The 72,089-nt window shown below is 33.3% G+C and overlaps 4 protein-coding genes and 1 long non-coding RNA gene across 6 annotated transcripts; 2 read left to right on the top strand and 3 right to left on the bottom strand.

Moving 5' to 3' along the window:
- Positions 1 to 16,732: 16,732 nt before the first annotated feature.
- Positions 16,733 to 20,390, top strand: LOC112276427 (cyclin-C1-1). Of its 2 annotated transcripts, XM_024507720.3 has the most exons (9): positions 16,733 to 16,982; positions 17,254 to 17,360; positions 17,677 to 17,716; positions 17,901 to 17,945; positions 18,277 to 18,422; positions 18,735 to 18,852; positions 19,119 to 19,166; positions 19,421 to 19,568; positions 19,864 to 20,390. In XM_024507720.3, the coding sequence occupies exons 1-9, from the start codon at positions 16,951 to 16,953 to the stop codon at positions 19,966 to 19,968; spliced, it is 789 nt and encodes a 262-aa protein (XP_024363488.1). In that variant the 5' UTR covers positions 16,733 to 16,950; the 3' UTR covers positions 19,969 to 20,390. The 2 variants fall into 2 exon arrangements, with proteins under 2 accessions (XP_024363488.1, XP_090103397.1); XM_090247271.1 differs by lacking the exon at positions 16,733 to 16,982 and having other exon boundaries at positions 16,988 to 17,360.
- Positions 20,391 to 21,140: 750 nt separating this feature from the next.
- On the top strand, positions 21,141 to 26,197 carry LOC112276824 (putative pre-mRNA-splicing factor ATP-dependent RNA helicase DEAH2). The gene is made up of 8 exons (XM_024508553.3): positions 21,141 to 21,280; positions 21,506 to 21,832; positions 22,097 to 22,284; positions 22,570 to 23,654; positions 24,031 to 24,156; positions 24,627 to 24,865; positions 25,173 to 25,291; positions 25,609 to 26,197. Exons 2-8 carry the CDS (start codon positions 21,572 to 21,574, stop codon positions 25,736 to 25,738), a joined length of 2,148 nt encoding a protein of 715 aa, XP_024364321.1. The 5' UTR covers positions 21,141 to 21,280; positions 21,506 to 21,571; the 3' UTR covers positions 25,739 to 26,197.
- A 10,023-nt stretch (positions 26,198 to 36,220) lies between these two features.
- On the bottom strand, positions 36,221 to 37,006 carry LOC112278641 (uncharacterized). The gene is made up of 2 exons (XM_024512248.2): positions 36,676 to 37,006; positions 36,221 to 36,531 (listed from the first exon to the last, which is right to left on the bottom strand). The coding sequence occupies exons 1-2, from the start codon at positions 37,004 to 37,006 to the stop codon at positions 36,221 to 36,223; spliced, it is 642 nt and encodes a 213-aa protein (XP_024368016.2).
- Positions 37,007 to 37,279: 273 nt separating this feature from the next.
- Positions 37,280 to 39,112, bottom strand: LOC112278640 (uncharacterized). Its single transcript, XM_024512247.3, has one exon. It carries the CDS (start codon positions 39,110 to 39,112, stop codon positions 37,280 to 37,282), a length of 1,833 nt encoding a protein of 610 aa, XP_024368015.3.
- Positions 39,113 to 47,034: 7,922 nt separating this feature from the next.
- LOC149986348 (uncharacterized) lies at positions 47,035 to 51,265 on the bottom strand. Its single transcript, XR_016500610.1, has 2 exons — positions 48,951 to 51,265; positions 47,035 to 48,766 (listed from the first exon to the last, which is right to left on the bottom strand). It is a non-coding gene; the product is annotated as an uncharacterized LOC149986348 (long non-coding RNA).
- Between the last annotated feature and the right edge of the window lie 20,824 nt (positions 51,266 to 72,089).

The raw sequence follows: 72,089 nt of genomic DNA, 5'->3' as shown, positions 1-72,089 counted from the left end.
AGAAGATATGCAGATTGATATAGTTTGTTTCAAACTTCTTTTTGAAGAAGAAAAAAAACATCGAAGGGTACTTTGTATATGCTAATATTGCAGAAAATATGGCCCTAAGGTAACTAATTGTTCAGAGAAATACAAGCATACAAATTGAATGAGGAGTGCACCTACATCATCAAAAGCCTTGTAGAAAAACGAGGCCATCTAGTCATATTAGGAACCATGCAATTGGATTCTTTACTATCACAAACCAAAAAAAAGTCATATATTCTTAGCAAATCTTTCTCGTTGTTTTACTATACTTATATGGTTAGGAATCACAAAACTAGATTGTCATGCATTACTTGACTCAAGAGCCTCTGCATGTTTTATTAACAAAGAATTTTCTAGATCATACAAAATCTGTATAGTCAAAAAATCCAAAGCCGAACATGTGGAAGTAATAGATGGTCGACCTTTATCCTCTGGAAATGTCACTCATGAAACAATTCCATTAGAAATAAACTTTGACAATCATAGCAATCAAGTAGTATTCAATGTGATTAGATCACCATTAATTCCAGTCATTTTAGGACTCTCATGCTTTAAAAAATGCAATCCATGGATAGATTGGGTAATACAAAAGTTAGAATTTCCTCTAGTAGATTATAGAACCCCTAGATCTATGAAAAAGCTTCTAACAACCCATAAATCAAAACTTAAATAATATTTATTTATTAGAGCTAGAGCATTTGTGAGGGTGGCCAAACAAGGTACTACATTTGCTATCTATGTAAATTCACAATCCAAACCTATGGATGCTACAACAACAATTCTAGTGGCGTATGAGGATTTTGCAAATGTATTTGAAAAGAAAAATGTGGATAACTTGCCAAAACATTGTCCTTATGATTGTGCGATTGACCTTCAAGAAGGTGCTCAACTACCATTTGGACCCATCTACAATTTATTATAGAATGAGCTTACAACTTTAAAAGAGTACATTCAAGAAAATATAGCTAAGAATTTTATTTGACATTCTAAGTCACCAATGATGCTCTGATATTATTTGTGAAGAAAAAATATGGATCCTTATGAATGTGTGCCGATTATCACAGTCTTAATAAAATCACGATAAAAAATTGATATCCATTACCATTAATATCTAGACTTCTTGATCAACTTAGCCAAAAAAAGATCTTTACAAAGATTGATCTATAAGGCATGTATAACTTGGTATGCATTAAAGAGGGAGATCAATAGAGGATAATATTTTGTACCATATATAGACATTTTGAATACAATGTCATGCCTTTTGGACTTATCAATACTCCAACCATATTCCAATACTTAATGAATGACATATTATGTAAGTATCTTGATGACTTTGTTGTAATTTATTTGGATGATATTTTGATCTTTTTCAAGAATCTGGAAGACCACAAAAAACATGTTCGCCTTGTGCTGAAAAAACTTTGAAGTACTAAACTATATGCAAAACTAAAAAAGTATGTATTTCATGAAACTCAAGTCAAATTTGTTAGATATATTATTTCCAACAAAGGCCTTTTTAGAGATCCAAAGAAGACACAAGCAATCATCAACTGAGAAAAGTCAAAATTTGTATGTGATGTCCAATGTTTTCTTGAATTTATAAACTTCTAAAAGATTTTTGTTAAGAATTACTCTAAGATTACTGCTCTACTTATGCAATTGACATGCAAAGATAAACTAGACTAGGGCTCTGAAGTAGAGAAAGCTTTCAAAGCTTAAAAGATGTTTTCATAACAACTCCAATTTTGATACATCTAGATTTCAACAAGCCTTATTTTATAGAGATCAATGCTTCAAACTTTGCATTGAGAGTAGTTTTATCACAATATAAAAAAGATAGAAAACTTCATCTAATTAAATTCCATTCTAAAAAATTCTCAGCGACAAAAATTAACTACAAAATCGATGATAAAGAGCTACTTACTATCATAGATTCTTTCGAAGAATGGTGCCACTTTCTTAAAGGCGCCTCTTATTTGATGATTGTATATACAAATCACAAGAATCTTAAATACTTCATATCTACTCAAATATTAAATCGTTGCCAAATACATTAGAATATATCTTTATCACGATTTGACTTTTGTATCATATATTGATCCAAGAGCCAAGAAAGATTATCAAATGCATTATTAAGATGTTCTTATCTTGAACCAAAAGAAGGTGAGGCAACATATGATCAAGAACAAACAATCTTCTTAAAACCTGAGTAATTTCATCTTCAAGCAACCAATGTATCAATGCCTATGGATTTATCATTTCTTGATGAGGTTCATAAAGCCTCAAATATAGACCTTCTTGTTCTTAATATCAAACGTCTTGCCAACAACCTTCCTGAAGAGTCTTTTAAATTCAAATATGAAGACAACCTCTTATTCTTTGAAGAATGTTTGTTCATTCCTAAAAGACCATCTTACTTGTGCATTCTTCAAATATGCTATGACTTTCTTGCAGCCAATTATTTTGGATTCAATAAGATCTTGGAACTTTTGTCTAAAGACTTTTGGTGGCCTAAAATATAGAAGGACGTTAAGCAATTTGTACCATTATGTAATATTTGTTTAAGGTCAAAGAATCCTCGACATTAGCTATATAGACTTCTCAACTCCTTTCTATTCTAAGACAACCAGGATCATCTATCTCTATTCATTACAAATTTCTCACTATCAAATTCATTTGATACTATCTTCGTAGTTATTGATTGATTGACTAAGATGTCATATTTTATACCTTGTAAAAAGTCAATTACTGGTAAAGAGACAACAAGACTCTTTATTGACAATGTCTATTGTTACTATGGATTGCCAAACAATATTGTGTCAAATCGTGGACACAATTTGTATCAAGGTTTTAGAAGGCACTTTTCAAGATGCTTAAGATTGACATCAATCTTTTCTTTGTCTTCCAGCCTTAAATTGATGGCCAAACAGAGTAGGTCAATCAAATTCTTGAGCAATATTTGAGGTGTACCATCAACTATGAACAAGACGATTTGACTTCTTACTTGTCATTAGTAGAGTAAGCATATAATAATATAATCTATGTATCTACACAACAAATGCCATTTTATTCAAACTATGGTCATCATCCAAAGTTGGATATGATAGAGCCTTTAAAGTTGGCAAATTCAGCAGCAGAGGAGTTTGCTACAAAGATAGCCAAACTTCAAGCAACCATGCAGACTCACCTAAAAAGGGCTCAATAATGTTATAAGCTACTAGCAGATGAATTGAAGAAGGAACATCCTCCATTCTAAGTTGGTGACAAAGTATGGCTTCTTTGACGCAATATAAAAACCAACGGGCCATGTAATAAGTCTGACTACCAAAGGTTGGAACCATTTGTAATTTAAAAATAAATTAATTATATAACTTATCACTTAGAATTATCTTCATCCATAAAGATTCATTTAATCTTTTATGTTTCACTTTTGGAAAGGTATAAAGAATCGAACATACCAAGTCAAAGACAACCACCACCTCCTATAGTTGGTATTAATGATCATGTTGAATTTGAGGTAGAAGTGGTATTAGATTCAAGGATAAGACATAGAAGGCTTGAATATCTAGTCTATTGGCACAGATATGATATCAACAATTGCACATGAGAACTTGTTGGTAATCTTATCAATGCATTAATGAAAGTTTGAAGGTTCTATTAACTACATCCATCTAGACTAAAATTGACAAAATAAAAGATGGTAGCTTGATAAGATGGCTTTATAATAAAGATTCTTAGTTCTTGGCTTCATAAAGAAAGGGAAGAAGCAACCTCTAAAAAGCAGTTGTTATCAAATATTTAGAATATTATAAATTAGGAGTTTTGAGTTCGTGACCATAACTTGTTCATATTCTTTTGGTCTTGTCTACTTTATATGATATAGATAGTCAAGAGATAGATGCATTGCCAGTCATACCATCTCAATCAAGTAGCTTGTAAAGACAATCCCAAAATGAAGAACCACTTGAATCATGAAGACGTCGAAGGATACCTAGTAATAGGTCATTGATATTTATATTTGAAGTAGAAACTACCTATGAAGAACATCTAGAATGAGTATTTGTAGGACAGTTCCACAATGAAGATACCAAAGTTTATGCTTGGTCATAAGTAGAAGGCTTAGGACATTATTAATGGCTGTAAAGGCCTATGAATCATTTACTTTGTAAAAAATAATTAGAACATATAGCGGATACTGTACGATAGAATTTCAACTTTTTGGGCATTTATTGACTTGTTACAAAATTGCTTCTTGAAGACCTCAAAGCTATAAGAGAAGATGATGTCATGAGTATACAACTGAATAAGATTCCAAAAGGTTCAAAAAGATTTTAATAGGATCTGAGAAGACTCTAGAAGTTTTTCAAAGGTTCTAATGGATTCTAAGAATATTTTAAAAGGTTCCAATAGATTCTAAGCAAGTTCTACAATGTAATAGGAAGGTTTTAGGATGCTTTGGATGATTTAAGAAGTTACCAAAGAAAGATCTTAGGCTTGCTTTTTTTCTAAGCTTTATAAAAACTTGTTAAGAAGCCTTTTAGGACCTAGTATATATAGTAATCGAAGTTGAGGAGATCCTCTGTGTTAACAACTTATTTCTTAAGGTCTAACTAGGACCTTTTTGTCTTGTATCTAGTTATTATTCTAATGGCAAGTTAATTCTATTTCTTAGTCTTGGATCCTTGTCTTATATATGGTTCCTAACACTTTCAATTACAAGTTTTTATGACTCTATATTTGTGATAGTAGATCATTTTATCAAGATGGTTTATTTTGTATCATGTACAAAATCTATCACAAATGAAGAAACAGCTAAACTCTTTCTTGAAAATATCTATTCCTATCATGGATTATCCAAAGATATTATATTGGATAAAAAAACTCAATTTATATGAAGATTTTGGCAGAATCTTCTTAAGATTTTAAAAGTGAATATAAAACTATCTTTGGTATTCTATCCTCAAACTGTTAAACAAATGGAATATGTTAATCAAGTTTTGGAGTAGTATTTAATGTATACCATCAACTACCAATAAGATGATTGGACAACTCTTTTACCATTAGCAGTGTTTACTTATAATAACATAGTATATTTTTCTATAAAACAAATACTTTTTTTTATTAATTATAGTATCATCCATGATTTGATACATTTTATTTTTCAAAAGTTGATAATCCTATGGCAAAAGATTTGACAAATTGTTTGTCTGAGCTACATGTAACAATAAAGGCATAGTTAAAAGAAGCTCAAGAACAACAAAAGATCAATGCGGATGTCTATTGAAAGAAACAACCACTATTCTATGTAGGTGACATGATATGATTACTTTGTCATAATATTAAGACTACTTGTTCTTATGATAAATTAAAATATTGTAGGCTTAGACCATTTCCTATTTCTGCACAAATCAATCCAATTGTATATTATTTATACCTAACAAAGTCAATAAAAATCCATCTAGTATTCCACATATCTCTTTTTGAACCATACCAAAAAGAAGACAAATACCACCTCTTTGTATAGAAGTGGAAGAAGTCTTAGGCTCAAGGCAATGCCAAAATAAGTTAAAATATCTTGTTTATTGATGCGGATACAATATTAGTGAACGTACATGGGAGCCAATAAAGAATCTTGTAAATGTAGCAAAGAAGGTGGAGGCTTTTCTTTGACGACATCTATCAAAATCAAGATGACCTTCTCTATAAAAAAAATAAGATCTAAGCAAGATAACATTCTACTTTCAATCCTTGTTTGTAGCTTCTTTGTATTTGTGATGTTGAGGAGATGGAGAATCAACAATCAACGGATTTGACTAAAGAACCTTCATTTGTTGACATACTAGATGAGATATTTTGATTGTCACAATCTTCAAGACAATGCAATTGACATGAAGATCATCAAGAATTACATATTTTTCTTCAAATTCATGGCGAGATATAACACGTTTGATATCACAACCTTGGAAGAGATTCCCAATGTTTGGTAATTTTATTAAAGGTAGGATCAATGAGGATGTCTATTGAAAGAAACAACCACTTATTTGAAGGAAGTTATGAAGGCTTCAACAATGACCAAGTAATAGGGTGGTCTTTTTACCCTGGTATGGGACACTATCAATAGTTGAGAGGTCCAATCAACCGTCTTCAAAGAGAACAAAGATATGAGTATGTGGCAAATACAATTCATCGTATTATAGATTTTTTCAACATATGATGACTGCTCCTCGAGGAATTTGTCCTTAGAAGGGAGGATAATGTCAAGGACATACATATATAAGCCAATGATTACCTATATAAATAGATAGAAATAGATAAAAATAAGTTAATTCTATAATATCTTCCAAGAAAGCTTCTTAGAAGCTTTGTAGATGCTACTTTGACTTTATAGGTACTTATTATTGACTTTCAGGTTAAAAACTTTGTCAACAAGTTAATCATGTGCCATACATATTGGTAGCTTGAAGAATAAGCTAACTATATATTAAACATATAGAAAAACTTACCTTGTAAGTCAAGGCATGTATCCTACAAAGTCAACACACATTGAAGGTTCCATAGAATATTGCCACGTAGCTCTTAGTTAGATAGTATATATAGAGACAAGAGTGAAGCCCTCTTCAATCTTATCAACTGTCAAGGACATACACTAGGAAGTTGTAGATGATTCTAGAAGGTTCTAAAGAAGCTTTGTAGTTTGTGGAATCTGCTTGAGAAGCTTCTAAGCTTGTAGTATATATTGGAGCCAAGACTGAGAAGATCCTCAATCTCAACAACACACCTCTTGGAGCTCTAGCTCACCTCTCTAGTGTTGTTTTTATACTCATCTGATTAATTTAGTTCTTTTCGATTCTTCTTGAGCTTCTTGTTTAAAATTCTAGTCAGTACTCTAAATTTGTAACAGTTTATCGAGACTACACTCATCTTTCATATCAAAGCTAGTTCTTTCTTATTAGAGTAGAGATTATCCCTCTACTTGAGAGTGCTGGCATTTTAGAGGTTGCGGATTACCTTCTTTTAAATTAATATTTCTTCTATTATAATATTGGAGTCTTATCTTTCTTGGAGAGAGTAGATTAGCTCTCTTCTTGAAGATTTTAAGGCATTTTAGAGGTTGCGAAGTACCCTCCTCTAAACCAATACTGCCTTCTTGTAGAGTCATTTCTTTTTTTCTCTTAGAATGGTCGGAGGTCAAGATATTAGTATGACTGAAAGTTTAGAGTTCAAATTGGACGCCATTGTGAATGCTCTTGCTACATTATTACAGAGAACTACAGAGATTGAAGGAATCATTGCAAGACTTCATGATGATAGAACATGCGGGATGGCACAATCGAGGATTCATCAATCTCAAGCTTCAATACTAAAAGAAGTAGCTTTGCTTCTAGTCTAACAAGGACCGTTGGTCTTATAATGAAAGAAGCTCCGAATTAGCCTTGCAGACAAGTTAAATGGTATGCATTCCAAGTTTCAAGGTTTTGTCTATCAAATTAGATTGATAATAGCTTTACAGCTCGAACGCTATCTGATGAAGGAGTCACGTGTTGTATTGGTTGGAACTTTATTCATGAAGCATGCTCTATCATAGTTTGTTCCTTTATTTCAGAAAAGATCGTCAATTTTGAACAACTTCAAAACTTTTTTAGAGGTATTTGCAAAAGCATTTGGCAAACATGACAAAGTGCAATGGATACAACAAAGATTCGATTGCTATGATAGAGAGCATGCTCCGTATCAGTCTAAGTATCAAATTTCAGATAATTAGCATGCGACATCAATTGGGACGACGAAGCATTGATGAGTCAATTTTATTGGGGTTCGATGGATGACTTGAAGGATTTGTTATTATCTCTTCCCAATCCATGAACGCTCAACAAAGCCATTAGTCAAGCTGTAAAGTGTGATAACTGCTTGTCCTAGCATTGCCAAGACCAATACTAAAGATAACATACGGCTCACCACGCTCCAACTATGTCAGTAAGTAGCCTAAATTCACATTCAGAGGTAGAAGATATGCAAATTGACGTAGTACGTATCAAATCCCTAATTCTAGAAGAAAAAAAAGTGGCGTATGGAGGAAGGACTATGCTTGTATTGTGATAAAGAAGGCCACAAAGTTAAAAATTGTCCCAAGAGGCAAAATCGACACATTGTCAGGACCAGAGGGGCATTTGTTCAAGAAAATGACGATGCCCAGCGACAATAGGGACTATTGTTAAACTATAAATGCTTATAGTATGTAAAAATTAGTTAAAATATGTTATATGTTGATAAATCTAGATGTGTATTTGAGTGGCTAGTAGATTAAATTAAAAGGAGTTGATATAAGAAACTTTACTTTCTTTCTTTACTTCTTTTGATTTTGACATTAAAATATTTATATATATATATATATATATATATAGCACCTAAATATTTAACATGAAGCCTTGGGAGAAGGTGGAAACCTAAGGATAAAAATCTAAATTAGTAGGAGGCTAATTGGAAGGGATGAAAGTAAGGCATGGTCGGATGAAGGCAAGGAATGGGAAACTTCATCCCTATTAGTCGAATACCATACCCAATGGGCTTCAAGGAAGCTGCCCGAGGCCTTATTAGGGATTAGGATTCCTCTTTCGAGGGCATTTGGAAATTACAAGCTAGAATTGTAAAGTTTAGGATTTGGGGTACAATTTGTGTGTAAAAATTAGAGGATTTGGAGTTAGCCGTTTGAAGTTAAGTTATTTATTTAAGAAATATTGTTACTCTTTTGAGAGTACGAGGAGTTTTACATCAGCTTTTGAAGATCAGAAGGTGCAACTGGAACAGCGATTTCAAGGCCTACATCTTTCACGAAAGAATTATTGCTTTTGGAGTTCATATGAAAGAGTTGTAAGGAGTTGAAGGCAGTGCTTCCAAATCAAAGGCAATAAGTAAGCGGTTTTGTTTGTAGTAATGGTTGGAGCCATAACTTGAGTATTTGGATGAATTTATGACTCAAACTTTTTGGACAATATAAATTTTTATGTTAAAAAGCTACACATATAAATTTCGTGGCATTTGAGCTTATATTTTGTGAGATATGAAGAAAATTATACACGGATGTATAAAGACAAGGGTTTGAAGCGATTGTTAGGATTTTCAAGATATCTCAAGATGTGCAATAAATTTGCAGTTGAAATTTGTTGTAGAAGTTAATAAAAATACATCAGTACCTCATGTAAAATTTGAGTTTGTTTGGACGGTCGGATTAGCAGATATGAGGTGTTGAAGTTTGGAAAAATCTCCACATAAGAATAAACAAGGTTTTAGAAGATTTTATCATATTTTGGAAGTTGTGGGTTACTTGAGGATTGTATATTGGGTGTAATTACTCAAAAGAGAAAAATTATATATAAACTTAGGGCTTTCCTTATTTTCAAGCTTGATTGAATAATTAGTGACAGCCAAAAGCCTAGCATTTTCCTGAGGCAAACTCTCTCTACCCTGGCACCATGCGGCTGGACAATTCAATACCACAAGAACAATCAGGTTCCTCTCTTTCCGCTCAACCTACCCATTGCTTTACCATTCCTCTATCTTTTGGCCCTCAAAAACTAAAAATCTTACCGTTATTAGATTCAAAAGCATCTGCTTACTTTTTAGATGAAGAATTTGCTAAGCGTCATAAGATTCTTCTGGTACAAAAACCTAAACTCGTTTACATAGAAGTAATAGATAGATGACCTTTATTGTTTGGTAGTATCACCCATGAATCAGAATCTACAGAGGTGACGTTTAAAGACCATAGTAGTTATTTTTTTCAATAATATTAAAATCCCATCAAACCTTGTTATTCTTAGTCTTTCTTAGTTAGAAATGCATAATCCATCCATAGATTGGAGGTTACAAAGGATGACATTTCCTATAAAATATTTCGAGAATAAGTCTATTAGAAGATCTCAAATCAAAAAATTCTTATTTATTGAAGCAAGAGCGTTTGTAACATCGTCCAAGGAAGGCACACCATTTGTCATTTATGCAACTCCAACTAGTAAAGAAAAGATTTTGATAGCTAATATACCAGAGCAATATAAGGATTTTGAAGACGTGTTTCAAAAGAAGAATGCCGACATGCTACTGGAGCATCAATCATACGATTGTGCCATAGACTTGTAGAAAAGAGTACAACCACCTTTTGGCCCAATCTACAATTTGTCGCAGATGAAGTTAGCGGAGTTGCAGAAGTACATTGACGAGAATCTAGCTAAGAACTTCATTCATCATTCAAAGTCGTCAGCTGGGTCACCAATCTTATTTGGGAAGAAGAAAGATGGCTCGCTGTAGATATATGTGGATCATCGAGGTCTCAACAAAGCAAGAAAGAAGAATTGTTATCCATTATCCTTGATATCGAGTCTTCTAGAACAACTTAGGCGTGCAAGAATGTTTACAAAGATTGATCTAAGGAGAGCTTAGAAACTCATGAGAATCAAGGAAGGAGATGAATGGAGGACAGATTTTTGTACAAGGTATGGCCATTTTGAATATAATGTCATGCCTTTTGGTCTTATCAATGCTGTGACACTCTTTCAACACATGATCAATGATATCTTTCGGGAGCACCTTGACGATTTTGTTGTTATCTATCTAGATAATATTTTGATATTTTCCAAGAATGTAGAAGAGCATGAAAAACTCGTTCGTCTGGTCCTTGAAAAACTTTGCAAGCGAGGACTTTACATTAAGTTGGAAAAGAACTTGTTTAACCAAACAGAGATGGAATTTCTGGGATTCATTGCGACTACGGAAGGCTTGAAGATTTATCCTAAGAAGATGGAAGCAATTGTATGATAGAAAGTTCCAAAGACGATTAGAGATGTACAATGCTTTCTTCACTTTGCTAACTTTTATTGAATCTTCATCAAGAATTATTCTCATGTTGCTGCTTCACTCACTTGGTTGACATGTAAAAGACAAGCTCGAATAGGGTCCTCTAGTAAAAAAAGCATTTCAAGATCTTAAGACGACTTTTATTATGGCTCTAATCTTGGTACATCCAAACTTTGCAAAGGCCTTCTATTTAGAGATCGATGCTTTAGATTTTGCTATGGAAGCTGTACTTTCATAGATAGGTACAAACGAGAAGCTTCATCCGGTCACGTTTTACTGTCAAAAGTTTTGTGCTACAAAGATTGAAAAAGTAGCGTTTGATCAACAGTGTACAACATTGTTGAAGTCAAAATAATTCAGGCTTTGCTCTGCTACAGTGCCAATTGATGCTGACTTCCTCAATCAAGTACGTACTACGACTATTGGAGATTCTACAGTCCTTGATATCATGCAATGTGTCAATAACGACAAGTTCAAGGTGGAAGGAGATCTTTTATACTTTGAGGAGTGGTTGTATATTCCAAAGGGATCAGCACGACTGTAAGTTCTCTAAACTTGATACGACTTTTCAGCTGCAGGACATTTTGGATTTAATAAGACCTTGGAACTTATTTCTCGAGATTTTTGGTGGCTCCAAATGTAGAAGGATGTCAAGGATTTTGTCCTCTCTTGTGACATTTGTTCAAGATCCAAGAACCCTTGGCATCGTCTTTATGGTCTTCTTTAGCCATTGCCTATTCTACGTTGGCTATAGTCTTTAGTTTCTATAGACTTCATTATAAACCTGCCGCCATCGAATTCATTTGATAGCATCTTTGTTGTGGTAGATTGGCTTACAAAGATGGCACACTTTGTCCTTTGCAAGAAAACATTGTCAAGTAAAGATACAACAAGACTCTTCTTTAATAATGTGTATCGATATCATAGTTTACCAGATGATATCATGTTAGATTGAGGAACTCAATTTGTATCAAAGTTTTGGAGATCTCTCTTTGAGATATTGAAGGTAGGTATCAAGCTTTCTTTGGCTTTTCATCCTCAAATTGACGGCCAAACAGAATGGGTGAATCAAACTTTGGAGCACTATTTACGATGTAGTATCAACTATCAGCAAGATGATTGTACTGCATATCTATCGTTAGCTGAGTTTGCATATAACAACACCTTTTATATGTCGACTCAATAAACATCATTCTTTTTCAACTATAAGTATCATGTGAAGCTTGATTTGTTGAATCCTGCAGCTGAAGGATTTGTGAAACAACTATCGGAGCTTCAAACTATGTTGAAACTTCAATTACAAACCTCCCAAGAAGCTTATGAGGCGTCCATAGACAAATTTCAAAATCAAGCATCTACTTTCAAAATTGGAGATAAAGTATGGCTGCTTTGATGGAATATCAAAACCAAACGGCCATGTGATAAGTTGGACTATCGAAGATTAGGACCATTTGTCATCCAGAAGCAAATCAATCCAATGGCATACCATTTGGGATTATTGGCTGCTATGAAGGTACACCCAATCTTTTATGTTTCTTTGTTGGAGCCTTATCAAGAATTGTCTTTTCTTAGAAGAGTACAATGTCTGCCACCTAATGTTGAAATTGAGAACCACGAGGAATACGAGTTAGAAAAGGTACTAGATTCGTGGCGTAAGTAGGAAAAATTGGAGTACTTAGTGCATTGGAGATGCTATGATATCAATGAGCACACATTAGAACCAGCGAAAAATCTTATCAATGTGTCGCAAAAGGTATAAGAGTTTCATCAATGCTATCCTTAAAAACCTAAGCCCTTTTGATGAAATTTTTTTAATGAAGTTTCTTCTCCTTGAAGCCTCTTAATCCTTGGCCTTACAAAGAAGGGGGAGAAGGAACCTCTAAAAGACATAGTTAGAGACTATAAATCTATAACCTGAGCCCATTCTTCCATGTTTAGTGCTTGTATTTTTTGGTGTGATATGGATAGCCAAGACATAGATACCATATCAATTATGTCTTCTCAACCGAGTATCTCACGAAGACGACCTCGAGATAAAGAAGCGCATATACCATGAAGACGACGGAAGATACCTAGTAACAAGTCACTAGTGATTGTGTTTGAGCTAGAACCTGCCTACGATGATCTTTTTAAAGGAGTATTTACAGGGCATTTTCACAATGAAGATACGGAAGTTTATGCCTGGTCAGAAATTGAAGATGTAAGACACTATCATTGATTACAAGGACCAATGAACTACTTGCCACACGAACAATAATTGGAGTATATTGCAGACACTATGAGACAAATTTTCAACTTCTTATGTTGGTACTGACTCGTAATAAGAGTCCTTCTTGGAGACCTCGAAGCTAAAGGAGGGGTGATGTCAAAGACATACACTAAGAAGTTGTAGAAGATTCTAGAAGGTTCTAAAGAAGCTTTGTAGTTTGTGGAAGCTGCTTGAAAAGCTTCCTAGCTCGTGGAAGTTGCTTAAGAAGCTTCCTAATTTGTGGAAGCTACTTGAGAAGCTTCCTACCTTGTAGTATATATAGGAGCCGAGATTGAGAGGATCCTCAGTCTTGACAACACATCTTTTGGAGCTCTAGCTCACCTCTCTAGTGTTGTTTTTGTATTCATCTGATTAATCTAATTCTTGCCAATTCTTCTTGAACTTCTTGTTTAGAATTCCAGTTAGTATTCTAAATTCGTGACATCAATTCTTTTCTTACTTCTAGTCTACTTTCAAGAGTCTCAAGTTTTCTTGTCTTTTGGCAATAAGCCATTCCAATTTCTTTTCAATATATGTATTTCCTTATTTCTATTTTATCACTTTTTTTTTTACACAGATTTCATTGGTTTATGCATTTTCATTCAATTTATGTCCTTGACACATGTTGTCCACTTAATATCTTCAAAAAACATCCATTCATATTAAATTAAATCTTACAACCATACGATAAAAGTTTGCTTACTAAAAGAAGGTTCTTTTTTATCTTTGGCACATGTAAGACTTCCTTTATTGTGATCCTCTTTATTTGGTCCTTTACAATGATCTCCACCTTAATGGAGCCAATTCAATGGCTTGCACCATGCCATTATTTTTCAACAAAACATTTGTTCCTGAAATTTCTTCATAAGTATCAAATGAATACTTATATGATGTGATGTGCTTAATAGCATCCAAATCTATAATCCACTTGGATATGGCAGCCTTTGAGGTTCCTTTACTTCCCATTAAAGTATAATCATCTCCACCAAAACTATCACTAGCATTGTTTGTATTCTTCCTATCTCATTTCTCGGCTTTGTAATAATTCTTAATAAAAATGATCTAATTTTTTATAAATATAATAATTTTTTATGTTGATTTTTTAATTATCATATTGGTGAAAATAGCTACCTTTGCCTTTTCTTAAAAATAGAGCCAAATCATCACTTTAAAGCTTTTTTTTTCTTCTTCACTACTTCATAAATCAATTTTTAAGTGACATAGTCTATACTAAGCTCCTTCATGTTGATAAATTCTAATGCCACAATGAAGTAGTTGTAGGACTCAGGAATGCTCATAAGTAATGTCAACACAATGTCTTTATCATGAACTAGCTTTTCAACAACTGCTACTTGATTTGAAAGTATTTTTATCTTATTGACATGAATTATAAAGCCATCTCCTTCTTCCATCTTTATTATTAAGAACTTCTTCCTTGTCTATAGAATACTAACAAGGTTTCTACTCCCATAAATGTTATAAAGAATCTTCCATGCTTTTGTTAGTCCATTATAAGGAATTACATGTGCAAAGTTGATATCATCCAAATTTGATGCAATCATGCCAAAAGCCTTCTTTTCATAATATTTATACTCTTTCTTTACATTGACATCAACATTGTTGCTTGGAGGCTCTTTACTTTTATCAACAATATTTCAAAGGTTCAATGAAGTTAACAAAAGTTCTATTTTTTTCTTCCAATGGTAAAAAGTTTTACTTCTAAACTTTTCAATTACTCTTAAGCCTTCATCTTCTTTTGAAGCCATATCTTAATGAAGAGGTGTATCAAAGAAAATGAAGAAAAGAAAAGATAAAGCTTTTTAAATAATAAAAAAAAAAAGATCTAATTATATTAAAAATCCAAAATGTCTCTTTTGTGAATAAACTAGTGTCAAGGACAAGAACTCGATGAAAAAAGCAATTTAGACAAGTGAACCTTCACTCAAAGAAAGGTAACAAAATATAAATAACCAAGTATGTATATTGAAAGAGAGACTAGAATGGCTATTGCCAAAAGACAAGAAAATTAGAGACCCTTGAAACTAGACTACAAGCAAGAAAGGAGTTGTCAAGAGTGAAGAAGGCTTCACTCTTGTCTCTATATATACTATCTAATTAGAGGCTACGTGGCGGCATTCTATAAGACCTCCAATATGTGTTGACTTTGTAGGACACATGCCTTGACTTACAAGGCAAGTTTTTCTATGTGTGGGCGACATAATTAGCTTAATCTTCAAGCTAACAACATGTGTGGCACATGGCCAACTTGTTGACCACGTTTCTAATCCAAAAAGTCAATTAAAGACACCTATGAAGTCAAAGGAGCATCTATAAAGCTTTTAAGAAGCTTCCATATTAAATACTATAGAATTAACTTATTTTTACTTACTTTTACTTACTTCCACCTATTTATATATGTAATTACTAACTTACATGAGTATGTCCATGACAACTAGTGATTTCATTCTTTAATTACTCTCAATTCTCATAAGAACACTTTTAATCTCACAAATATCTTCTTATTACTATAAGAAATTCAACACACAAAAGTACAATACTTGTGCATCAATGATGTAACTCAGCAAAAAAATACAATATTAGTATTTTATAACATTATTCTAAGGTGATTGATACCTTCTAAGTTAATGAATGCTTTTAACAACAAGTAAGAGTAAAACTACATCAACAATTAGATGCAAAAGGGAATTTAGAAGATATCAAATCCTAACATGAGCAACAACCATATGATCTATTTTTTATAATAAGAAATACTTCAAAGAGCTTCAAAACTCACAACTAAAGGTAAATAGGTGCATAACCTATTGAAGAAAAAAGAACTTTGAAGTCACTAACACATAGCATCAGCAAGGTTATTCACAAAGAGAGTATGGAGTAAGATGTCTCTTACTTCTAATACCCATTACTTATAAGTGGTGCTTGCTGCCTTAATGGACAACTTCCATCCTTTGATGAATACAGCTATCCAACATTCTATTAAGACTATCCACAGCTATCTTATCTACTATAAAAATATACTTTTAGCATATTTTTTATATCCTTAAGATCCTTTGTCCTTTCATCTATCTTATCTCTTGATCTTATTATATACCAAGAACCAATCTTTTGTTAATAGCAACTTATCTAAAATAATATCTTCTACAATGTAACTTATTTTATTTTTATTTTTATTTTTATTTACTTACTTTAATAAAATTTATTATTTAATATTTTATAAGTACGGTGTTATTACTAATATTAAAATTTATATTTATAATATATATATATATATTATAAATACTTTCAAATTATATTATAAATATATATTAACAATTACAACTCTTTATTCTTTAAAAATATTTAAGAAACATTCATTAGATGCATAATTATTTTTTATTTTAATATTTTATTTGATTTAATTGTCCTTATCTACAATTGTGGTTGAAAAATAATAAAGACCACAACTTTCAAATTGTTTGATAGGATATTATAAAAAAAAAAAACCATTCAAAGGAATTTAAAATTGTAAGCTCTCACCTTATTCCATAAGTATAAGACAATCAGTCACAAGCACAAAAGCCACTCTATGGAGCAACAATAGAACAAGAAACAAGGTGCAATTGGAAGAATCATGAGTTAATTACGGGTTAAGGTATGATAGTCACGATTAACTAGATTATGGCCTAATTAAACTTCGATTAGGGCCATATGCTTCCGAGTGAGATCGCAATCTTCCAAGCTCGAATTTTCACGATGATTTTTACGAGTAAGTGAGAGCTCGGAGCTGGAGCCGAAGCAGGACTCTGAAGTGGAGGAACACGGACTCAGCAATGGCTGCGAATTTCTGGGCGTCTTCGCACTGGTGCGAATCAGCTCTTCCATCGCTTTGAATTGCCCTTTCGGGAGTGTTTTTGTGATGTTTGAATGAGTTGGGGGAGGATTGAATTGCGCAATAATTTTACATGGATTACGCTGAGGGTGTAGGTTTTCGTGGATGTGATAGGAAGTTTGTTTGTGTGAGGAGGGTTTGGTGAATGAGCCTTTGGGTGGAGATTCTGAGTGGAATGGTTTTTTGCCTCAATGGGTGAAATCTTATCTTCGAAGTACCTCGTGGGGTACCCCTGTGCGTGCAGCAAGAAGCTACTGGACCAAGAGGAAGTTAGTCAAGTCGCACAGATTGATGCGGAGCGGGGTCTTACACCCGAGGATGTGAAACTGATGAAGATACAATTTTCGTCTTGTATGTACTGAAATTATAGGTCTTACTACACCTTTGTGTAGGGCAGTTTCAGTGCAAGGGCGTGCATTTCTGCTAACTCTACAGTAGCAATTCCGACATTGTTCGATCACGGTCCCTGTTATAATGGGTCTTTTGAACTATTGGAAAACGTGCTGTTTTGATGCGATCATTCTGCTCATTTGGGACACGCACACACACGCATCAATATATATATATAGATATATATATATATATTATTTTTGTTTTGTTCTTTTTGCCTCTCGTATTTTCGCTGTCCAGGTGCACTTCGTCCTTTATAGTCATTTTTGTCTTGCAGATATCAAAACGATAGGGGGACATGCTAAAGTTCGTCAACGGTGAGTTCAATTCTCCTCAACTTGGCTGAAATACGAGTTGTATATGTATATACGATGGTCAGATATGTACCTAGTGGACATGATGATTCTGTTGATTTGATTTTGCTTCTATAAGGCCCTGATTTACTGAGCAGCTAATCTTGTTGAATTACTCCTGACAGGCACTGATTATTTCGAAATGCAGGGTTGTTGCAACTGCCATCGCGTATTTTAGGAGAATTTATACCAGGTATGTTCTTCATCTGCTCAACTATTTTATGTTGTTTGCTACCATATTCGCCATGTTTGTCGAACGAAGATCTAGAGTAAAGACCTTGCAACAGAACATAAAGCTTTCCTAACTCGTCGTTGTCTGGTCATGATGGATGATGACGGACTTGCTTTTGACGACTCTCAACCACCTGCTTCGCGGTCATCTCATTGAGCATCTTCGCACATCCTATGTCCTCCTTTAAGCTGGGCGTCCTGCCTTGTTTAGTTTCTTATTCTAAGTTTTAGTTATTCCAATTAATTTTCGTGGTGCCATTTTGTTAATAATCTGTATGGCTTCTTGTGCGCAGGAAAAGTTTCTCGGAATTTGATCCGCGGTTAGTTGCCCCGACATGTCTGTACCTGGCCTCCAAAGCAGAAGAAAGCACAGTGCAGGCTAAGATTCTTGTTTTCTACTCAAAGAAAATCCGAGGAACCTTCTCTTATCTCTACACTTGTAAGCCTGAAACTCTCAGCCACTGCGTTACAGTAAACGATGGGTATTTATTTTTCTCTGTTACAAAGTGGTGAACATGAGAAGCATCCTACACAGATTTTAGTCTACGCAGCCTAGAGAAGAGAATGTTTATACTCCTTTTCAGTGCCTTTTGGCAATGGTAGTTTGTTGTCCTAGACAGCTTGTAAATTGGTCGTGTCTGATATCTCGATTCCTTTCACTGTTCGGACTTTACCTCTTGTTCGTAGTAAGGTATTTGTGCTCTCAACTCTTGTGGGGAGTCTCACTAATTTCGTTTGTTTGTTTGAACAGCTCCAGAGGATAAAGCATATCGGTATGATGTTAAGGACATCCTTGAGATGGAGATGAGGCTACTGGAAGCATTGGATTACTACCTTGTCATCTATCACCCTTACCGTCCCCTCATCCAGTAAGTTTGCTTGCATGTCACGAACGGAGCCTTATGCAACATTACAGCAAGTACACCTTTTGCTCAAAAGGCTCCTATTGAATGTTGTCGTAGAAAGTTCTCGTATTAGTGATATTTGTGATAGAGTAGCTTCTCCAATTACAGGGTTTGGAGGAATTTAGTCAGCAGCCATTAATTTCCTTGATGATGAGTTTGTGTTTCCTCGTGCTTGAATTATCGCCGCAATTCTTCACTGGTGCTAACGGTTTGTACATGTTCGGGTGCAGACTGCTGCAAGATTGCAACATGCCGACGGAAATGACTCCATTTACATGGTGAATTTTAATTTTCTTTTGAATCAAATTAATTTTTCATTGTATGTGTGTTTGTGAAGACTAATTTTAGCCATTCTTTTACGTATTCTCTGCTACACTAATGCGCTGTTTTTCTTTTCTTTTTTTTCTTTTTTCTTTTCTCCCTCTCTAATGTCCTCAGGATCTTCCTGGTTGTTATATTAGTGGCCAGTAAACCATTCCTAGGTTATTGTGATCTGTCCGTAATGAAGTTGGTGTGTATTGATGCATTGCAGGTCACTAGTTAACGATTCCTACAGAACTGACCTCATTCTCATGTACCCACCCTTCATGATTGCACTTGCATGCATCTACATCGCCAGTGTGCTCAACGAAAAGGACACAAGGTCATGGTTCGAAGAGCTACGTGTTGACATGAATGTGGTATGGTCAAATGTCTCCCGCAGCGTTTGTCAAGTTAGTGTTAGTGTGAACAGTATTTTGAGATTTAAGTGTGCCATTCTCTGGTCAGCTGGTGTGGATGTTCCTTTGGGGAACCTGATTTGTTTTTGTTGTTATCCGTGACTTCATTCCAGCTTTCTGGCTACATAATTTAGTTTGTGAAAGCTGCTTAGATGTTTAGTTGCCTCTTGTCACTTTAGAGGTTTGAAAAAAGTTTTCTATTGCAAAAGTGGCGGTTCTGATTGTTTTTAACTTGGTTTTGACCTGGCATTTTTAGATCAAAAATATTGCGATGGAAATCTTGGACTTTTACGATAACTACCGGGATATACCCGGTGAGCGAATCAATGCTGCTGTGAGCAAACTGCCACACCGACCGTAAGAATTCAGCTGCATAGCTTCGGCTTCAGAGTTACTAAATTCATGCTGCGTCCAATTGTAAATATAAACATTTTTGTCCTGAACGCCCAGGATGCGATCGTTGTGAACTGAAAGTTGTGGGCAGGTTGTTTCAAGATTCGTTTAATCAACAATAGTTCATGGTGGGAGTGGCAACTATCGCAATTCCAGCATCGCATTGCTTTTGTTGGCAGTCTTGCAATGTGCGTCGTATTTTGACGCTCGTGTCATTTCACCATTAGGTGTCTTTACGAAGAGCACATCTGGCTGCGAAGGGTATTCCTTGAAGGTAGGGTCAATTAAGGTGACTTAAAAGGGTAGTTGGGGAATTCACATCGAAGTATCTGTGACATGAATTTCTCCCTCATGAATATGTAAAGCATGTTCTGCAACCACTTCACCGTATAGCTGACAAAAGCTGAGGCTTTGATTGTTGTCTGATGCTTTGTAAGTTAATATTCTACAAGAGTATACTTTTGACAGCCAAACTTCATGGCATACCATGGCACAAGGCTATGTCTAAAAATTGCAGGGTAAGATTTCAATACATTGAACAAAAAAAATAAATTGTAGGAAATGATGCAGAACCATTGAGAGACATCGACATCAAAAGACATTGACAACAAATAAAAATAGAAAATTGTGTGAAAAATCGTTCCATTTTCCTCGTCAATGATTAGTTACATGCTGACAATTCCAAGAGTACACGGAACGCGTATCAAGTAGTTCTCAATCATGAATCACATTTTACACAGCTTCCAATTTTCTGAAATTAACTTTTTCTTGAAAAATACTTCAATTGTGAAATTTAGTAGAACACATACAGCAACTCGGAAGTATAATTAGAGGCACACATCTCATCTCAGTAAAATTCTAACACACATGCAACATTTCATGTGTGTATACAGATCACTACACACACACACACACACACACACACACATCTATATATATATATATATATATATATATTTGTATGTATATATACATAATTTTTCTTTTTGATTCATCAACATAACCCAAATTGGCAAAAAATTAAAGCAATAAGTTGGTGACAGACGCAAAAAGCAAGGAGCCACCACCTTTGCTGTAAAGCTCACTTCTAAAAGCGTTCGATTGAAAACATTATTTCATCCACATTCATTCAGTACTCCAGCGGCGATGGCGCCGTCGCCAAGAGGGTCCAGACCGACACCGCAAGTTCTCCTCCCCCTCCGAGGAGCATTGGTGCACCGCGGTTCCGCGCCCTCGCGCGATTTCAATCTCCTCTTCGGACGTCACTCGCCAATTCTCAGGTGACAATCCTGTTCTCTACATGCTGTTTGCGAGACTTTCTGTTTTCTTGCGCTCAATACTGGTGAAGTTGTGTGCTTCTGCACCTTGAGGACTTTCAGTGCATGCCAGCATCCCCACGTAGCTTGTATGCGGACAGGAAGAAGAAAATCCTACCATGTTAAACTCGTGCACGCGACAGAGCCGTAATTGACTTAGAGGGGATGATCTGGCGTGGTGGTCGTTAGGGTTTGGCTGGATCGGGGCGGTTTCGAGGGTTTAAGACGCTGGAGTAATTGGAAGAGGCAGTAGCAATGGCGGGCGAGAGGAAGAGGAAGTTGAGCCTGTTCGACGTTGTGGACGAGTCCGTCAATGGAACCGAGAAGATGAAAGCGAATGGCGGTCCCGTGCTGAACCCTCACACCGGCAGGCCGTACTCGGCGAAGTATTTCGAGATTTTGGAGAAGCGGCGCACGCTGCCGGTGTGGCAGCAGAAGGCGGAGTTTCTGAACATCCTGGCCAAGAACCAGACGATGATTCTGGTGGGAGAGACTGGTTCCGGAAAGACCACGCAGGTGCGGCACCGTCTCATGATGTCATGATGCACATCCGGTTTGTATGATGTATTCGAGATTAGGGCGTTCGTTGTTGGGGATTAGGGTATCGTGGGTGATATGGGCGCCCACATCCCGAGGAGGTGCAGGGGAACTGTGTGGTTTGTTGGCCACGCAGGTGACTGTGGTTGATGGGATTGGCGTTGCAAGAAACGCAGCGCTGAGAGTGACGAGGGATTGGAGTGGGAAGAGGTGGTCTGACGGGGTGAAACTGGTTGGTTGCAGATTCCCCAATTCGTGGTGGAAGCAGGGTATACGAGCAACAGGAAGCAAGTGGCTTGCACGCAGCCAAGAAGGGTGGCGGCCATGTCAGTGTCGCGGCGTGTTGCGGACGAGATGGACGTGACCATTGGAGATGAGGTCGGGTACAGCATTCGTTTCGAGGATTGCAGCGGGCCGAAGACGACGTTGAAGTACGCGTGATACCCCCCTTACAGAGCGGATTTGGCGTTTGGGACCAGGTTTTGTGTCGTGTAGGAAGAAGAGCTGGGGTAGCCCATTGCAATGCATCAGAAAGCGTGGCGGGCATGGGGTGTGTGGAGTGGGTGGAAGTGGATTAGGCAGGCAGTGAGGGAGGGGGGGTTGGAAGGTCCGCGAAGGTTTTGCATGTGGTGGAGGGGCGAGAGGGGTTGTCCGTAGGCGCGGTGGAATGGCGGAGTTGAGGTTGCTGACATTGGCGAGTGTGTGGGTGTGGGCAGGTATTTGACGGATGGTATGCTGTTGCGAGAGGCCATGACGGATCCTTTGCTGGAGCGGTACAGAGTGATCATCCTGGACGAAGCGCACGAGAGGACGTTGGCGACGGATGTGCTGTTCGGGCTGCTGAAGGAGGTGTTGAAGAACAGGCCGGACCTGAAGCTGGTGGTGATGAGTGCGACGTTGGAGGCAGAGAAGTTCCAGGCGTACTTCAACGGGGCGCCGCTGATGAAAGTGCCCGGGAGGCTGCACCCGGTGGAGATATTCTACACGCAGGAGCCGGAGAGGGACTACCTGGAGGCGGCGATTCGGACGGTGGTGCAGATTCACATCTGCGAGCCGGCGGGAGACATCCTGGTGTTTTTGACGGGGGAGGAGGAGATCGAGGATGCGTGCAAGAAGATAGGAAGGGAGGTGCAGAACCTGGGGGACCAGGTGGGGCCGGTGAAGGCGGTTCCGCTGTACTCGACGCTGCCGCCAGCGATGCAGCAGAAGATCTTCGATGCGGCACCGCCACCGGCAAAGGACGGGGGACCGCCGGGGAGGAAGATCGTGGTGTCGACAAACATCGCGGAGACGTCGCTGACGATCGACGGGATCGTGTACGTGATCGACCCGGGGTTCGCGAAGCAGAAGGTGTACAATCCTCGGATTCGAGTGGAGTCGCTGCTGGTTTCGCCGATCTCGAAGGCGAGCGCGCACCAGAGGGCGGGGCGTGCGGGTCGAACGCAGCCGGGGAAGTGCTTCAGGCTGTACACGGAGAAGAGTTTCCAGAACGACCTGCAGCCGCAGACGTATCCGGAGATTCTGCGGTCGAACCTGGCGAACGTGGTGCTGACGCTGAAGAAGTTGGGGATCGACGACCTGGTGCACTTCGACTTCATGGACCCTCCGGCACCGGAGACGCTGATGAGGGCGCTGGAGCTGCTGAACTATCTGGCAGCGCTGGACGACGACGGGAATCTGACGAAGCTGGGAGAGCTGATGAGCGAGTTTCCGCTTGACCCACAGATGTCGAAGATGCTGGTGGTGAGCCCAGAGTTCAACTGTTCGAACGAGATCCTGTCGATCACGGCGATGTTGTCAGGTGCGGAGGCGATCCTTGCAAGAGACGTATTGTGTTGGTTAGGCGTGATAGCATTGCAGAGCGTTGGTAGGAGGGTGGGATGTGGGGGGTAGATAGGGGGAACGGTCACAGGGATGTGGCATTGGGATGATGAAGGATGGGATGATTACAATGTTGTTTTTGTTGTTGATGACGATGATTGTAGCAGTAGGCTGCGGTTAGAGCTGTGATGTTGATAGTGTAAAGAAGTGGTGCAGAGTCACATCAGCGTGCATCATTATGCACGGCAGTTGGCCCTCTCTGCGTGTGCTGACCCTCCGTGGTGGTGCTTCCGTCACTTTTGTGAAATTATTTTTTGGCTCATGAATGATCTGGCAATGGCACGTAATTGGTTTAGTTCCCAATTGCTTTCTGCGACCAAGAGATGCTCAAAAGGCAGCAGACGAAGCGAAGGCTCGGTTTTCGCACATTGACGGGGACCACCTGACGCTTCTGAACGTGTACCATGCGTACAAGCAGAACGGTACGTTGTGGGTCTGGGGATTGGGGAGTTGTGTTTAGAGGGGTGGTTATGATGAGTGGTGTGTGTCGAGGCTGTGCGGAGGGCAGGGTGGAGTGTGAATCTGCATGCGAGGGTGCAGTGGTGAAGCATAGGAGATGTGTTGGTTGTGGCGGTGGGGATGGTTGGGACGTATGCGCTGGGGGTTGAGAGTGCGTGGGAGGGGAGACGGAAGCGTGGTAGTGGTGTGTTGTGGCAGTGGGTTGGTGGATGGCGAAGATGTGAAGGTGGGAGGTTAGTGTAGGATGTGGAGAGAGAGAGAGAGAGAGAGAGAGGGAGAGAGAGAGAGTTGTGTGGAGTGGTGGTGTGATGTTGAGGAGGAGGTGGATGAGATGTGAGCCACAAACGGAGTAAGGGTGGGAGTTCGCGGATGGAGGGAGAGTGTCGGGTGGGAAGGCTGAAATGGGTGGGCGGGTGTGTGGGCGGACGTGCAGGTGAGGACGCCACGTGGTGTTACGACAATTTCATCAACGTGCGTGCGATGAAGTCAGCTGACAACGTGCGGACGCAGCTGGTGCGCATCATGAATCGGTACAACCTGAAGATGTGCAGCACAGACTTCAACAGCCGGGATTATTATGTGAGCATTCGGAAAGCGATGCTTGCGGGGTACTTTATGCAGGTGGCTCATCTGGAGCGGACGGGTCACTACCTGACAGTGAAGGACAACCAGGTAAGAGACGAGGGGCTGGGTGGAGATGTTCCGTGGATGTTGTTGTGGAAGTAGTGCAGTCCCTACCGGGAACCGAGTGCGTTGTGGGGTGGCGTGAGTGAGTGAATGTGTGTGTGAAGCGGGGTCCTGTCATAGCGCGTCGGGGTTTGGTGTTGGGGCGAAGCATAGGGTAGGTGGGAATGGTGGGAAGACGTGTTGTGGGAGGTGGATGTGAGGGTTGTGGAGTGCTGCGTGGTTTTGGGATTGGGGAGGCATGATGAGGGGTTGAACGGAGGAACGTACTGACGTGATTGTTTGGGGCGTGCAGATGGTTCATCTGCATCCGTCGAGTTGTTTGGACCACAAGCCGGAGTGGGTGATATACAACGAGTTTGTGCTGACTACTCGGAACTTCATTCGAATAGTGACAGATGTGCGTGGGGAATGGTGAGTGTCGCGGCGGTGTTTGATGTGGGGTGGTGGCGATGTGGTTGGGATGTTGCAAAGGGGGTGTGATTGGTTCGTGGAAAGATGTGGATCGGTTTATAGGTAGTTGTGGCAGCGGAGTGTGAGGGTGATCAGCGGACGCGTGAGTGGGTTTGGGTGGGATTTGTGGAGCAGAGTATGTGGCATGAGGGTAGGGTATCGTGGGGCGGCAGAGAGCGCATGAGATGGCGAGTGTGGTTGGAGGTTTTGGGTTGGATGATGTTGGATTGGGTGTGTTCTGAGTAGGGTGATTGGGAACTTGTGTGGTGGGGTTGCAGGCTGATAGACGTTGCTCCGCATTACTACGATTTGAGCAACTTTCCGCAGTGCGAAGCTAGACGCGTGCTGGAAAGACTGTACATGAAGCGCGAGAGGGAGAAATCTGAGGCTAACGGTGGAAAGAGGTAGTCAGCAGCTTGGAGCTGAACTTCAGATACTGCTGACTTGTCTATTCACGGTGTTGCTTGTCAGTTATTATATTGTGTTCCTCTTCTCGTTCCCATTTTTTTCAGGGGTCTGAGGATGGTTTTGCCTTGAAACGACTGGTCCTTTGTAGCAAATCGTTGAGGAAAGTTGAGGGAACATAAATTGAGCATTTTGGCAGCTGTCCTCAACCTAAGCACGCCCCTAGGAAATCGTAGGAAGTGGCTTATAAACTACGAGCCGACTGATTGAACCGCAGTTACAATTTCGGTGAAAGGTGGAGGTGGAGTTTTTCAGGGCGTGATGAAATCGTAAGGAGTTCGGTTGTGTAGTCTATGCTTGATCCGCTCTTTGCTTTCAGGCATCATAGAGCTGAAACCAGCCGATGCTTTATGTTGAAACTTTAATATACCAGCTGGCAACAGCAGCAATCTTTTACGGAAATAGATTAACTTCCAAACTTTTGAGCACAGCTGATCATTCAGAAAGTTCAGGATAGTTATATTTCTTTTATTGTTTAAATGTTTTGCAATGGTGTCCTATTTTCTTCAATTTTATTACCTGTGGCTGGCAATCTTTTCATCGGACCGTAGGGTGATTTCTCTTCAAATGTTTTCCTAGTTTGTGTGGATCCTTTCTTCGGTTTTGCCTTGTCTCCCCTTAAACGCTTTATAATTTCTGCAACAATGTTAATAACCTGTAGATTTTAAATCATGTTAAATCATAATGTTAAATCATTGACTTTTTCTTTGTTTATGTATTAATTTTTTTTTAAATTCTTTAAATAATAGGGAAAATATCATGTATACCCTTCAGATATGTTGAAACAACAATTCAATGTTGATAATAGCAAATATACCCTTGTATGTGATAAGCTATCACCAATCTTCTTTTTTTAGATGCATTTTATTGTGCAGATTTTGGCCTTGCCTAGTTTTATCTTTTTGATCATTGCAAATTTTTTGCCTTCTTTTCTTCTGTTGATTTGTATAGCATGGGGGTGATGCAACTTGTAGACTTTAGACTTGTTGATGTGCATATCTAATTCAACATCTTTGACATGCCTTTAGTTATGGATTGACATTGAAAAAAATATGCTGATTGAATCCTTGATAGATTACAAAACTCTCAAATCTTGTTGCATCAATATAATATAGAATTATATATTGCAATGACATCCAAAATGAGGAGTAATTGATTTTCTCACAAAAATGAAGAGAATAGTTCTATGGACGTTGAGATTAAAAGGTGACAAATTGGTAAGAGATTTGACTTGATGCAAGTAACTTGTGATTGCCAAATCCAACTTTTTGCAATTTATGAGTTTAACAACTTGGAGATAGAGACAACTAGCATGAGTACTAGATGTGTTGAGGTTCTCTCTCACAAGCTTGCATATTGTGAGTATATGTGGTATGTACAAAAGCATGACTTACACAAGGCACAAATAACACATTGAGATCCATGCTAGATCAAAGTCCACATCTCTCATCTATGGCTATATTTGGATTGCATGAGAGGATGAGCCTTATATGCTAAGGTTGCAAATATTCTGCAATGGATGCATGATCCATTGAGTTTTCCTCCTTTGACTCACTTCTCTATGAAGGATGTTATCTAAACTAGCTACAACTTATAGAATGTAAAGGCCTTTGTTTAACATCACAGACTTTGCCTTTCAATAGTAAGCTCCTACAACAATTTAGTCTTTTATTGGGGTACAATTTTGTCTATCTTGAAAAAAAAACTTGATGTCGTAACAATCACTCTTCTATACTTCATGTAGACCATGTAAAAAATTAATAATAAGATTTGTTTGTATATCAATGCACATAAGCTTCCAGCGTCTAAACATGATAAGTAGTTGGACATCACTTCATGGATTAGAATGGTTAAAGAAATGGTTAGTGATGAAAAAATCACTTAGAACTTGATGCAATATTTGTGATTTTAGCTCAAGAAGACAAGCCAAATTTTGTTGATCCTTCTAAGACATTTGTGGCCCAAATTGTAGGCACATGAGCAGCTTTGCAAAATAATAAAAAATTATTGTGTATTTCAAAGAGATGTTGTTATATGCACTCTACCATTATGTAGCCTCAAGCCACCATAATGCCCACAGGATTGTTAGAAAGCCAAATTTGCACATCAAAATGCACACGATTTGGACCCCAAATGATGATTAAAAAAAAAAGAAAAAAAAGAATGGTAATATCTTATCACATTCAAGGATAGATTTTCTATTATTAAAAAAAGTGGGATAGATTTGCTATTATCAAGAATACAAGGGTATATTTAATATTTTAGCATATTTTAGGGATATATATGATATTTTTTCTTAATAATAATTCATGATGTGTATTATTGTGTGTAATTTTTAACATTTATTAGTGGAGTTAATTTGAATTTGAAGGAGTTTTTATTACTCTAATTCATTAATTCAAATTAACATGTTATCAAAATACTAAAGGTATTATTTTTAAAAAGATATTATTTTATTTTATTTTATTTTATTTTTACACTATATAATTTTTTATTAAAGTTCAACAATATGATTATTTGATTGTGGTTGTGATTAATGACTAATTTTGAAAGAGCAAGAATTTCTTGCTAACATGCTACTTCAAATAAATTTCAATTGCTATCTAGTAGAATATTTAAACATATGTTATTTATTTTTTTGATAAATTTCTACTTATGATTTTTTAATATTTTATTCAAAGTATATTTTAAATAATTTAGATAGGAAGTTGTTAAAGCCACACCCCCCTAAACTTGTGATGATTAATTTTGAGGGACTAAGAACAAGAGACAGAGATAGAAAACAATTAATAAGGGCTAGGAATGGGGGATAGGGAACATAGAACAAGGAATTGAGATGAGAGATAGACAAAATTGATGATGAGATGATAATGTGGAGTGTTGCTTTAATAACAATATTATATTAATTTTTTATCTTAAAAATAGAAGAATAAATGCAAAGATATTTTAACATACAAAATAAATCCATTGTATTAAAATTAGACAAAGAATTTCTCAATGTTAAAATAATATATATATATATATATATATATATTATGTCATTATGAATGTTTTTATTTTGTTTTTATTACTAATAAATATTTATTTTTAGAACTATAAATATATAAAATTTATTTTAAAGTATGATTATTTTTTATTTTTTGTATTAAATTTATATCTAAGACATGTTGTATACATTCAAACATATTATATATGTATATATTTCTATTTATTTTAATTTTTTTAAAATAATAAAAAAATTAAAGTTTTTTCTATTATTATTTAAAATATTTTAATCATAATCTGTATATTTGAGTTAATTTATTTTAACTTTTATTAAATTAACTGATTTTTTTCAAAGAATTTTCTAAACCATATGTCGGATAGAAAATATAAACTTGTTGTAATAAATGTAGAAATTGTAGACAGAATAATTTCTTAGATTATAATAGATAATGGAAGTATTAATATTATTCTTAAGTATGTTATAAACACATTGGATTTAAAGATTATTCACGAGACAATTTTGAAGATAATATTACAAAATTAAAGTTAAATTTAGGAACTTTGCATATAAATTAGAAGTGTAGATTATATGATATCATGTTATGTGATATATTTATATTAAGAATGTAAAAAATATCTTCTACAATTAAAAAGAAGATGGTTAAGGCAATCTTTAACAATAACAAATTAATAAAATTTTAAACTCTTAGATAATTGAACTAAAACCATAATATTTAGTTATAATAAACTCTAAGCTTTAGTTTCTTTAGAATAGCCCCTTCTAAGCCTAAAATCTAATGAAATCAGTTCTATCTAATCTAACTCAACTATAGCTATTGTTTCATCAAAATATATTGGTCTTAGGTTATAAAAATAAAAAAATAAAGATAAATTTATTAAAACATTAGTAAAAATTTTATATGAAAAAAAAACATCTACATCAAATTTATAGATACTATTTATTGATTGGAGTTTAATGTTCATTACACAAACTTTTCAACCATTTTAAATAATATTTGAAGTCTATTATGACATGAGTTATCATCATGGTTCTTTAAATTTAAACATATAATTGATGGCATTAAAGTTGGATATGATACACTTGCTTATCTACTTGTATCTAAAGATTAGTAGTAAGATGTTAGAAATTTAACCACTTTCTAAGATTTCTTGTGCCATTCTAAAAAGATTAACAATAATAACTAATTAATAATGATCCTTCTAAGATACCAATTCTCTCGTTTGTTTTTGTTCATTAATATAAAAAAATGTGTAAAAGCAGCTTCAAAAAATAAAATAAAATAAAATAAAATAGCAAGAACTTGTTTTATTCAAAAAAGACTTGTCAAATAATAAGTATGAGTTCCTTCCTTTAAAAAGAGGCATTAAAATATGCTTGTATTGAATAGATGGAAATATTTTTAATTATTATTTTTAGAAGATTTTACATTTATTGAATATATAAATTTTTTTATCTATTTCTTTTTTTGCATGAATTTAAAGATGTCTAATAAATAGTTAAACTTATAATTTTCTTACTAAGAAAGGTATGGTGATAAGCTTTGGTAGCAATAGTCAAGATAATAAGAGCAAAAATATATTTAATATTCAAGTAATTTAATCCATTTGATTACTTAAGAAAAACAAAGTTGATATTTGTAGAATATAAGACATAAAAAGTGTGAGTTTTTTTAGCATCATATTCAATACTATAGATATATTTATTAAATCTATATGATGGAACAACATAAGATAAATTAAATCCTTATAAATCTTAGAAATCTTGATTGGCTAACAAATCTCTATTTTTTAATACTTTAGTCTATTTAAATTCTAATAAATTTTAATCTAACTATCTATTTGAGTCCAAATTCATAATAAACACTCAAAACAATTATATCTACAAAGTTGCAAAATTTCAATTACAGATTTGTCAAAATATTCATAAAACTTTTGAAAATGTTAATTCTGCTTTATTTCTTAAAAATAAAGACAATTGAATCTAATCTTGACTTTGCAAAGCTCTTACAAAGTCCATAAAAATCCAAATATCTTAAAACCATTGTTTATATGATCTTTTTCAAATTTTCTTTCGAATCTTACTCTCTAATTGCAAAAAATCTTGCATTTGTCATAAGCGGTAGTTTTATGTCTTGAGCTTTGTTTTTGACCTTGATTTATAATTGGTGTTCCCTAAATATCAATCTGAGAATTTTTTAGTTAATTTTTGCAAGAAACTACTTTTTAATTTTACTTAAAGATGCCAATAGTATCATTACTTTTAATCTATCTTATTTTGCCTTTTTTATGATGCCACAAAATATTAAAAAGTTATTTTAATAAAAATATAATATTAGCACAAAAAATTCTACTACCTTCTTATATTTTACTTATAATTTCTAATATAATTTTCTATTAAGTCTTTAATTAATTTCTTTTATAATATAAGTCTTTTAATGCTCTTTCACTTAATAGTTGTGTTACAATACAATATTAGGCATAGTTACAAGGCATTTAAAAGAACTTTCATCAAATGAATTTATTAATCAATAAGAAGAAATAATAGAGAAATTAGATTAATATTTATGGAATCCAATGGATATTCTATTACTATTACAAAAGATTTTACAATTTTATGATAGTCTTAGAAATATTATTTTAATAGAACTCTTTGTTAAACTTAATATTACTTTGGCTACAATATTTAAGAAATTATTTTTAATAAAAAGCTATATGTATGTAAAAAAAAATATTGCAATAAGAAAAATAAAAATAAAATATTTAGAACATCTACACTTGCAATATCTAAGACAATTACTTCTAAATGCCATTTAAGATTGTATGTCATGACTTCTGATTAATAAAGATGATCTTTAAAGGTTGAACATGATAGATCTTGTGATGGATAGATGGCCTTATTAAGGACATTTTTAAGCATAATATGGCCAAATACTTCAAGACCTATGCTTATGGTTATTTTGGAAGCTCTTATTATTATAGTTCAAGTGTTAATTGAAAAACAAAATAAGGCATAGGCATACATATTTTTGAAAAAATGCCACCTCAAAGAATTTTAGGTGCATAAGTCTACGAGTATGTTTAAATATTATGTCAAAATCTTGATGAGCTAGTAGTAATAGTTGTTACAGCTTTAGAATCCTATATCCATCAATTGATGTTGAAGAAGATTAACTAGATCTATAGACATAGCATATCAATATCATTGCATCTTTTTGGTTGTCCATAAGAAAGAAAGGTTGATCATATCTTACGTAATGGACAATATATCTAAGTTGTAGTAGAAGATGATTAATTTTGACTAGTATTAGTTAATCATATAAGAAGACCTTAATTATCATATTTGTTTATTTATATTTTGAGAAGGTGGACTTGATCTTATATTTGATATATATATATATATATATATATATATATATATATATAATGACTCAAGGAAGCCAATGCAATGGAGCATGAATATTTCATGGACTTTCTTACATACACCACAAGTGCATTTGATATGACAAAAATGCAACATTGTCAAATCTTTGATGAAGTTATGTAACTCACTTCTATGATTTGGTCTTTAGAAATGTATTTAGCATTTCAAAGGCACAACAATAGTATCTTTGAAAAAAATATAGCCATATATGCTTCAAGTTAGGAAGCAAAGAGTATTATATCTCAAGTTGTACAAAAGATAGTCTTTCTAAAAACTAAATTTATACAATTAATAGATGATTTGTATATGATTAAAATTAGAATATGAATAGCTTAAATTTGTAAAAGAAAAAAATATATTAATACAAAAAATAGAAAAGATACATAATTATTTAAATATTTAATTCAAAGAAGTAAATATATAGAGATTGTAATATTATTAGTAAAATACCAAATTTGATTAATATCAAATGCCAATACTTGAAAAATTATTTGATATAATTAGGGAGGCAAGAATCTTTAATATTTTGGACTTAAGCTTAAGAAATCACCAATTATCATTGTGACTTAAAGATATGGTAAAGACAACATTATAGAAAGTAGATGATGATAGAAGAGATGTACTTTTTTATTAGAACTTTTTATTTTTTGGCTTAAAAAAATGCTCCAAAAAAATTCTAATGTGTTATACATTGAGTCTTAAAGGTGTTGATATTTGCTTAGTGTTATCTTAATGATGTGATAGTATTTAATAAAATATAAAGAGAATATGTGAAGTACTTGTAATAAGTTCTTTAAAAATTATAAGCATAGAATCTTTGTCTACAATACATAAAATATGAAATATCTTATGATCAACTATCTTATCTAAGGCATATGAATATACTTGATAGATCAAAAGTACAATAGGCAAATATTGAAGTATTAAAAATGATTCTTCTACCTAATGATGTATTGCATTTGGGAGCCTCTATAGAATTATCAAACTATTATGAAAGATTTGATTATGGTTTTAGTATTTATCTAGACCATTGATTCTATTGTCATTGACTCATTAAGAATAGATGTGAAGTTTTGGCTAAAAAGAAGAATTTGAAATCTTAAAAAGAATATTAGATTTAACATTTGACTTAAGTTAGTAACATGCTTAGCAATCTTTTTGATTCTATAGAAATTAGAGTATATTTGGAATTGATATAGTATTGGCTTAAAAAATTAATGATAGCAAGAAGTTTGTCATTACATTTGCTTTATTAAGAAAAAATAATATATATATATATATATATATATATATAATCTTTGCAAGTTAAATATTAAGCAATAGTATAGGCAGTAGGTTATTTTTGCCTATAGTTTTATGGCTAATACTTTATACTTGTAATACATCACCAACCATTAAAATTCTTGCTAGAATCTAATAAATTTATTGAAAAGTTAGGTAGGTTGGCCTTATTACTATAAGAACATGATTTTGAAGTAGTTTTTAAGATGGAATTGTAAAATTTAGATGCTAGTGCTTTGAGTAATAATCCAAGTCTTTTAAATGAAGACTTAATTGATATTAGGTGGAAAAGTAGGTTAAATCAAGGTGCAATAATAGGATGCCATGTTGCATCTTATTTGGCTTAGTTATAATAAAGATTTAACTAAATTACATAAGATATTTTAGAAGATGATGCTAATAAGAACTTAAGTCAAAGAGTACTTCAAATCTCTATAGATGTATAAAAACATCAAGAGATTTCATATCATCTATAATATTGAAAATTTCCACATAATACCATTTCTAAAAAGAAAGATTATATAGTTTATTGTATAACTATGTTTTATTAAGAAGATGGTTTTATATTTTATAAATAATAAGGTGGGACATGAAGAGTGATTTATCAGTTTAATCACTATTTTTAGTTGATATAGCAAGTTCATAAAGACTTGGGGCATTTTAGAGTATACTATATGTATTCAATGCTATACAATTAATATTTATAGATGGAGATGCAATAAGAGATAGTAACCTATATAGAGAGATGAAAAGTCTATAATTAAATTAAATAAAGTTTCAATAATTTGACTCTCTATTTGTAATCTTTACTAATTATGTAGAATCTTGATTTTATTGAACCATTAATAACCACACCATGAGGTACAAAATATATATATATATATATATATATATATATATAGATCTTATATTAGATAATTTTAGCAAATAGATTAAATTAATGGTTTTATTACAAAATTATCTTAAAGCTAGCAAAAGCAACGTTTTCAAATCATATTCTTATACGATTTAGAGCCCTTACAAAAGTGTTGATAGATTAAAGAAAAAATTCTCTTTGGTCATTTGAAGAATTTTGTACTAAAGCTTTGTTTGATCATCCTAAAATAAATAGAAAGCATTGAAAGGTAAATAGATTGACAAAGAGAGTAGTTTAAATAGTAAAGTATTGATTACTTAAGTAGTAATTGTTAGTAAGCAATGACAAAGATTAAAATTTGAAATTTATATAGAATAATAATAAATTATTGTATTAGCCAATAAGCATCTCTTACATCTTTTAGTACTTATCAGTTATTATATGACTTAGAATCCATATTATAATTAGCAATGAGAGAAAAATTAGATCCAATTGTTGATTTGAATGATTTAAGAGTTTTTCCATGCCAATAGCTATGAAATATTTAACAATATCTCAACACCAATCATGTGTAATCATACAAAAATCTACATTAATCTTTATATTGATTATAGTAATTAATTTTTATAAAATTAATTATCATTAAAAAATAATAATGAACAAAAATATAAGGTTAATACAATAAATTATCTTCTTTGTTGTTTGCATATTGTAAAAGTTATATACTCAATATTGGCAATTGTTCTAATTTGGCTTAGATTTCTATTACAAGTGGTGAAAGTTTGGAAAATATTTTCTAATTAATTATATATAGAATACGTTGTAGACAAATTTAATTAATTAGGCTTCAAATAAATTAAAGGCTTTAATCATATCTTTGCTAGAAATATAAGTTGGATGAAACTAATTGTTCTAACTAAGTTAGAACATATTAGTTCTAATGATAATGAAGTCTTTAAAATTGATTTGGGATAATTAGAACTAAACTATTATATCCAACTTTAGAGAGGTATAAAAGAAGATATTTTGGAGTTGGTTTGGTAGAGCAAATCATTGGTTGCTCTTCTCCTCTTATATTCTTCTCAAATCTTCTGTATATAGTGAAATATTAGAATGTAAGATGTAAAGCATTATTTATAGATTTTTTCTTGTAATTTCATTTATAATGTAAGATTGATTCTTTTGAAATATAGAAGAAGCTCAAATATAGAGCTCATTGTGTTACTATATACTATTGACTTATTAAATTAAAATATGTATTTTATAATATTTTACCTTTCTATGTTATTTTATTATTTCTTTTAGCTATTATGATTATTTTATTATAAATTAATTTTATTTTTGTAGTCATAATTTAACTAAAATTATAAATCAAAAATTTAATTTTATTCATAATTTTTATGTTATTAAATTTTTATTATTATACTAGCGGTTGGCGCTTGCTTTGCAATGCATTAGTCCAACCATTTTAATGTAGTTCTTATATTACAAAAAAGTTTAAAAGGAAGGTAACAACAATCTACATATATAAATATGTCTTCATGACCTAAGCATGAATTTTAAGAATGTAATATAATAGAATAGAGTAATAAATTTTAGAAATAAAATGCATCTAAAGATGCATGCATTGGAAAATATCCATTCATTGAATAGTGAAATTCAAGATGTAACCTTCTTCAATTGAATGGTAAGTTGTCTCAATTGAGAAAACATAATTGAACACCAAAAGAATGCAATTGGATGGAAGGGGACGTCGCCAAAGTGTGCATGAATCCTAAACATGCAGAGTTTGAAATAAAATCTTAACTTTTCCATCTACCTGATTCAAGTGTAAATATTTATAGGAATTTATATGACAATGTCATGTAAAAACCTCATGATAAACAATGTTTTTAACCGTTCCCATGGCTTCATTGTTGTCATTGGCAACCTTAATGTTTGCAGGATGTCTACCACGAGACAATGCCACATATAATTGACCATGGCTAAATACTTCATTGCGAAGATAAATACCAACTCGATCATATGATTGGCCCTGCGATTTGTTGATTGTTATGGCAAAAGCACCAGTGACAGGAAATTGTCTCCGGCAAAGTGTGAATGGCAAGCGGCTATCGTTGCAATGATGTGTGATTCTAGGAATCAATACCTCTTGGCTACGATAGCGTCCTTCTACAATTTCACATAACAACACACTGGAAGACACTTACAAAAGACACAAACGACTACCATTGCACAAACCTTTTGCCGGATTCAAGTTCCTTAGTAACATCAAATATTGGCCACATTTAAGACTTAATTGGTGAGGAGGCAAACCGCTCAATTGTAAAGAATTCAAAAACTCTACTAGGTAATGATGGGCATGTTCATCATTCTCGTGAATAAAATCAGCACTAAAACATTGATGCACATCACTAGGTATACGATCGGTGATTTTTCGGTTGATTTCTTGGGCATCATCATTCCGGACAGCCAAAATGACGCGCTCAGAAAAATCAACCGGATCATCAAAAATAGCATCAATGAGACCATCTAAAGAATTTCCAGGAGCAACTAATCCTAGCGGTAAATCTACCTTTGGACCGGTTTTGCCCTCACCAATATCTAACAAAAATCGTTGAAAGTCCGGTTGACTTTGCAAACGCATGTTAGTGGTCAAATGAAAATGTTGCATTAGTGGAAATAGGTATGAATGTCACAAGCAAGCTTGAACAGTTTGCTTGCGACCTCCACGTACAACTACAGGCAAAGTTTGGCGAAAATCACCGCCATATAATACTACAACACCACCATTTGGACTATCTATATTGCGTATATCTCGCAATGATCTATCTATAGCTTCAAACATAAAACGATGCCCAGCATAAGCTTCATCAAGTACAATCAATTGTACTTCACGTAAGCTTTGACCTAATGTAGACTAGGCACTAATGTTACAAATTGATGCATCGTGCAACTGTAAAGGAATAGCAAGAGTTGAATGTGCCGTTCGCCCTTCATTCAAAAGACATGCGGCAATTCCACTTGTTGCCATTGCCATACACTTGACATTATGACCACGAAGATAATCCAATATGGTGTTATACAAAAAGGTCTTACCTGTACCACCAGGACCATCTAAAAAGAAAAGCCGATCTGGAGAATCAGAATTTAAAACGGCAGTGGTCACCGCATTAAAAACAATGTATTGTTCTTCGTTGAGCCTACCTACATCCTCCTCTAGAAAAGTAATGTTTTGGTTATCAAAATCAATATTGTCATTGGAATCACCGCCAACATCAACAATGTTTGAATAACCAAACTCATTCAATTCTTCAATATTAAAAAAATCTGTAAGATGTTTGTCTGATGATGACAAATATTCTTCAATGGACAAAATTGCTTTGCAATAGCGATTTTGATCATTGTGCCAATCATCAGACATAGCATCAAGATGTGTCTTTAGTAAGCTAAGAGGATCTAGCGGTTGTCCAAATACAAGAAGTGTTGCAAACAACCGTCGAACTTGTTTAGGCAACGCAATGACAGTTGCCTCTTGCAGATAATTTTCCCATTCAGAATCATCTTGTAAAAGTCCTCTTGCAATACAAGCGGCCTTGTACGTTGGATGCACTATATCCTGAAAACAAAGTAGGTCCTCAAATGAAGTTGGTGCCTCGACATGAGTCAACAACAAATGCAAGTAAAATACTTCGGTACCTATGGGAACCATGTTTATCCGACCAAAAACTTTTATCTTACGTACTCTTCTTTCCCACATGTTATTCTTCACATCCCACTTGTAATAGAGTGGAAGATCCATGTAACGAAGAAGCATATGGTTGCCTTGATTGCCAGAAGCAATTAAGGCACGAATATGGCAATTAAGCTCAAAAAACTTGGTGAGTTTAGTCTCAGCATTTTGATCAATCACCGAGTGCAAAGATGTTCCTTCCTTAAAAGTAACATATTGCTGATCGGGAAGGTGAACAGGCAAACGACAAATACTATGGCTCTTATTATTAGTTTCAAAACCAAAGAGCCTCCAACATGCTTCTTGGGCGGCCACATAACGACCCTCTAAGAAATCCTTAATCTCATCTACCACTTCATCTGTTTCTACAACACTACGATCTGAACCTTTAAAAATATACTTATAGAGGTATTTGACAGTTTTTACAGAACTGCAAATTTCCACATTAATGTGACAATTAAATCGACCTATCAAATATGGATTGTATGGCACAACCCATCGATTGTCTAAACGGACAATTTGTCCACGTACACGTTTCTCGATATATCGACCTTGATTTCGACGACGGTACAAAACATGTCCGTCACCATCTACCTCGGTAGTATCTCGAGCTTGCATCGGATAGTTCTTTGTACATCTATCGTCTTCCATGCATGGACAATTGGGATTGTCCAAACCACATGGTCCATGCATCATGTGCTTGGCAACCGCGGCATACAATTGCGGTTGTCTATCTAAATCAGGAATCTCTGCACATACTATCCTATCTACAAGGTCACAGTCATTGACCTTGTCTTTCAACCAAAGAAGAATGTGTGCATGAGGAAGACCACGTTTTTGAAACTCAATAGTGTAACAAAAAGCAATTGTCTCTCCCATGACATTCTTCTTCGTAATCTCATCCATCAATGCTCTTAACTTGAGCTCGAAAACATGCACAACAATATCTGGACGATCAGGAGGACTTTGACCTGGCTCAAGCTCATCAAGAATCTCAGGCCAGATCGGATTACATGTCATTGTCACAAACAAATCGGGTTTTCCTAAAACTCTAACCAAAACCATACTATCATGAAAGAGTTTTTGCATGTATCGGGGGGAACCAATGAATGTTGTAGGTAAGACAATGCAACGCCCAATGCGTGCTCCATTGTCTTCCTGCAAAGCATCTACGACCCCTTGATAGCACTCTGCAGAAGTTCAGTTTGATGTTGCCTAATGAAAAGCAAATTTTCATGTTCTACACGTAAATACTGATCCACTACATATTGCTGGAATAATCTACCAGCCTTATGTAATACATTAGATTCTGGGCACTTTTGAAGCAAATATTGGACATATGACTTTAAAGTCACTCCAGTATCTACTTTAAAAGTTGGTGACCACCCACATCGCCCGTCAAGAAACAACAAAGGATAGGATAAAGCATCGTAAGCTGGATGAATTTCTTTTATTCGTATTAAATCTCCACCACGTTGGTGAAGAATAATATCTCTACCAAAATTCATGTATTGTTCGTCAAGAACAACAGCAGCAACTTTTGGAACTACTTGGCGATTATATCGACGGGGATGTTCACCAAAAGGAACCTCATCGGAGATACGAAGTCCCATGTTTTGTCCCCTTTGAAGAACATCACGCGAAGACTTAAAACCACGAACCAACGCATTTATGGATTCTAAAACTTCTTAAATGTTGTTAACAACATCACGATGAAGATCATCAAAAATCTCCATACGACAATTTGTTTGTAAACCATCATCCAAGAAATAAATTTGTGCAAATCTAGCACCTTCGTCTAAATCGGGTTGTAAATTTCCAATGTGATGGCATAACTCTCCGTTCACACGAAAAGTATATACCCCTCTACCTTCAACTTGGCCAGAGTGAAACTTACTACGCATACTTGTAAATGCAAAAGCTTGATTATACTTTTGAATGGATTTAAGGAACTCTCGAGATTTAGGTGTTGTGCCCATATAAAGCTCATTGAGCATTAGATGGACAATGGGGTGATTAACATGTTCATTGGCAATTTTGCCATTGTAACAACAAATGGTATTTTTTTCTTTTTTAAAACGAAAAGCCAAACATTTTGGACATTGGATGCACATTGATCCAACACTATCAACATTGACATCTACAAAATTATCAATGGTAGACAAAGCACGAGCCATTCTCTAGAAAGATGACAATATAATAAAAAAAGTGGAATTTAGGATAGGAAAATGAAGACCCTATCATAAATTCTAAACTCCACAAAGATAAAAAGATATATCAATAAATAGGATTTAGTGTAGGATAGAAGAAATCCTACCCTAAATCCTAAACTCCACAAAGATTGAAAAAATTCATAAGAAAAAGCAGAGTTTAATGTAGGATAACAAAAATCCTAACGTGAATCCCAAACCATTTCAAAACTCACAAAAGTAAGGTTTTTGATAGTACCTTTGTAAGCTTGTGCTCCAAGAAAGTTGCACCTTTTGATGAAATTTCACTCCACTCTAAAAAGTTTACGTTCAATGCACTACACTTCAAAGAAAAAAAATAGATTAGGTTGGCGCTTGCTTTGCAACACATTCGTAGCCAAGAGGTATTGATCTAACACACAAAAAACATGCATGAAAACAAATGTGATGAACATATTCTCAAGCCATACTCTACCTCCAAAGTTTAGACTCTAAATTTTTTTTTTGAAGACACTTAAAAATGTCGATTTTTGAAAATTTTTGTCACAAATCATTTTCTTTCCTACTAAATGAAAATACACCTAAAAAGTCCAAATCCGAAGTCGGAATTCAAAAATAATTAGTATTTTGGGAGATATTAACTCACTGTTAAATGAATTCTGCCCAAAATACAGTTTCATCCATAGTGGATGAAAAATTGCGCAGCGGATGAAAACCATGTATCGGATGAAAAAATGCAACAGATGAAAAATCGCGCAGTGAATGAAAAATCGCGCAGCGGATGAAAAATCACAGCGGATGAAAAATCATAGCGGATGAAAAATTGTTGGGCAAAAAAAAAGTTAAAAAAAGTAAAAGTAAAAGTTTCGGCGATGTGCACATCACAAAACAGCTGCTCGTTTTTGAGTCCTTGATGTTTTTTGTTTTTTGTTTGGTTTTTTGCAACTAAAACCACTAAATTTCAACTTGATTTGAAAGTTTAATGTTTGAAAACTTGATTTTATGATTATCCAAAATCAAAAATTACCAAAAATTTCAATCTTTCAAAACCTTTCAATCTTTCACAATCTTGCAAAAATTGCAATCTCACCTCAAATTTCTTGAACAATCTCCACAACTTGAACTTTGTAACTCCAACTCCAACTCCAACTCCAACTTTGTATTCAAACCTCCAAGATCACATCAACCAACTCCAACTCCAACTTCACAACTTACAACTTCCAACTTACAACTTCCAACTTACAACTCACAATTTACAACTCAATCTTGAAGTGCACAATCCAAAAAATGTTTTGAACATCAAATTTGTAATCAAGAGCTTCAAAATTGTAATCAAGAGTTTCAAATTTGTTTTGGGTAAGCTCAAATTGTAACACACACTTTGGATTGCACACACCCACAAACTCAACGTTCAAATTTCAAAACCGCGTAGTAATAAACGGAGCAGTCAACCGCGCAGTCAACAAAAGTAAAAGTAAAAGTAAAAGTAAAAGTTATAGCCACAGTAAAAGTAAAAGTCACATTAAATGTAAAAGTAAAAGTCACAGTAAAAGGAAAAGGAAAAGGAAAAGTATAGTTGACTTTTGATAGGGCTTATGATTTTAGTAGTATGATAATATTTTAAAAACATAGCTATATATATTATTCTTATTTTTAAATAAATTATAATTTCTTATTACTAAATTTATATGTATTATATTTTATATATTATATATGAAAATACACATTGATAATATATAGTTTTACTTACTTTAATCAATACAAAACTTGGAGGTTTCTTATATAATTACTAAGAAGGTTTTAACCATAGTATGGATATTTAAGGTATAAATTTAATTTCTAAATATTTGATTAAAATTTTAATTATTAAAATCTTACATTTAGGATTACTATTAAAAGTATACATTGAATGCATTTACAATCAAAATTACAATTATACTATTTGATGCAAGTCGTTTTCTATCCACTACAAAGTTTATTTCTTTTTGAAAGTATTGAGATCATTAAATGTAGTCGGCGCTCTCCATGATATTTACTATAGACTACGGTAAATACCATAGCTACAATATTTAGAGTCTAGTGGAGAAGTACTATTTATCCTCTTCTCTTTTCTCTTCTTGTATACAAGACACAACTAGATGAATAGATTTTTGGGTGTGAAGCTCTCTCTCCTTAGAAACCCTCTTGTGTGTATGACTTACTACTACTCTTGTGTGTGTATGACTTACTATTACTCTTGTGTCTTTCTAAACATTCTCAACAGAAAGAGCTCTTTTAGAGCAAGATTTTGAGTAAAGGTGAACCCAGATTTGTCCGGCGTTGCAGAGCAGCGTTCTGATGAATGAACAAATGAATGAAGGAATGAATGAGTGGCTAAGGGATCGATGAATTAGGGTTTCATGCTTCATCTGTGGAGAGCAGCATCGGAGCCCTATAATACCTGCCATTGCTCCGTTGCAGAGTATCGGGTTGCCATGTATCTTGGAATCCAGGAAGTGTTGTCTTTCTGGATCGATGGTGTAAGATGTGGTTACGTTGTTTCCCCGCTTCGTGGATAGTGTCGATGCTGCTGTAGTCTCGGCTCTGGGGGCTGCTTGGGTGGATTTGTGCAATGCTTGATAGTGAGGGGGTTGGGCTCAGTGTGGCAGGAACGCATCGTGCCTTGGCCGCCGCCGAGAGTGAGGCACGTCTGGGTGCTGAGTTGTGATTCCAGCCCGCATTTGGGCTTCGGGAAGAGTCGGTGAAGGGGGAGAAGTCGTTGGCGATGGGGATTTGCTGTGAGATGTCTGTGCTTGTGAAGCTAGGTCCTCCGTGTGTGTTGTGGTCGTTGTTGTAGGGGCTGTGGGTGGTGGGGTCAATGAGATGTGTGCGGGTGGGAGGAAGGTTAATGGGTAGGCGCTCGGTTGGAATGTGAGGGATGTGCCTGTGCATGAGGAGGCTACCATGAGTAGATTGGTAAGTTGTTGTGGATACAGTTGTGACTGCGATGGAAATGGTGAAGGGTTTGTGAGGCAGTGTGGTCTGAGGTGTGGAAGGCACCCGAGTCCAAATCCCCGATGATTAATGACATTAGCTCTATCCGGAAATCCACATGTGGACAAGAGATATAAAGTATGAGGGAAAAGACTTGGGTGATGGTTATGTGTTTTGTAGGCTGCATCGAAATGAAACCTGTCCTGGTGAAATTTGATGAGAACCCGGAAATCATAAAAACGTGATCTTGAGAAAGCTACACAACTCAAAAGAGAAATACATTTTGGACATTTGCATCTCATGCTGTGAACTGATGAATTAGTAACTTTGTCACTATTCACTCGGTGTAATAATTGACCTAGCGTTTAATTTGCACCCCTGTACAAGGAATCATTTAAAATACAGTAAATACAATAGGAGTTTTCACAACTTTCACTCTTTTGTTTCCTTTCATCAGCGCGATTCTAGTAATAATCGTATGTTATCAATGATTTAATACATATTTGATTTTCAAATCAATCTTACTATGGATCCCATCAATGCTCAATTCCTTGTGATGTAACGAAATCGCTTAAACAAATGAAATCGCTCCTTCGTAAATTAAAACTACTTGTGATATGCAAAAAAATTCTTTTAGCTATAGAAAATTGATACTCTCAAAAACATAAACGATTGTGAAATACTCTTGATGTCTAGTCACACTAATGAGATTCTTTGGTGTATGAAATTGTAACTTAGTATGTTAATTACCAAACTATGATGTAATGATGTATTAAATGACAACTATCTACAAAGTGAAATGCATGAAAAGGTGACATTTTGAAGGACTTTACATATTATCATCTCAAAAAGTCTTGGAATGATTTTGTACTACCAAGATAATATTATGGTCATTTTAATTAATGTAGACCTTGATGCATTATTATTAATATTATTATATTTGACCAATTGGTCCTACTAGGCAATGCAGTGTAATGTCAGTAGAAAAATTGAATGCATCTACATTCTTTCTATATCTAAACTTATGAAAATGCTTATGGTCTGGATAGATTTGCTTAGGAACTTATTGAACAATATTGTGTGATTGATTGTGTGACTTAACAATCCATATAATATCAAGTATTTATTTACCAAAAGTTATACAAAATTACATTCCAAGGAAAATATCCTATAATCCCAAAAAAGAAACTCTTATGCAATCTAAACGAGTGAACCAAACAGAATATATATATTTATACTTTTGAAATATATATTAGACAATATTCTGTGTTCCAAAATACCATAAATTGCACTTAAATGTCTAAGAATTTTTTAATGGAAAATGTAAGAAGCAAATGATATTGCAAGACTCAAGAACACAGAACTGAGAGATAGTTTCTTGTATGATGAGGTTGGTTGTATGTTTCATAACTAATGATGTAATATCCCAGTCATTAGAACAGCAAAATTCTAATAGTATTGGTCTTATCCAAAACAAATATAATTGGCATGAAACCCTATTTGTTGGTGTTTGACATTAATATGATTACTTCTGATTGTAATAAGTTGAAATAATTGTCTTTACTAGGAAACAGTTTTAAACATTTAGTGCAATATTTTATGTAGTAAGATTCTATTGTCACCAATTATAAAACGGTGTAAAATAAAAAATTTAAAATTTTTTAAAAAAAATGCCTGAAGCTTGCCATTGTTTGCATATATTGTAAGTGTTGCTACTATGTAGATTCTCTTAGAATTGGTATTAATCAAATTATAAACCATAATAAAATTAGGTATAAAATATGTTAAGTATTTTAATAATAGTATAACCAAATTTAGGTGGTTAAAATATATTGGTTTTTATTACATAATTATGTAATTGGAAATATTAAAGAAATTATAATCTAATTCAAACTTCAAGTATATTAAAAATATTTTGTATTGGACTTATAATTTACATTATTTGATTTGATTTGATGTTTTGCTTATTAATAGTATAAATTGATATTCTTGAATTTAATAATAGATTGTTTGTTGTAAAAACTATTCTTATTGTACATCATACAATATATAGTTGCTTTTTACTATTTAATTTCAAAGATTTTTTGTACATTTTTAAAGTCTTTAACAATTTCAGTTTAGAGTTTTTAAATTTTTTAATTTAATCCAATTTTTTAAAAAATCTTATTGTCTAAATGTGATATTTTTAAAATCTATAGTTTATGACTGCATATGCCAAAAATATTGTATATATAATATTTTTATTTTTAAATATTATTTAATAATTATATACTTAAAGAAGTTTAAGCCAAATTGTTATAGGGAATTATAAAAGTTAGAAACAGAAATTTAAATGTAGACAGAGAATTACAAGTATCAAAGACAAATAAATAAGTCATAATCTCAAGAATTGTCTACAACTTTTAATTTACTTTGGATATTTGAACAAATATTTATAGATCTTTAGAAGTTTTTACAATCCTCTACAACCTTCCATATGATTCCTTAGTTTGTTACAAAATCTCTATAAAACTTTCATGGTCTTTTATAAGTTTATATTTAAAGATTCTTAAGTTTTTAAAATATTTTGTGATTTTTAGAACGTTTTGTAGAAACTTCTGTAGGACATTTTATCATAGTTTAACAACAAAGGCAAGAGAAAGAGTAGCTCACTTTCATGAATATTAGTTTTAAAATAATCTAAATATATATTTATTTCTAAATTTAATCTAATCATATGTCTAATCTAATATATTTTTTTTCTTGTGTTTCTTTATCTCTAATTGCATTGTACTTTTGTCTTTTTATAGTTTAGCAAGACTACCTTTTTACTAATTGTTTTGTATCTTTTGACTATTAAATAGATTATACTTTTTTTTTATAAGATATTATTACATATTAAAGATTCAAAATTATCTATCTTTGAATTAATATCTTATCTTGTAATATTTTATTTTCAAGGAAGCTAATTACTTTTGAAAATAAACATGAATTTGAAGGTTGTATGACATATGTATATATATATATATATATATATATGTATATATTCAAAAAAATAAAATTATTTATTCAATAATAATAATAATAATAATAATAATATTTAAATATTTTCATCTTCTTTAATTTTGTAAACCTTTTTAAATGTAAAATAAGTACTGATTTATATATCAAAAATAATTGAATAAGTTTAAATATCCCAAATAACTCACATTTTAAGATTAATTATTTTTAAGAAACAGAATTTAATGTTATTTAGACAGAAATCTTAAACATGTTTTGAAATACTTATAAAAATAGTTATAAAAACTCTAATTAAAAAACTTAAATACATGAAATTAGTAACTAATATTTTTTCACAAAAAAAAAAAAGACTATAATATTATTGAATTTTGAATGAACTAAAATAATTAGAAATGAGTAGAAATAGTTAGAAACATGTTAAGTAAACAATATTGTCTCATAAGACATTGTAAAAGTTTCTTGGTTGCAATCAGAGTCAACAAGTGTTTTTCGATGAGTTAAATAGCTAGATTTTTTTTAGATTTTAAATACTACCATACTTCAAATATATGTAGATCTAAAACATCACTGTAGTCCTTGAGTAGCTTTTGCATGACTTTTTTTTAGTTAGTATATTTAATATGCAAAACTAAGATCATCTTTAGTTTTATTAATGTATTCAATCTAATCTAGTCTTGATTCAAGTTCTATTGATGTCTTTATTTTTATTAGCATATATATATATATATATATGTGTGTGTGTCAAACATAGATAATATCTGAAATAAATAAATAAATAAATATGTCTTTAAAATATTGCTTTAAAGCTTTAATTTTTTTATAAATTCCACTACTTTAAGGCTTCATTTCATGACCATTAACAACAATTTTCCATCCAAATTTAACTAAGAAGTAAACCCAGTAAAGCCTTCTTGCATGTAAATGTCTCCAAACCTTCTATTGTATTATCAATCGGCTCACCAATGCCATCCCACCTATTGTCTAACACCCCCAACATATGCAAATAACATTCAAAAGCTTGTATTGACAATGTTCTTTCTTTATTTTTCCATTCTATGCCACATGTACAACAAAACTCATATTCACACAAGCACCTCACGTGGTAACAACCCTCGGCATCAATTTGTAAAGATTTGTCTTTTAGCCATCACCACAATCAGGAGAGAGGTTTTGATATTCCTGACAAGTTCGGTTCCAATGCCGAGGAACTCCAAAAAAGCTTCGTCTGCATTCAACGCATGCTATGTTCTGATACATTGACGATTTGTTGAGTGAAGCCGACATGCTCTGTCGTGTAGGATCCAAGCTTTTCTAATCCATCAAAAGTAGAGCATATTTTGCGTACAAGCAGTATGCTTCATCTCCTTCGGGAACACTTGCTTTTGTAAGCTGCTTTGTGCGCATGACAAATACCTCCATTGTAGGATTGTGTTTGCATTCGTGAGAATATTCGAGTTCCTCTGAACAATCTGACTGCGGACAACGAACTGGAACCTGGCTAGCTTGAACTTCAACCTGGGCATGTTGTAGCATTCATGCAACAGAATTTTAAACAGACATTTCTTCACAGTGGCCATCACTGATGAGACTTTGTCCTGAAGACGATTGAGACAATTTTCCTTGCTTTCCTATTCTGATATACACACCCTCCCGCCACACAACTCCGTCGTTCCTAGTGATTAAAGCATCGATCCCAACATGCCCTTCTGGTGTCTTCACCGCCCGCACCTCCAAGTTATGCTCTTGCTCATAATCTATAACTGGTCCAACTTCATCTTCTTCTTTCTCTTGGTGGTTCTGTCCATTCCTGGGCTCTAGCTGGACGCACTCATCTCCTTATTCCTCTCGGTGGGTTTTGTTTTCAAGCTTTAAGCAAACTTCCAAACGACGGCGGAGGTTCAAGATTATTGCTGCTTCAAAGAGACACGGGAACAGTTCTTCCTTGCAAGTTTGTTAGTGATTCAAACTCTTTCGTCGATTTCTTTCTTCTCTAAATGTCCAAGTCTGACGTTACTCGCGCAGACACCTTGTCTCCCCTCTGCTTTCCTTCTGAGGAAGTCGGCCGAAGTCATCGATAGCTAAGCTGATGACCATGCTGTTGAGATTCAGTCTTCCTCTCCTGTTCTTTTCGTTTATCGTTCAAAGCCTTTTTTTCTATTCATGAAGCTATAGCACCAGTTTTTCTCTGCACTATTCAATCTTCAGCATGTCTTCTGTGGGTTCTTTCTCTCCATGTCCAAGTCCTCCGCAAGTTTGGATCCTTGCCCCTGCAATTTTGGGAGAATCACATCAATCTCCTTTTTTCCGCTGTTCACGAAGTGTTGCATTGGTTAAAGTTTCAATCACTTCGGCACAATTTGCTGATCCCTTCGCTCTACTTCACAAGTGCAGAGCATTTCAACTATCTTCAGAAAAATCCCTTATCAGGAGTCATTGCTCAGATGATGGCAGTACGAATGTTGCCGCCAAGCGCAGTTCGCAAGATATAGTAATGGGGCCCCTTGCTTTCTACCTTCACCAAGTTTGTCGAATACAGTTGTAAAGATTTTACTTACAAGACATTTTTAAGTGATAATTTTAAAGAGCCCTTCAAATGTTCACAGTTTCATGAATTTTCTGATGTAGACATCATTTGATATTACATTACATTCTAGATTGTTGTGCAACAAAGTTAAAATCTGATAGGTTTCTGTTACCTGTTCGACAATACAAAGTTCATATAATCATGTAACAAAGTGAGCGTTGCACATTACATTTAGCAGTGAGCTTTCTTAAGGTCACGTTTTTATGATTTCCGGGTTCTCATCAAATTTCACCAGGACAGGTTTCATTTCGATGCAGCCTACAAAACACATAACCATCACCCAAGTCTTTTCCCTCATACTTTATATCTCTTGTCCACATGTGGATTTCCGGATAGAGCTAATGTCATTAATCATCGGGGATTTGGACTCGGGTGCCTTCCACACCTCAGACCACACTGCCTCACAAACCCTTCACCATTTCCATCGCAGTCACAACTGTATCCACAACAACTTACCAATCTACTCATGGTAGCCTCCTCATGCACAGGCACATCCCTCACATTCCAACCGAGCGCCTACCCATTAACCTTCCTCCCACCCGCACACATCTCATTGACCCCACCACCCACAGCCCCTACAACAACGACCACAACACACACGGAGGACCTAGCTTCACAAGCACAGACATCTCACAGCAAATCCCCATCGCCAACGACTTCTCCCCCTTCACCGACTCTTCCCGAAGCCCAAATGCGGGCTGGAATCACAACTCAGCACCCAGACGTGCCTCACTCTCGGCGGCGGCCAAGGCACGATGCGTTCCTGCCACACTGAGCCCAACCCCCTCACTATCAAGCATTGCACAAATCCACCCAAGCAGCCCCCAGAGCCGAGACTACAGCAGCATCGACACTATCCACGAAGCGGGGAAACAACGTAACCACATCTTACACCATCGATCCAGAAAGACAACACTTCCTGGATTCCAAGATACATGGCAACCCGATACTCTGCAACGGAGCAATGGCAGGTATTATAGGGCTCCGATGCTGCTCTCCACAGATGAAGCATGAAACCCTAATTCATCGATCCCTTAGCCACTCATTCATTCCTTCATTCATTTGTTCATTCATCAGAACGCTGCTCTGCAACGCCGGACAAATCTGGGTTCACCTTTATCCAACAACGTCACCTGAACAGGATGTTGATCAGTTAAATCCTAACCCTGAACCAGCTGAGGATGACAACGAGGTCCGTGGAGGGATACCCATGATTAGGAGAGAGGTGGGCGACGTCTATGAGCGGTATCGATGAAACAACTGGGGCGTCGACATTCACATCGGTTGCGTGAGGGATCTCATTCGACAGGAGACATTTTTTCGTGAGTAGGCAGAGAGGTGGTGGTGGAGAGCGGGGGGCGCCGCTGAGAATATTCAATTTTAGGGTTTGTTTTTGCTTGCGCAGGATTAGAGTGGACGGGAAGATCTGAAGTTTGAGCAGGTGTTGAGCACGAATTGAGCCATGGCTCAGAAAGTTTTTTGAGATTTAGGTAGGAGCGGCAGCAGTGGGTTTTGTGTCATTCTGAATCTGCGACACACATGATTCTAGTGGTTCTGCGCATGCACTCGTTGGATGAGCATTGAATGCGTACATTGCACAAGTTGAATATCGTGAGTTGCTGCATGAGCTTACTGCCTTCTGAGCCCGTCATGTGAACGCTGCTACTTCTCAAGAATCTGGATTGGATATGGTGCAAGTGCCCAAAGTCGGTCGAATCCGCTATCGGTTGTGGGTCGGTTTATTTTTGGAGGGCGTTGAATTTTTTCGATCAGTATGTTGGATTAGCGGATTTTGGGGTGGAATTTTTGAAGGCAGTAGCCGATTGATGTTAGCCTCTCGACAAGCTTAGGATCATCGAAGTAGGAGTTACAATAATTTGTGGCAACGAAACAAGTGATGAGCGGTTATTGCATAGGCAGTTTGGATCAAGTAACTTCGGAGGAGCAGTTCTCAAAGCTCATCCGTGCGATTGCCGTGAAGTTTTGTGTTGCTGCAGCCGCCTAAACTGCGGTTTCAACATGTTAAAGATCGTCGAGATCGGAGTAGCTAGGTGACCGGAGTGGGTGGTGGAGAAATAGAAACATGCTAACATGTTAACTATGAAGACCAAGCTAACTATGTGAAGTAATAGTAACATGTATATTTTTCTTGTAAATTATAGAAATCCTTTTAAAAAAGAATATACAATATATCTTATAAAATTGTTGGAATTTGTGCAAGTATTTTGAAGTTGATATGGATATTGATTAGGATATTAAAGTAGATAGATGATATAGAGTATGCAATTTAAAATCACAATTTTAAATAACAAAGCAAATTTGACATACATTTATAAATGTGGTGATAAGATGAAATTAAAATTTTTGTGGAAGAATTATTAAGGCATATTTTTCAATGAAGCGATGCAATCACAATATGAAGAGTTGTCAAAGACAAGAACATGATAAAAAAAAAAAAAAAAATTAGTGAGACTTCTTTCAAAGAAAGATGACAAAATAGAAATTACTTTACATGTATATTAAAAAAGAAATTGGAATGGCTATTGCCAAAAGACAAGAAAACTAGAAACTTTTGAAACTAGATTGGAAGCAAGAAATGAATTGACACGAATGAAGAAGGCTTCACTCTTGTTTCTATATATATTATCTAACTAGAGGCTACGTGGTGACGTTCTATAGGACTTTCAATATGTGTTGACTTTGTAGGGCACATGCCTTGACTTACAAGGCAAGTTTTTCTACGTGTGGGCTACATAGTTAACTTGGTCTTCAAACTAACAACATGTGTGGCACATGGTCAACTTGTTAATCACGTTTCTAATCCAAAAAGTCAATTAAAGACATCTATAAAGTCAAAGCAGCATCTATAAAGCTTTTAAGAAGCTTCTATAACAAATATTATAAAATTAACTTTTATTTATTTATTTTTACTTACTTCTACCTATTTATCATGTAATTATTGGTTTACATGTGTATGTCAGTGACAGGAATTTGATTATCAATATAGATTGCATGTTAAAAAAAAAGTTTATTTAACTATAATAGGAATTGTAGGATTAGAATCTTATACAATATGGAGTATGTCAAGAAATAAGCTTATTTTATTACAATAGGAATCATAGAATTATAATCTTATATAACATGTAGTGAAGGTCCTATTCTCTCTCCAAAATCCTTTCTTTGTTTTAATTTCAAAATCTAAATATCACAAAGCTTTTACTTTGTTAGATTTAAGAACCTCAATGTCTTTCTTAGATGAAGAATTTGTTTAAAGATATAGCATATTTTTAATGAAAAAAATTAAACTAAATACAAAGAATACATTAAAGAGAATTTGGCCAAAAAATTTATATGTCATTTCAAATGTCCAATAAGAGCTTTAATTTTATTTGTGAAGAAGAAAGATGAATCATTGCAAATATGTATCAATTTTTGAGGATTTGATAAAATCACCATTAAGAAATTGTATCTGTTACTTTTGATATTTAGATTTCTTGATCAGTTAAATCAAGCTAAGATCTATACAAAAATAGATCTATAAAGAGCATACAATATGGTATGCATGAAATAAGGAAATGAATAGAAGATTATATTTTGAATTAGGTATGGATATTTTGAATACAACGTCATGCCTTTTATACTTACAAATGTACCATTAGCTTTCCAATATTTAATAAATAATGTCTTTTGAAAGTTTTTAGATGACTTTATTATTTTTTACCTAATTGATGTCTTAATCTATTTTAAGAAAATAAAAATATATGAATTTAATGTTTGTTGTATGTTACAAAAATTAAGAGATGTGAGATTTTATGCCAAGATAGATAAGTATATGTTTCAAACTATTCAAGTCAATTTCTTAGGATACATCATTTCAAATATTAAACTTATGATGGATCCTAAAAAAATTCAAAGTAGTAGGAGTTAAAAGATCTCAAAAATGATAAAAGATATCCAATGCTTTTTAAGATTGACCAATTATTATTGGATCTTCATCAAAGACTTCTTTCAAATCCCAGCTCTACTTATATATTTGACTTGTAAAGACAAATTTTAATGGAATTAAGAAGCAAAAGTATTATTTTGAAGCTTTAAAGTCAAGATTTATTTTTGTACCAATCTTATTTTACATCAATTTTTTTAAGCCATTTTTTTATAAATATAGAAGTATTTGACTTTATTTTGAGTGTTGTATTATTATAAATAGAAATAGATGATAAATTTTATCTAATAGATTTTTATTAATTTTTTTTTTAATAATCAAGATCAATTACAAGATATATGACAAAGAATTTTTTTTGCAATTGTGGATTTATTTTAAGAATGGCATCATTTGTTAGAAGGCGCTTCTAATCTAGTCATTGTTTATATGGATCACAAGAATCTTGAATATTTTATATCAAGTCATATTTTTAATTGTCGCCAAATTCATTGAAACATGTTTTTAATAAGATTTAATTTCAAGTTCACTTATTGATTCAAAAAATAATAAGGTTTGTTAGATACTATTTTTAAATATTCTTATCTTGCACCAAAAGAAAGAAATGCATCTTTTATTTAATAAAAAATTATTTTCTTAAAGCCAAAACATTTTCATCTTTAAAAAATAAAATCAACATTGATTTTTTATTCAACCTTTGTTAAATAAATTCAATCATGTCTTTTGATCTTTTTGTTTATGATATCAAAAATATTTCTTCTAAATCCCATGATGCTTTTAAGTTTGAATTCAAGAACAACCTATTTTATTTCAAAAGACGCCTATATATTCTATAAAAAAAAACATATTAACTTATTTTTCAAGAACATCATGACTTTTTGGCAATTAAACATTTTGGATATAACAAGATTTTGGAGCTTATATTTAAGCATTTTTAGTCGTTGCAAATGTGGAAAGCAATGAAAGACTTTTTCTACTTGTGTGATATTTATTTAAAATCAAAAATTCATTGCCACTAATTCTATGGACTTCTCCAATCATTGCCCATACCCAAACAATGATGGTTTTTTTAATTCTACAGATTTTTATCACAGATCTTTCAATTTCAAATTTATATGATTCTATATTCATAATAATAGATTGTCTTACTAAGATGGTACATTTTGTACTATGTATAAAATCTATCACAAGTGAAAAAATAGCTAAGCTTTTTCATGCAAACATCTTTTGCTATTATGGATTATGCAAGGATATTACTAAAGATAAGAGGACTTAATATGTATTATTTTTATTTTATTTTTTTTAAGATTCTAAAGATAGATATAAAATTATCTTTGGCCTTTCATTCTCAAATTGATGGACAAATAAAGCGTATTGATCACATATTTGAGGTGTATCATTAACTATTAATAAGATGATTCAAGAATTCTTTTGCCATTAGCAGAGTTTGTTTATAATAATATTGTACACTCTTTTACTCATCAAATATTTTTTTTACTTATTATGGTTATCATCTATAACTTGATGTTTTTGATTTTTCAAAAATTAATAATCTTGTGGCAATAGATTTGACAAATTATTTGTTAAAGCTACATGTATTAATAAAAATTCAATTAAAAAAAGCTCAAAAATAAAAATAGATAAATACATATGCCTATTCTTAGGAATAACCATAATTCAAGGTGAATGATAAAATATGGTTATTTTGTTGTAATATCAAGACTACTCATCTTTGTAACAAGTTAGACTATTGTAAGCTTAGATTTTTTTCTATTTATAAATAAATCAATCTAGTTGTTTATTAATCATACCTATTAGAGTCAATGACGATCCATTTTATATTCTATATATCTCTTTTTGAACCATACAAAATAATGAATAAAATAAGAAAAAAATAGATGCCACTACTTTCTATAAAAATAGATAATAATGAAGAATTTGAAGTAAAAGAAGTCTTAGATTCAAGCAACATCAAAATAGGTTGAAATAACTAATTCATTAGTATAGATATGCTATTAAGGAATGCTTATAGGAGCCAACAAAGAATCTTATAAATACAATAAAGAAGGTGGAGGCTTTTCATCAAAGATATCTATCAAAACTTAGATAAAGAATAACAAACTTTTGTTGTATAAAAAAAATAAGATGAAGAGAGGATAATATTATATCTTTTATCCTTATTTATAATTTTTGTGTATATTGTGGCCCTAAAGAAATGGAGAATCAGTAACAAGCAGATTCAACTCAAGAACTGTTGTTTACTGATTTGTTGAATGAGATATTGTAATTGTCTCAACCTTCAAGGTAATATAATTGAGATGAAGATTGTCAAGAACAACATGTTCTTCTTCAAATAGATTACAAGCTACAATATGTTTAATATCACAACTATAGAAGATACTTCTAATATTTGATGACTTTATTAGAAATAAGAACAATTCTTGATAAGCTTTCAAATGTTTTATTTGAAAGAAGTTATAAAAGCCTCAATAACAATCAAATAGTAAGGTAGTCTTTTTACTCTGATATAAGACATTATCAATGATTGAAAGGACCTATCAACCATCTTGGAAGAAAATAAAGATTAGAATATGTGGCAAACATAATTTATCGCATCTTAGATTTTTATACATATGATGACTACACCTAATGGAACTTGTTTCTAGAATGGAAGGTATTATCATGGATATGCATACTTATTCTAGTAATTACTTATAGGATTAGATAGAAGTAGATAAAAATAAATAAAAAATAGATTAATTTTATAATATCTTCTAGATGAGCTTTCTAAAAGCTTCATAGTCACGATTTTGACTTCATACGTGTTTACAATTGACTTTTAGATTAAAAACTTGCTCAACAAGTTAGCCATACATCATGTGTGTAGATAGCTTAAGAAACAAGTTAACTATGTCATGTAGATATAAAAAAATTACCTTATAAGTTAAAACATATGGCTTGTAAAGTCAATACATGTTGAAGGTCCTATAGAATGTTGCCATGTAGCTTTAAAGTAGATAGTATATTTAAAAGTAAGAGTGAAGCCTTCTTCATCTTTGTCAATTCATTTCTTGCTCTCTTTTAGATTCAAGAGTCTTTAATCTTTTGATAATAGCCATTCTAATTTTTTTAATATACATATTTTTTTACTTCTATTTTATCATACTTCTTTGAAAAAATTCTTAGTTAATTATTTTCATTGATTGGATTCTTATCCTTGATGCTAATTTAATATTGTGAGATATTAGAGATTGATATCATTGCCAAATGAATTAGGTAACCTCACATCTTTGACTACCTTAAATATTGAAAAGTATTTTGATTTAACATTATTGATAAATATTTAAGGTAATTTTTTATCTTTAATTATCTTAAATATTATGAGGTGTAAAAAAATAATAAGAATGCAAACTAAATTGGACAATCTTATCTCTTTGAATTTATGAATTATCAAGGATTGACATCATTGGTAAACAAATTGAGCAACTTTGCAGTTTTAACTACCTCAAATAATAAAAGGTGTAAGGATTTGATATCATTCTCAAATAATTTGGAGAACTTCACAACTTTGACTACCTTAAATGTTAATTTTTGCTTTAATTTTACTACTTTAGATATAAAAAACTACATAAGGTTAAGATTATAATAAAAATAATTAATAAATCTTAAATCTTTAACTAATTTAATAAAATAAAAATATATTTATTTAAAATAATTTCTAAATTAATTAAAAAATATTAAAAATAAAACTAATTTAAATATTATTAAGAGCTTGTCACGGACATACAAGCCAATAATTACATGTATAAATAAGTAGAAGTAAGTAAAATTAGGTAAAAATAAGTTAATTCTATAGTATTTAATATAGAAGCTTCTTAGAAGATTCATAGACGCTGCTTTGACTTTATAGGTATCTTTAATTGACTTTTTGAGATTAGAAACGTGGTCAACAAGTTGGCCATGTGCCACATATGTTGTTAGCTTGAAGTCCAAGCTAACTATGTAATCCACATGTAAAAAAACTTGCCTTGTAAATCAAGGCATGTGTCCTACAAAATCAACACATATTGGAGGTCCTATAGAACATCGCCACATAGCCCCTAGTAAGATAGTATATATAGAGACAAGAGTGAAGCCTTCTTCATTCTTGTCAATTCTTTTCTTGCTTCCAATCTAGCTTCAAGGGTCTCTAATTTTTTTGGCTTTTGGCAATAGCCATTCTAGTTTCTTTCTTAATATACATATGAAGTTATTTCTATTTTTTCATCTTTCTTTGAGAGAAGTCTTACTTATTTATTTGTCTTTATCATGTTCTTGTCCTTGACAGTTTGACAAAAGTACACTTACAATATCAAAGCTTTCTCTAATCTTGATTAAGAGTGGATTACCTCTTTTTTTTGATAAGACATAATCATATTAGAAGTTGCGGATTATCCTCTTTTTAAACTGATATTATCCTTAGTATTTTTTTTGTTCTCAAGTCCTCTCTTCTATTTGTCTTGAGTGATATTAGACATCTTCTCTTTTCTAAGTGTTATGAGGACAAAACTTGCTGAAATGAAGAGTGCAATGGCACAAATGCAAGAACAATTGAGGGAGTTAATGCTTAAAATGCATCAATTCAATTAACCACCATAAGGAACAACAAGATTGGCAGGAAGTAAAGATATATAAATGATTAGAGCTCCTTCAACATCTACACCAAATCATGTCTCTTTTCTTATGGTGGAACATCCTTCCAATGTTAGAAAACCGAGAAGTGTCCTATCCGGAGAGTTTAATGGCACCTGATCAAAATTTAGAGGATTTATCAATCAGGTACAACTTCTGATTGAACTTCAATCCCAAAGCTATCCAATTCCAAGATCGCAAGTTAGATTGATTGATACACTTCTTTCAGGTTCAGCATTATGATGGTTTTCATCTTTTCTTGAACGACGAGATTTAATATTGGATAATCTAGAGATTTTTTTGGCTGAGTTTCAATCCATGTATAGAGAACATGATGTAATTCATGTTGCAACCAATAAGATCCATATTTTAAGTCAAGGCAATCGATCACTAATGTTGTATACTTCACAATTTTGACAATTTATAATTGATATCAAGTGGAATGATGTTGTACTTATTAGCCAATTTTTCTACAGATTATAATATGAGCTAAAAAATTAATGCTCAACTTAAGTGATCCTCAAATATTGAGTCAAGCAATTGATTTTGCTGTGAAATGCAACAATCACCTTTTTGAATTTCAATCTGAGAACCGTACAAGTGGACCTCAACGTTATTATAATTCAATAGCAACACCAACACTTCTTCAATACATACATTCAGAATTAGAGGATATGCAAATTAATGCAGTATGTTTCGAACCTCTTACTGAGGAAGAAAAGACTTGTTGTTGTCAAGAAGGATTGTGCTTATATTGTGGAGAACCTAAGCATAATATTCAATATTGTCTAAAGAAGTGACGCAACCATAAAATGAGGAGTATGATGATCAAAGAAGATAGCATGTCGGAAAACAAATTTATCCAGCTACAATAGAGACCGTGCGGCTGGAACCTTATACAACGCCTAGTGAAGGTCCTATCTTCTCCTCAGAACCCTCTCCATGTTTTACGATAAATATTATTCTAGAACCTAAACATCTCAAAGCCTTTGACTTGCTAGATTCAGGAGCCTCAATATATTTCTTAGATGAAAAATTTGCTAAAAGATATAGCATATTTTTAGTAAAGAAAACTAAACCTGTTCATGTAGAAGTCATAGATGGTCATCCGTTGTCTTCAAGAGATATTATTCATGCAACCCTTCCTATAGAAATAGCAACTAATGGTCATAGTAGCTTTATACTATTTAATATCATTAGATCTCTTTTTAATCCAATCATTTTAGGTTTATCATGGCTAAAAAAATATAATCCTAAAATAGATTGGACTTCTCGTAGTCTTGACTTTTCTGAAAGTATAACTAAGAGTGTAGTTAATCAAGTAAAAAGTCATAAGTCTAATATAATTAAACCAGTATTTGTAGGTGCAAGTACTTACTTGCATACTGCAAAAGAAGGATCACCTTGTGTCATTTATGCCACACTTGTTTCTACTGGCAAAAAGACTTCAAGTAGCATTCCAAGCCAATATCAAGATTTTGAAGATGTATTTGAGAAAAAGAATGCGGATGCTCTTCCAGAACATCATCCCTAAGACTACTTAATTGATCTTTAAGAAGGAGCACAACTGCCATTTGGACCAATCTATAATTTATCTCAAAACGAGTTGGCTGAACTCGAAGAGTATATTGAAGAAAATCTAGCTAAGAATTTCATACGCCATTCCAAATCTCTAGCAAGAGCTCAAATTTAATTTGTGAAGAAAAAAGATGGATCATTGCAGATGTGTATTGATTATCGAGTATTCAATAAAAATAATATCAAAAATAGATACCGACTACCTCTGATATCTGGGCTTTTTGATAAGTTGAATCAAGCTAAGATCTATACAAAAATAGATCTACAAAGAGCATATAATTTGATACGCATCAAAGAAAGAGATGAATGGAAGCCTACGTTTCAAACAAGGTATGGATATTTTGAATACAATGTCATGCCTTTTGGACTTACAAATGCACCAACAGCTTTCCAACATCTAATGAATGATGTCTTTCGGGAGTTTTTAGATGATTTTGTTGTCTGTTACCTAGACAACATCTTAATCTAATCTAAGAACTAAAAAGAACATGAACTTCATATTCACCAAGTATTGCAAAAACTAAGAGATGCAGGACTCTATGCCAAGATAGAAAAGTGTATATTTCATACTACTCAAGTCATCTTCTTAGAATACATTATTTCAAATAATGGACTTATGATGGATCCTAAGAAATTACAAACTATTATGGATTGGAAGATTTCAAAAATGGTAAGAGATGTCTAATGCTTTTTAGGATTTGCCAACTACTATCGGATCTTCATCAAAGACTTCTCTCAAGTTGTAGTTCCACTTACACATTTGACTTGCAAAGACAAACTTCAATGGAATCAAGAAGCAGAAGTAGCATTTGAAGCTTTGAAGACAGCTTCTATTTTTGCACCAATCTTGTATTGCGTTGATTTTTCTAAGCCATTTTTTATGGAAACAGACGCGTCAGAATTTGTTTTGGATGCCGTATTGTTTCAAATGAGAATAGATAATAACCTTCACCCAATAGCTTTTCATTCCAAAAAATTTTCAACAGCCAAGATCAACTACGAGATCCATGACAAAGAACTTCTTGCAATCATGGATTTGTTTCAAGAATGGTGCCATTATCTAGAAGGTTCTTTTAGCCTAGTCATAGTATATACGAATCACAAAAATTTTGAATATTTTATGTCAAGATGTGTTTTGAATCATCGCCAAGCTCGTTAGGGTATGTCTCTATCAAGATTTGAATTCAAGATTATTTATCAACCAGGAAAACAACAAGGTTTGTCAAATGCACTCTTTAAATAATCTTATCTTGCACCAAAGGAAGAAGATGCTGCTTTTGATAAACAATGAACTATTCTCTTGAAGCCAGAGCACCTTCATTTTTGAGCAATGAAATCAACACTAATTGTTGATTCAACTTTCATTAAGCAAGTTCAGTCAAGTATGTGTTTTAATCCTCTTATTCGTGATATTAAAGAAAATCCTTCAAAGTCTCATGATTCTTTCAAGTTTGAATTCAAGAAGAATCTACTATATTTTAAGGGATGCCTATATATTCTAAAATGTGAAGCTCAATTACGTGTTCTTCAAGCTCATCATGACTTTCTAGTAGTAGGACATTTTGGCTACAATAAAACTTTGGAACTTATATCCAAAGACTTTTGATGGTCACAAATGTAAAAAGCAGTCAAAGTTTTTATACAATCTTGTGATGTTTGCTCAAGATCAAAAACTCCTCGTCATCGGCCTTATGGACTTCTTAAGCCATTATCTATTTTAGAACAACCATGGTTTTCTATTTCTATGGATTTTATCACGGATCTTCCAATCTCACGTTCTTATGGCTCTATATTCGTAATAGTAGATCGTTTTACCAAGATGACACATTTTCTACCAGGTACAAAATCTATCACAGGTGAAGAAATAGCTAAGCTCTTTTTTGACAATATCTATCACTATAATGGATTACCAAAGGATATTATATCTGATAGGAGAAATCAATTTGTATCAAGATTTTGGTGGACTATTTTCAAGTTTCTAAAAGTGGATATAAAACTATCTTTGGCATTCCATCCTCAAACTGATGGACAAACTGAGCGTGTTAATCAATTTTTGGAGTAGTATTTAAGATGTACCATTAACTACCAACAAGATGATTAGACAACTCTTTTGCCATTGGTAGAGTTTGCTTATAATAACACGGTACATTCTTCTACAAAACAAACACCTTTCTTTGCCAATTATGGTTATCATCCATGACTTGATACTTTTGGATTTTCAAAAGTTGATAATCCTACTACAAAAGATTTGGAAATTCATTTGTTAGAACTACATGCAACGATGAAGACACAGTTTAAAGAAGCTCAAGAACAACAAAAGGTCAATGCGGATGTCTATTGAAAGGAACAACTACCATTCCACATGGATAATAAGGTATGGTTACTTTGTCATAATATTAAGACCACTCGTCCTTGTGACAAGTTGGACTATCGAAGGCTTGGACCATTTTCTATTTTATACAAATCAATTCAATTGCATATCATTTACACCTATCGGAGTCAATAAAAATCCATCCAATATTCCACGTGTCTCTTCTTGAACCATACAAGACAGTGGACATACTAAGAAGAAGACAAGCTCCACCTCCTCTTATAGAAGTGGACAATAATGAAGAGTTTGAAATAAAAGAAGACTTAGATTCAAGGCGACGCCAAAATAAATTGAAATATCTTATCCATTGGCGCAGATATGTTATTAATGAACGCACAACAAAGCGAATAAAAAATTTTATAAATGCAACCAAGGCGGTGGAGGCTTTTCATCGATGATATTTATCAAAATCAAGATAAAAACCTTCTTTATAAAAGAAACAACATCTAGACAAGATAACATTCCACTTTCAATCCTTGTTTGTAGTTTCTTTGTAGTTGTGACGCTCAAGAGATGGAGAACCAACAACCAGCAGATTCGACTCAAGAGCATTCGTTTGCTGACCTATCGGACGAGATATTATGATTGCCACAACCTTCAAGACTATGCAATCGAGATGAAGATCTTCAAGAACGACATGTATTTCCTCAAATAGATGGTGAGATACAACACGTTTGGTATCACGACCTTGGAAGGGACTCCCGATGTTTAGTTATTTTGCTAGAGGTAGAAACAACTTCTGATGGTCTTCCAAATGTTTTATTCGAAGGAAGTTGTGAAGGCCTCAACAATGAACAAATAAATGGATGGTCTTCTCGCCTTAGTATAGGACACTACCGATAGTTGAGAGGCTCTATCAATCATCTTCGAAGAGAACAAAGATCAGAATATGTGGCAAACATAGTTTGTCACATCATAGATTTCTTTAATATATGATGACCGCTCCTTGTAGAACCCGTCCCTAGAAGGGGGATAATGTCACGGACATACAAGCTAATAATTACATGTATAAATAGATAGAAATAAATAAAAGTAGATAAAAGTAAGTTATTTCTAAAGTATTTTATAGAAAAACTTCCTAAAAGATTCATAGACACTGCTTTGACTTTATATGTGTCTTTAATTGACTTTTTGGGATTAGAAACATGGTCAACAAGTTAGCCATGTGCCACACATGTAATTAGCTTGAAGACCAAGCTAATTATGTGGCCCACACATGAAAAAACTTGCCTTATAAGTCAAGGCATGTATCCTACAAAGTCAACACATATTAGAGGACCTATAGAACATTGCCACATAGCCCCTAGTAAGATAGTATATATAGAGACAAGAGTGAAGCCTTCTTCACTCTTATCAATTCCTTTCTTGCTTCCAATTTGGTTTCAAGGATCTCTAGTTTGCTTGGCTTTTGGCAATAGCCATTTCAGTTTCTTTCTTAATATACATATCAAGTTATTTCTATTTTTTCATCTTTCTTTGAGAGAAGTCTTACTCGTTTATTTGTCTTTATCATGTTCTTGTCCTTCACAGTGCTTTTATTTGACATCTTTCTTTAAAGAATTAGATTATCTTAAAAAAAAAAAATTAATTAAAATATAAATAAGTATAAAAATTTGATATCACTACAAAAGAATTAGACAATCTTACATCTATGATTAATTTAATTATAAAAAAAATTACATGTTTGACTTCATTTCCAAATGATTTAGATAATCTCACATCTTTTGATTACTTTGGAAATAAGCAAGTATCTACAATTGACAATATATTTTTCTATGCATGCATAATTATTTTTTCTACAAAAAAATTATCATGAGCAATTAAATGCTATGAATCTAAAATGAAATTGAAGATTTATTTTTTTACTAAAAAAATAACCAAACAATATAAATTTCTTTTAAAGTTCTTTGAGGATTAGATATGCAATATCTAAGATTTAAAATTTTAGTTACACAATATACAATTTGATATCAAAGATGTATTTTTTGAAAGAAAAATGAATAAAAAAAGTATAATGTTTAATTGTCATTTTAGAATACAAGCAAAAAAAAATACAAGTAAGATACCAAAATGCACACATAAGAATATGTGAGATAAAATATTTCTTACTATCAATGCATTTAAATATTTGTATTTAAACTATATTATTGAATATATTTTTTTAAATAAAACCTATATAATAGAAAGAAGAAAATTATAATATAATAATTATTAATTAATATTATAATAAATTAATAATAAATTAATATAATAATTAATTAATAATTTAATTAATAATTTAATAAATATAATATTAAAATAAGAATTATAATTTTAATATAATATTAAAATAATAATTTATATTATTATATATTATAATATTAAAATATTAATTAGAATATTAATAAACTTAATTATTAATTAAGTTGGTATAATGAATCTTTGTTTTATTAATGAAATAAGTACAAAATTGACAAGATAGATTGATTAATAATAAAAATAAAAAATATCAAACATCATCAAGTATATGAAGGAATAAATTGGAATAAAAATAAAAATAAATAATAATCAATGATTATTTTGTAAAAGAGAATATAAAATATTGAAACAAAAATAAAAATTATAAAATATATTCTTTTAAATTAAATATAATATTTTTTTATTTTTTTTAATAAGATAGATATTTAGTTGATTTTATTATTTAGAAAATATTGAAGAATCATATATATTCTTTAGACATCTTAAGTATTTGAAGCTAAAAGGAAAATTCATGAAACAAGCTTTAAAGAAGTTTTGATTCAAAAAATGATATTATTTAGAAGCCAGAGTAGAATTAAAATGCATATAAATATAATTTGTTTATTGGTTATATGTAATTGTCTATTAAATACATTGAAGTAATTTATTTCTTTAAGTTAAGTTTTTAAAATAATCAAGAAGCATAAAAAATTAATATTTAATTTTCAAAAAAAATATATATTGATATGATTGAACCATGTTAATAAAGAAATATTAAACCAATATCAAGTATTTTGATTTTAAAATTTTAAGAGATAATGTCTTAGGTTTGATTATAATAATATAAAAAGATCATATTATTTAAATCTATTATAGATTAAAAGTTATTAAATATATTTTTATTAGATTTATTTTTATCATATAATTAGAAAATATGTTAGATATTTTAAAATAAAATTTATTATTTTAAAAAATATTGTGTAATATTAAATATAATTTTTTTAAAAAAAGATACTGAAATATATATATATATATATATATATATATGAAAATAAAATTAATATTTTTGTTATTAATTTTCATTTTAGTTGGATCAACAAATATCTTTGAATTTATAAATATTTTTTTACAAATTATCCATTTTTTGTCAAAGACATGAATATTAATGAAATGAAACTTTGATATATTCTTATATCACTTAAAAAGACTAAAAAGTCTTTTAAAGGTAATCATATATTAAACTAGAATGGTTTTTGCTAAAAACAAGAAGATTAAAAAGTCTTGAAATAAGACTAAAGAATAAAAATATATTGACAAGAATGAAGAAGGCTTCACTCTTATTTCTATATATACTATCTAATTAAGAGCTATGTGGCAATGTTCTATAAGACCTCCAAAATGTGTTGACTTTGCTAGAGATGTATCTTAACTTGAAATGGAAGTTTTTTATATGAGCGCCACATAATTAACTTATTTTGCAAGTTATCAATATATGATTAACTTGTTGAGCAAGTTTCTAATCTACTAATTAATTATAAATACACATAAAGTCAAAGCAGCATCAATAAAGCTTTTAGAAAGTTTTTGTAAAAAATATTATAAAATAAATTTATTTTTAAATACTTCTATTTAATCAAATGGATAAATATTAGAATAAATATGTATATCCATGACATTATTTTTTTTTAAAGACAGGTTCAATGAAAAGCAGTCATCATATGTTAAAAAAATCTAAAATACGGTAAATTGTATTTGCTACATAGTCTAATCTTTGTTCTCTTTGAAAATGATTGATAGGTCCTCTCAACCATTGATAGTATCTCATAACAAGCTAAAAAGACCACCTTATTATTTGATCACTGTTGATACCTTTATAATTCTATTCAAATAAAATATTTAAAATATCATTAAAAATTGTTTTTAACTCTAATAAAATCACCAAATATTGGAAGATTCTTCCAAGGTTGTGATATCAAATACATTGTATCTTACCATCTATTTGAGGAAGGACATATTATTCTTAAGGATTTTTTTTTTTTTTTTTTTTTTTTTTTATTATTTCATCTTCAACATTGTGACTATTGCAATATTTGTTCCGATAAGTCAACAAGTGATAGTTCTTGAGTTGAATTATTTAATTGTTAGTTCACTATATTTTTTACATTACAAATATACAAAAGTTACAAATAAAAGTAGAAGATAAAATGTTATCTTTCTTGGATCTTATTTCTTTTATAGCAAAGATTTGTTATTTTTTATCTTGATTTTGATGGATGTTATCAATAAAAAGCTTCAATCTTCTTTGCTACATTTACAAGATTTTTTATTGGCTTCCATGAGCATTCACTAATATCATATCCAAAACAAAAAATAAGATGTTTTAATCTAATTTGGTGCCACATTGAATCTAAGACTTCTTCTATCTCAAAGTCTTGTTTATTATCCATTTCTATAAAAAGACGTGGTATTTATCTTTTTCTTGAGATATTTATTGTCTTATATGGTTCAAAAAGAGACATGTGGAATACATGATGGATCTTCATAGACTCAAATAAATATGATTGATAAGAAATAATATTTATTTATTTATAAATAAATAAATATCTAAGCTTAAGATATTCCAATTTATCACAAAGACAAATAGTTTTGATATTGTGACAAAGTAATCATACCTTGTCACTCACATTAAATTGTAGTTGTTCCTTGCAATAGGCATCCACATTAAACTTTTATTGTTCTTAAGTTTTCTTTTATTGCACCTTAATTATTATAGATATATGTAATAAATAATTTGTCAAATATTTTGTTAAAAGATTATTAACTTTTAAAAATTCAAAAGTATGAAGTTATAGATAATAACCATAATTAACAAAGAAAGATATTTATTGAGTAGAAAAATGTATTAAATTATTGTACGTAAATTCTTCCAATAGAAAAAGAGTTTTCGAATCATCTTGATGATAATTGATGGAATACTTCAAATACTACTCTAAAACTTGATTTAGCTCTTCTATTTGCCTATTAGTTTGAAGTTGAAAAGCCAAAGAGAGCTTTATATCTATCTTTAAGATTTTAAAAATTCTTTTTAAAAATCTTGATAAAAAATGATTTTTCTTATTTAATATAATATTTTTAGATAATCTATGATAGCAATATATGTTATTGAAAAAAACTTAATTATTTCTTTACGTATGATAAATTTTATATATAATATTAAATATGCCATTTTAATAAAATGATCTATTATTACAAACATAACATCATATGATCTTGAATTAAGAAGATCCGTGATGAAATCCATAGATATAAATGACTATAGTTGTTTTGGATTAGATAAGGGCTGAAAAAGTTCATAAGATCAATGGTAAGGAATTTTGGATGTTGAACAAATATTACATGATTGTACAAAGTCTTTGACTGCCTTCCACATTTGAAGCCACTAGAAATCTCTAGATATTAGTTCTAAAGTCTTTTTGTATCTAAAATATTCAATTGTTGAAAAGTCATGACAAAATTGAAGAATATGTAATTGTGTTTTACCTTTTGGAATGAAGTTCTTTATTATTGTCACGGACATACATATAATTACCTATATGAATAGATAAAAGTATGTAAAAGTAGATAAAAGTAGGTTAATTGTGTAATATCTTCTAGAGAAGCTTCTTAGAAGCTTCATAGACGCTGCTTTGACTTTATAGGAGTCTATAGTTGACTTTTAGGTTAGAAACTTGGTCAATAAGTTAGCCATGTGCCACACATGTTGGAAGCTTAAAGAACAAGCTAACTACGTGGTCCATCCATAGAAAACTTGCCTTGCAAGCAAAGGCATGTGGCCTAGAAAGTCAACATATATTGGAGGTCTTATAGAACATCGCCACGTGGCTTCTAGTTAGATAGTATATATAGAGGCAAGAGTGAAGCCCTCTTCACTCTTGTCAACTCCTTTCTTGCTTCTAGTCTAGTTTCAAGGGTCTCTAGTTTTCTTGTATTTTGGCAATAGCCATTCCAGTTTCTTTCTTAATATACATATTTCTATTTTGTCCTATTTCTTTTTGAGAAAAGTCTCACTTAGTCTTTAGCTTTCATCGAGTTCTTGTCCTTGACAGATTGACAAGAGTACACTTACAATATCAGAGCTTTGTCTTTTCTTGATTAAGAGTGGATTACCCCTTTTTCTTGATAAGACATAAGCGCATTAGAAGTTGCGGATTACCCTCTTTTAAACTGATATTGTTCTTAGTATTTTCTTTGTTATCAATTCCTCTCTTCTATTTGTTTTGAGCGTTATTAGACATCTTCTCTTTTCTAAGTGCTACTATGGCAGAGCTTGTTGAAATGAAGAGTGCAATGGCACAGATGCAAGAACAATTGAGGGAGTTAATTCTTGCGATGCATCAACTCAATTTACTACCACAAGGAGCAACAAGAATGGTAGGAAGTGAAGATATAGAGATGATTGGGGCTGCTTCAACATCTGCACCAAACCATGTCCCTTCTCCCAGAATGGAACACCCTTCGAGTGTTAGAGAACCGAGAGTTGCCTTGCCCGAGAAGTTTGATGGTACCAGATCCAAGTTTCGAGGATTCATCAATCAGGTCCAACTAGTGATGGAACTTCAACCCCAGAGCTATCCAACTCCAGGGTCACAAGTAAGATTCATTGGTACACTTCTTTCAGGTTCAGCATTGTCATGGTTTTCATCTTTTCTTGAACGACGAGATCCAATATTGGATAATCTGGAGGCTTTTTTGGCGGAGTTTCGATCCATGTTTGGAGAACATGATGCAATTCGTGTTGCAACCAACAAGATCCGTATTTTGCGACAAGGCAATCGATCAGTAACATTATATGCTTCGCAATTTCGACAACTTGCAACTGATATCAAGTGGGATGATGCCGCACTTGTGAGTCAATTTCTCTACGGATTACAATATGAGGTAAAGAAATTGATGCTTAATTTACCTGATCCTCAAACATTGAGTCAAGCAATTGACTTTGCTGTGAAGTGCGACAATCGACTTTTTGAATTTCGATCCGAGAGTCGCACAAGTGGGCCTCAACGTTACTACAATTCAATGGCAACACCGACGTCTCCTCAACACATACCTTCAGAAGTAGAGGATATGCAAATTGATGCGGTACGTTTCAAACCTCTTACTGAGCAAGAAAAGTCTCGTCGTCGACAAGAAGGATTGTGCTTATATTGTGGAGAATCTAAGCACACTGCTCAACATTGTCCAAAGAAGCGACGTAACTACAAAATGAGGAGTACGGCTGTCAAAGAAGACAATATGTCGGAAAACGAGTACGTCCAGCTACAATAGGGACCGTGCGGCTGGAATCTTGTACAACTTCTAATGAAGGTCCTATCCTCTCCTCAGAACCATCTCCTTGTTTTATAATAGATGTGCGTTTAGGACCTAATAATTACAAAGCCTCTGCCTTGGTAGATCAGGAGCCTCATCTTGTTTTTTAGATGAAGAATTTGCTAGATGTCATAGAATATCATTAATACAAAAAACTAAACCTGTACACGTAGAAGCCATAGATGGTCGTCCGTTGTCTTCTGGAGATGTAACTCACGAAACACTTCCTGTAGATGTAGTAATAAATGGTCATAGTAGTTGCGTAATTTTTAATATAATTAGATCTCCCTCTAATCCAGTAATTTTAGGCTTATCATGGTTAGAAAAGTATAATCCTCGAATAGATTGGATTTCTCGTAAACTTGATTTTCCTCAGAGCATTAGTAACAGTTCTATTAATCAAGTAAAAAACCATGAGTCTAGTATAGTAAAACTCGCACTTATAGGTGCAAAAGCATTTATACACGCAGCAAAAGAAGGATCAACTTTTGCTATTTATGCTGCACCTATTTCTGAAAGCGTAAAGACTTCAAGTGGCATTCCAAGTCAATATCAGGATTATCAAGACGTTTTTGAGAAAAAGAATGCAGATATTCTTCCTGAGCATCGCCCATACGATTGTTCAATCGATCTCAAGGAAGGAACTCAGCCACCATTTGGACCAATTTACAGTTTATTGCAAGATGAGTTGGCTGAACTCAAGACATATATTGACGAGAATTTAGCGAAGAATTTCATACGCCATTCAAAATCTCCAGCAGGAGCTCCAATTTTATTCGTAAAGAAAAAAGATGGATCTTTACGAATGTGTGTTGATTATCGAGGACTCAACAAGATCACAATCAAGAACAGGTATCCATTATCTTTGATATCAGGACTCCTTGACCAGTTGAATCAAGCTAAGATCTATACAAAAATAGATCTAAGAGGAGCATATAATCTAGTACAGATCAAAGAAGGAGATGAATGGAAGACTGCGTTTCGAACCAGGTATGGACATTTCGAATATAATGTCATGCCTTTTGGACTCACGAATGCACCAGCTGCTTTTCAACATCTCATGAATGATGTATTTCGTGAATTCTTAGACAATTTTGTCGTCTGCTACCTAGACGATATCCTGATTTATTCTAAGAATGTTGAAGAACATGAAATACATGTTCGTCAAGTATTACAAAAACTCAGAGATGGAGGATTGTACGCCAAGATGGAAAAGTGTGTATTTCACACTACTCAAGTTGACTTTTTAGGATACATCATTTCAAATGATGGTCTTATGATGGATTCTAAGAAAGTCCAAACAATCATGGATTGGAAGATTCCAAAGACTGTAAGAGATGTCCAATGTTTCTTGGGATTTGCCAATTACTATCGGATCTTCGTCAAAGACTTCTCACGAGTTGCAGCTCCACTTACACGCTTGACTAGTAAAGATAAATTCCAATGGAATCAAGAAGCGGAAGCAGCATTTGAAGCCTTGAAGACATCGTTTGTCTCTGCACCAGTCTTATATCGTGTTGACTTTTCCAAGGTATTTTTTATGGAAACAGACGCATCGGATTTTGCCTTGGGTGCAGTTTTATCACAAATGGGAACAGATGACAAACTTCATCCGATAGCTTTTCATTCAAGAAAATTCTCAGCAGCCGAGATCAATTATGAGATCCACGATAAAGAACTTCTTGCAATCGTGGATTCTTTTCAAGAATGGCGTCATTATCTAGAAGGTGCTTCTAGTCCAGTCACTGTGTATACAGATCACAAGAACCTCGAGTATTTCATGTCAACACGCGTGTTGAATCGTCGTCAAGCTCGTTGGAGTATGTCTTTGTCAAGATTCGACTTCATTATCACTTATCGGCCAGGAAAACAACAAGGTTTGTCCGATGCCCTGTCTAGACGTTCTTATTTTGCACCAAAAGAAGGAGATGCAGCTTTTGAGCAACAAAGAACGGTCCTCTTGAAACCGGAGCAATTTCATCTCCGAGCAGTGAAATCAACATTGACTGTTGATTCAACTTTTCTCAAGCAAATCCAGTCCAGTATGTCCTCAGACCCTCTTGTTCATGATATCGAGAATAATTCTTCCAAGTCTCATGATTCTTCTAAGTTCGAGTTCAAGAATAATCTATTATATTTTGAAGGACGCCTATATGTTCCAGAAGGAAAAGTACGTTTGCGTGTTCTTCAAGCACGTCATGACTTTCCAGCAGCAGGGCACTTTGGATATAATAAGACTCTGGAACTCATATCAAGAGATTTTTGGTAGCCACAAATGTGGAAGTCAGTCAAAGACTTTGTACAATCATGTGATATTTGTTCAAGATCAAAAATTCCTCGACATCGACCTTACGGACTTCTTCAGCCATTACCTATACCAGAACAACCATGGTCTTCTGTTTCTATGGATTTCATCACAGATCTTCCAAACTCAAGATCTTATGATTCTATATTTGTGATAGTAGATCGTTTCACCAAGATGGCACATTTTATGCCATGTACAAAATCTATCACAGGTGAAGAAACAGCTAAGCTTTTCATTGATAATATCTATCGCTATCATGGATTACCTAAAGATATCATATCGGATAGGGGAACTCAATTTGTGTTGAGATTCTGGAGGACTCTTTTCAAGATTTTAAAAGTGGACATAAAGCTATCTTCAGCTTTCCATCCTCAAACTGATGGACAAACAGAGCACGTAAACCAAGTCTTGGAACATTATTTAAGGTGTACCATCAACTACCAACAAGATGATTGGACAAACCTTCTGCCATTGGCAGAGTTTGCTTATAATAATACGGTACATTCCTCCACGCAACAAACACCTTTCTTTGCCAATTATGGCTATCATCCACGACTTGATACTTTTGATTTTTCAAAAGTTGATAATCCTGCAGCAGAAGATATGGCAAATCGGTTGTCAGAGTTACATGCAATAATGAAGGCGCAGTTGAAGAAAGCTCAAGAACGACAAAAGATAAATGCAGATGTATATCGTAAAGAGCAACCACAACTCAACGTGGGTGATAAGGTATGGCTACTTCGTCGCAATATCAAGACCACTCGACCTTGTGACAAATTGGACTATCGTAGGCTTGGCCCCT

This window comes from Physcomitrium patens, chromosome 24 (assembly GCF_059467195.1).
Source record: "Physcomitrium patens ecotype Gransden chromosome 24, ASM5946719v1, whole genome shotgun sequence".
NCBI classification, from domain to species: Eukaryota; Viridiplantae; Streptophyta; class Bryopsida; order Funariales; family Funariaceae; genus Physcomitrium; species Physcomitrium patens.
The sequence above is the reverse complement of the archived record's forward strand: the minus strand, read 5'-3'. Positions and strand labels throughout refer to the sequence as shown.

Coding starts and splice junctions, on each gene's coding strand:
- LOC112278640 (XM_024512247.3), bottom strand. CDS start 39,112: ATGACATGTAATCCGATCTGGCCTGAGATTCTTGATGAGCTTGAGCCA.
- LOC112276427 (XM_090247271.1), top strand. CDS start 17,201: ATGGGTGAAATCTTATCTTCGAAGTACCTCGTGGGGTACCCCTGTGCG. Junction 17,717..17,900: donor CATGCTAAAGTTCGTCAACG/GTGAGTTCAATT, acceptor TTCGAAATGCAG/GGTTGTTGCAACTGCCATCG. Junction 19,569..19,863: donor TACGTGTTGACATGAATGTG/GTATGGTCAAAT, acceptor TGGCATTTTTAG/ATCAAAAATATTGCGATGGA.
- LOC112278641 (XM_024512248.2), bottom strand. CDS start 37,006: ATGCGTTTGCAAAGTCAACCGGACTTTCAACGATTTTTGTTAGATATT. Junction 36,532..36,675: donor GAATTCTTTACAATTGAGCG/GTTTGCCTCCTC, acceptor GTGAAATTGTAG/AAGGACGCTATCGTAGCCAA.
- LOC112276824 (XM_024508553.3), top strand. CDS start 21,572: ATGGCGGGCGAGAGGAAGAGGAAGTTGAGCCTGTTCGACGTTGTGGAC. Junction 21,833..22,096: donor GTTCCGGAAAGACCACGCAG/GTGCGGCACCGT, acceptor GGTTGGTTGCAG/ATTCCCCAATTCGTGGTGGA. Junction 24,157..24,626: donor CCATGCGTACAAGCAGAACG/GTACGTTGTGGG, acceptor GCGGACGTGCAG/GTGAGGACGCCACGTGGTGT.